We start from the raw sequence: 72,089 nt of genomic DNA, 5'->3' as shown, positions 1-72,089 counted from the left end.
AGTTCATTTATTTCAGTCCTTTTTTGACAAATAATGTATAGGCCTGTGTAGGCTGAACTTGAAGCTATGAAGCTCATTTAGCATGAGTTACTTTTTAACACCAAATTGTTTTATTTGCACCCTATTTGCTGGTCATTAATTGGCCAGGGTTCATGCCACTTACTCTGATCTTGCCCTTTGGAAGTTGCTCTGGGTAAGTCTGCTAAATTCTTAAATTGTAAATGTAATTGTAAATCAAATCGGGGAAAAATTGCTCACTTGAAAACAGAGTGGACCCTCGAGTTGTAACATCCGAGCCAGGATGCCTAGGTAGTAGTTTGACTTAATTATTGGTGTTTTTTGTAAAACTGGACTCCTGCACACCTCAAAACAGAATAATAAGTTGATCATTGCAGCTTGGTTGTTTCTTTATCTATGAGCCTAATGCTGGTGAGCAGCTACCTGACTAGAATGCTAATGTGCCTTAATGAGCCTGCATGGTACAAGGGTGGGTGGTTTTCTGATTTGAGTCCCCTGACCTGAAGCAAACACTCTCACACACACACACACACGCACATAGCCACACACACACACACACACACACACACACACACACACACACACACACACACACACACACACACACACACACACGACCAACGACTGATAGGTTTTGAATTATTAAAGCTAAAACATAAACAAACAAATGAAAATGCTGTCAGTAACAGTCTGCCAGATGTCATCAAGAGTCAAAGAAATCAGGTCAGATGAATCAAACATGATTTCTATATATAAATGATTGTGAGGACATTATTGACGGTGAAATGGAAGCTACAGTTACAGTTGTAGTAAGGGGTGAAATCAGGAGGTGTGAGGTGTTGATTTTATAAAATTATATTTCACATCATATTGGCTACATTTACTTGAGTAGAATATGCTACTTAAGTCAAATGTTTTAATATCTGTACTTGAGTGTATATATATTCGGGGGGGGGGGGGGATACAATTATTGTACGTTTGACTCCACTACATTACTGAAAAGGAAAACCTACCCTGTGAGCTTATAGATCAGCTAATTTTGTTTTTGAGAGGTGCAATCCCCTCCAGTGTGTGGCTTTTGAAGAATACGTCATATGGCAGCCAAGTCTAATGTTTGTTTAGAGAGCACTTATGATGTAATTCGTTTGTCAGTCAAGTCTATGGACTTTAATGTTTGTTTAGGGCACTAAATGACATCATAATGGCCGACGAATACAGTGGACGGCTAGGCGCCCCTCCACTCACTTCACACAAGTGTGATTTATTTTTGAGGGGCGCTAACCCCTCCTATGCCCAGCTTTGTGTGTCTGTGTACCACATTTGTGATGATTTGATATGCTGAGCACGGAATGTGATGTATGATGAAGAGCGGCCCTCACTTCACATGAGTGTGATTTTTACTATTATTGAAGAAAATGTAAAGCATGAACTTTTGATTACTAAGTACTTCAGTAGCAGTAGCTACTTCAAGACGTACACATTTAACCAAGCAACTTTCACTTGTAGTTACTGCGTTTGTACTGTGTTTGAGTAGTTTGTCCACCACTGTATTGGGAGAAAGTGTTTATGAAGATTGTACCAGTGGCGAAGGAGAAAACGGAACCATTTCTCCCAATAACCAGAGGGCATATTCCAGGGGTGGCTGGAAAGTGGCTGGTGCCCAACACCACCACTGCCAATGTACCCTCGGGCCAAGCATTGAAACTCAGCTGACTGCCATGTGGACAACCCTGTGCTGTGAATTATTTATCAGAAAACATAAACAGTTATAGGCCATATAAGAGAGTTAAGTTTATAAAGAGACAAAATGAAATGATCTGGTGTAAATGAGTGAACTAGCCGTTTAAAAATGCATGTGGATTTGGAAAGGGATAAAGTACTTAAATGAATACCAAGTAGTTTGCGGCAAAAATGTTGAAGTTATAATGCTGTTAGTACCAATGCGGAGGTTTTGGTGCACAGCAGGGAAATTAATTCAAGATGCCAACTTGCACGTTGCTCATGAAGCAATTTAAATTCATATTATTCTGTAGAGCTGTGGAATATTGTCAATGATAAATCTGAGGCCAGTATCATTATTCTTAGAGGGTTAGGGGGTTTCATAAACAGTCAAGCGGGAATTACCCTGCATGCTGTGTGCTGGTGAGACGACGAAAAGCCCAGATCCAACGAAAGGGAAAGAGTGAGAAAAGAGGATCCGTCTTGCAGCCTTCCAGTGGCCAATTAAAGACATCCGACATATATCCGAGTATCCGCCGGTAGAATTTAAACGAATGTGAGCGATTTAGTGTATTTGCATCTGTCTTTATGTCTCTCTCTCTCTCTCTCTCTCTCTGTGTGTGTGTGTGTGTGTGTGTGTGTGTGTGCGCCCTTGGACTGTATATGCAGACTAAAGAGAGTATAACGAGTGAGAATCAATGTGCAATCTGACATTCCTAAAGACTCTGCACTCAGTAATGAATAGTGTCCCCTGAAGGTGCCTCTGGGGTCAAGAAGTGTGTGTGTGTGTGTGTGTGTGTGTGTGTGTGTGTCATGCATGCGTTTGTGTGTGTGTGTGTGTGTGTGTGTGTGTGTGTGTGTGTGTGTGTGTGTGTGTGTGTAGTGTACCCGTTATCTGTATCCTGATTCCTGAAGCACTTGTAGAGTTTTCCAAGTTTGCGCATTGTTTGTGTTCAAGAATTTCTTGTTAAATGTGAATGTAAATAAAGATGTTAAATGTGCCTCTGTCTGTGTGTCTCTGTCCTCTGTCTGTGTGCCCTTGCATGTATGTTTGTTCATTTCTCAGACGGCACCATAACCATCGTGATCCGACCTCCAACGAGGCCTCTAGGTTTAACAATAACCTTTGTTTTCTCATGGGAGCTTTGTGGAACAGCGGGCCGTGACACTAATGTTCTGTACGCAATATTGTTTCCCCTTGGTTGGGGTGGGGGGGTTGGGGCTCAGCTCGTCATTGGCTTTGTGTTTTCCTTAACATAACAAAAGATTCCGTCCCTCACGGCATGCCAACTTAAATAACATAAAATAAGTGTGCTCGTTATTTCATAATCGTGCGATTGACGATCGCACGATTACACTAGAGGGTAACGGCCCAAACACATACAGCACGTCACACTGCTGATCCTACTGATATGACCATAGATCTCTGTATGAGTCAGTCCCTTTTATGACCATAAATGAAGATCCCCGATGTCATCAGTATATGACCGTATTTGGCCATGCTGATATGCCCAAGTCCATGTCCCTGCCGTTTATGCCCATATATGGAGATATCTGTATCTGTCAGTCCTTGTCCCTTTTGTGCCCATAACCCCATATATGGAAATCACCTATTTTGTTTGCACCTGATGCCATTCGGTTAGACAACACATATGCTGAGTCATGGTGACATGAACATGACGTCAGAGCCAGAGGTCTGTAGAAAAAGTGTTAAAATTATGTTTTATGTGTGGCCGCCTGAACTGAACCCACAGCTATTTTGTATGATAAAAGGGGAGGGGTTTATATTGTGATGTCACTAACGTGGTGTATTTCGATTGGGCCTTTTAGTCTAACTCATGTTGATTAGGTGATGTAATGGTGATCTAAAACAAACGGTGCAAAGACAAACATTAAACACCATTAACAATAAAGAGACAATATGACTTAATGAGGCACATTATGACGTAAACTTTCCCTTCATTGTCAATTGAACTAAAGACAAATATTAAACCTGTGTATAGTAGGGGCTGGCGCCCCTCAAAAATACACAGGGGAGACATATTTCAAAATTCTAACCACACCTGACGGGTCTATTAGAGCAAATGTTAACTCCATAGACACAAAAATGTACAACAATCACGGCATTCCATCTTTAATATAGGACGTGTTCTGCCAAAGTGAAATAGTACTTGCTGACGACAACAGCAAAGGCAGCAACAATTTATGACAAATTAATTTCATGCCATTCAAGAGGGTTGTGTGAAGGTGTATTCCGTAGTTTTTCCAGTTCATTGGGTTTTCCCCGCTGCTCTCCCCATTAGTGTATTGTTGTGTCACATAATCACATTATCATTAGAGCATTATAGCGTTCCCTGAGTGAACAGCTAAGAGCCTTGCATGCCAATGCTGCATCTCTGAATAGAGAATTAATTAAAAGTAAACAGTGTGTTGAAGGTCAAATTGCTTGGATGTTGTCGGCTCACAATTACACAAATGGTCTTCTAGGGCAGTTGCACAGGGACTTTTTCTCTCTCTCTCTCTCTCTCTTCATTCACTTAATCTGACCACATTTTTCCGGTCTGGGAATTTAATGTTAGTAATTTTGGCCACAATCTAACTTCTCTAACCTCAGTTATAATACATCACATCATCCCCGCTGACCCTGCCACTTGGCACTTTCTCTTCATCCTTACAAAGTTTCTTTCATTCGTCCTCCGTGTTGCTATTCGCCTCTCTTCGCCTCCTCAGCAGCTAATAATAATTCTTCATTATCTCTGTCTACCAGTTCTACTTTTAACCTCACATAATCCTCTCTCCAACACTACTGCTGCTCATCTTTTTTCTCATTCCTCCAATCCGCCTTCATTTCCTCTCTCCTGCCCTTATCCCAATCATACCGTGCCTCAATTTTAAACAGGACCGTAATACCCACCATTTTTATTTTTGGCCAGAACCGCCACAACAGGCCTCTGCCCGGGCTCTGGACAGGGCCCCTGCCCAGGCTCCATATACAGTATCATGGAGCTGGCCTGTTCTTCTAACATCACAAATATGTTCTGACATCTGCATAACTCCATAAAACACATATAATTCCAACTTGCATCATTCCAAGTAGGCCAGTGGCTTCGACACAGCAAAGTGGCTCAAGTTCGGTAGAGACAGCGCCCCTCTCTCAGTGTCTATGGGGAGGATTTCAGTGTAATATGTACGGATTTGGGTTTTTTCTAGTAGTACGGAATTGCCAATGCGTGTTATTTCACTTTGTTTGGGTGAGACCAGGTTCCTCCCATAGCTTTTTTGTAACTTTTTTCCTTTTTTTTTTCCATTTTCTCTCTTCCAAATTATTCTCCATCTTCTATCTGTTTGCTTTTCTTTCCTTTCTCATTTGTTTTTCCCCTGCACTCTGGGTTGCTGAGGCTCTGTGCCAGATATGGTGCTGCAGCAGAGAACATCCATAAAGACAAAGGCAGGCATGGGTGACACCACTTTGGAACCCAGCCCCTGATGCACCCTCCTTGGGAAAGACTTCCGTTTGCCCTGTACTCTTTTGCTTTACGAACACACAGTCTGGAGTGGACATGAAGGGATCTTTATAGGTCAGTCTTTAGACTCTTTACACTCTAAGATATAATTTACTATTTTACGGTGCAGAAGAATTCACACCCCACAATTTACTCTGCCACAACTAATACTATATCCAGCGGTATAACACATTCTCACAATATATCTAGGTTACATTAGTACTTTATACAAGTGGCACCCATTTTAGATGTACACTCTCTCCACCCACCAATGCATCTTCCAAAACAGTCGACATAATTGCAAAAGCCAAAAGTACTATATGACCCAGTGACCCAGAATATGAGTGTTAAGGCAGAAAGAATACGAAGCTAACTAACTCACATTCTTAACACGGAGCCCACCAGAACTGTAGTAACCGTAGTAACCATAGGCTACGTTTTCCAGGGTTAATCCATGTTTTGATCCAATCGAATCGTTAGCTGCTGCATGTTAGCATAACAGTCAAAGTGGGATTTTCTGATTAATGGCCTTTTAAAACTAGATCAACCAGCCACGGAAATCGAATGGAATCTGTGTCAAGATTCAAGATATGTTTGGTTCCAATAGACTTGAGTGTGTGTGTGTGTGTGTGTGTGTGTGTGTGTGTGTGTGTGTGTGTGTGTGTGTGTGTGTGTGTGTGTGTGTGTGTGTGTGTGTGTGTGTGTGTGTGTGTGTGTGTGTGTGTGTGTGTGTGTGTGTGTGTGTGTGTGTGTGTGTGTGTGTGTCTGTCTCAGGGCTCACAGGAAGGAAGCCGATAAAGGAGGCCTATAGTCCTACATATTTAGTGAAAGGAAAGCAGGAGGGATCTCCTCCTATCTTGTCTCCCCTTTCCCCCCCGGGGGGCTTCCAGTGCTCCAGAGAAATGTGAAAGGAAAGAAGAGAGGCTCAGAGATGAGAAGGTTATGGGATATAGATGAACACCTGACAGACACCGGCCAGGGGAATTGTGACCTATCAGCAGTAGATGAAAGACTGAAAAGCAAGACATGAATGATGCAGCTCTAGAGAGAGAGAGAGGAAGAGAGAGACACACACACACACACACACACACACACACACACACACACACACACACACACAGGAGGCGTGTAACAAATACATAGAAAAGTAGATAAATATAGCTGATAACTGTTGTAAACTCTAAGTACTGGACCCTCGTCTGGTTTGACAGACAGGTAATAACCGCTAACTGCAGCAAGGCTGACCTTGCTGTCTGAGATGTCTCTCGTAGCCTAACTATAAAGTAAAGTATGCTACAGTTAAGGCAGTACACAATACATATCAAGTACACTGTGTCTCACGTACAAGTACACAGCCATGGGCGATCAGATTATAACGACTATTGACGTTTTTCGAGGTAATGCTCTTCTTTGTGTCATCTTTAAATCCACACTCTAGTCACATGATGATGATACTGGTGTTCAACCATAACACCCACGATGTTATATTACAAATATCACATACATATACAGCTTATAGAATTATAACCCTTATACCTTCAACACGGCTATATCTACAGGTAGATAAGAGGCCCATTCAAAGTAGATTTTCCCTAAAAACATTTAGGAACAGGAATCTGCTATTTAATTATTGGCGAAGAGATTTGATGTAGGATGTAGCCGGGAGAAAAAGTATAGAGCCAACTCAGGCTGAGATACTTTTAGGAGGACACACTGTTAAAAAGGAGAAATATGGAGAAGGTACAACGTTTCTGCACAATAGCGAGGATATATAATACAGCATATTGTTATCTGTGGATTTTATGGTTCAACAGGATCAAGTGGCTATCATGTGAATAGAGCGTGTGGATTTAAAGTTGGCGTCTCTGCAGTATACGGTAAATCTGAAGAAAAGCATTAGTTCAGACTGTGCCAATAAATTGCATTTAAGGCAACCAAAGTGTGTGCAGAGCTGCGGACCTTTCATGTGTAGAATTGCTGTGTTCTATTGAGCCAGCACCTGCTTTAAAAGGGATGTGCGAGATTATTATTCACTGATGTGTCAGCTGTCATATATTATCCCTTGGGTTGATATAGCATGCAGCTGCCCAACCATTGCAAGCTTCACCATTTCTTCCCTGTAGAATACGTTTTATCCCATGAAATATACAGTCCCAGGCACCCCCAGAACATTGGTAATGTCAGATCTCTAAGATTTAGATCAAGGATCAAGTTGTTCCCACCAAGTCACTGCTGCTAACAAACACTATTTTTGCACTCTGGTATGACACATTTTCACCTCTCACTTTGCTCCCCCAGGTGAGGCCACAGCAATTAGAGAAAGGATGATAATCTGGAGGGAACAAAGCCCTCAGATGGCCAGTAAGATGATGTGATAAATGGCTCTGACTGTCTACCTACCTGCCAGCTGGCACAGATGGAAGACATACTGTACACACCACATCACACGCACGCGCGCACGCACGCACGCACGCACGCACGCACGCACGCACGCACGCACGCACACACACACACACACACACACACACACACACACACACACACACACACACACAAATACCATTTTTACATTTTCTCTCGCTAACACTCTTTCAGCCTCTTCCCTATCTGCCATATTCCTTACACTTCCTTACACTACACGCCCTGCAATTCTATCTTCCATCTTGTAAACATTGTACTGTATTACAACACACACGCACGCCTGCACGCACGCATGCACGCACGCACACGCGCAATCAATAAATGATCATGTGGTTATGCAAAGGTGATGAAACTTTTGCCGCACTTTCTTGTCTAGGGCCCAGTGCCCACTTGAAAAATATATGAAATGCATGCGTTTTTTTATCCTGGTCAAAATAAAACAGGACCAATAAAACAGTATGCAGTTCAATGCAAAGCTACCTGTGGTTTGACATGGCATGAGTTCAAAGGATTAACTAAATGTGGGTGATTCTGTGAATTGTGTGTGAAGGGGAATAGGGTTAAATGGCTTAAAATGATAGGATTAGCCTTAGACACTTAGATAAGTGTCGAAGACACTAAGACATAGATCAAGTGTCTATGTGTGTGTTAGACTAGTTAGAGACTGAGACATTTTCAACAGTTTATATTATATTTTGACACTTGCTTTGGCAATGTAAACATTCAGTAGGCCTAGGGACATACGGTGTGTACCCCATGAGAACATGAAACACTCTTTTGCCCTTATTAGCCTTATATGAAGCTCCATCAGCTGATCTTCACTGAAGGCACCTTATTGTACCTCGAGGCATTGTTTAGGTTGGATCATAAGAATTCCACAACTATGCTACCAGAATTACTTTAAACCCGCCCCCACCCCTTAAGTTCCAAACCAGTTACATTTGCTGCTCAGTGCTAATTCGGCCTGAGGGTTGACAGGTCAGTGAGCTGACTAAAATCAATTCAAGGAATCCAGCAGCGGGGATTTACACTTTACTCTTCTTTGAATGTATACCTGTATGTGTGTGTGTGTGTTATGTGTGTGCGTGCCTGTGGGCAGAGGGAATCCTATTACTGCTTGATCCTATACGGTACTATTTAGCTACGTGGCACTACCGTCTCGTCTCGTGGTACTATTACGGAGCGCTGTTTGCAACTACATGGTCTTTCCTTGTGTGTTGTGTAATGGTCACTTTGATATTGAATGGAAATGGGGTCTGTGTAGACATTTGGGTGCAACACTTCATTGAATTAAATCGATTCGAAAAAAGATTTTGGGGGACCATTTTTATATTTATTTACATACTATATTCAACTATATTTTCAACTATGATGCAAAAACTGTTCAAAGTTAGTCACACGTTTATTAATAGGGACAAATGGGAATTCACGTGTTTGGTCTTTCATTTGGCAACATTTATTATTTTGGCTAAAATAAAAACTATATTTTGCCACATCATTACTGTCAATAGTGCAAACTGGGGTAGGCTACTCTCATCATTGCTGGATCTTAGCTTACCCCTGAAAAGAGTACTTATGGAAGTGATATGTTTTACATTTCTTCCTTGTTTTGGTCAGTGAGATAGAGGTGCATGTCACAAAAAGACATCCCTGTTTTTCTCCCGCATGTTTTGTCTCTCTAAAGGGCATGATTTGTTGTGCTTGGAATAACTTTTCTTGTTTCCCAACATTATAACAACCTAAAGTGAGTTGTTTAGCATGTATGTATTTGTTAACCACTTGCGCCCTATACATTGTTTTACGACAATATATCGACAAATAGCTGGATCTACAAGCTCACAGTGCATCACACCGTAATGTGTTGTGAGCTTTCTGGTTTTGCTTACATTAAAAAAAAATATGCAATTTGGGGGGAACAATTTGAAGAAGTGTGAAAGTTTTCAAAACATTTCACCTCTAAAGACCTTTACAAAACAGGGATTCCAGGTTTAATGTGGTTAAAGGTTTTGATTATGCCAATGCCTATCACAGCTGGAGTTGGTGTTTCTTTTGTGAGTCCTACACTTTCTCCTCATCACTTCCTGAAGAAGACCTTACAGGTCAAAACGTTGATTTCTGTTAATAACCTTTCAGCATCGTGGCTATGAGTGTGCAGCCTTTTTCTTCTTTTGTCGTTGTTCATCGCCGTAGGCCTTTAGCAACTCATTAATATTGGTGTGTGCCCTTCTCCTGCCTATTCATGTATAGATTTTAGTTTTTTTGTTTCTTGATATATTATACTGAGGATAGTTTATTTGTTTACCTATGATCCTAGATCACTATTTCTATGCAAGATGTATTACCTTGTACTGTTTTCGGTGGTCACCTCTTCACTATGAATAGGCCTTTAGTCGCTCTGGATTAAGAGCATCTGCCAAATGCCTAAATTGTAGCCGATAACGTAATAACATTAATAACAATCTCTCTTTTTTATTTCTAATAGCTGGTCAACCACCTCACCTCAACCTCACTTACATTTTCAAATGATGACTGACAGAGTAGCAAAGGCAGGGCAGGAGATAAGTCTCAGCATCAAGAACTTCAAACAAATGGATCAAGTGTCATGGAAGTGTGACACATTTTTGCCAATATATAAGCTTAAGAATGGAGATGAAAGATTATTGTTATTGGCAGTTGTTATATTATTGTGGTAGATTGGTAGAAGTTATGTTGATTCATAAATGTCAGTCATTTATAATAATATTGATTATTATCAGTACACAATCATTCTCTTTCACTGGAGAAGGTTTTGTTTTTGCTGGCCATCAGCGAACACTGAGGCAGCTGTGTTGGGAATAGGAATTATTGTTCACTAAAACGTTGCATTGTTTTCGTTCAAATGATTCCGTCACCAGTTCGTTCAGTGCTTGGCTGGATTTCTGCCTGCATTCACTGAACTGAATACAGACAGTTTGTTCCATGGCTGGATTTTTTTTCCTTTTTTCGGGGGCAGCGGTGGCCTAAGGGTTAGAGGAGCGCCCTTGTTGCCGAAAGGTTGCCGGCAGGAAAAATCTGGGTGGGGAAGTGATTGTCATCACTCACCCAACACCGCTGAAGTGCCCTTGAGCAAGGCACTGAACCCCCTGCTTAGTGGCCAACAGTATAAGACTGTGGTTGTACCAGGTTTTAATCTGTGTGTGCGTGTGTGTGTCTGGGTCTAGGCAGACCTTCGCGCGTGGTCGCGCACAGTTTTTAGACAGCTGGTGGATGGAAAAGAAGCTCCACCTCCGCGCCCGACTGACGCGGAGGAGAGCGCGTCCGGGAAGTTGTCCGTTGCGTCAGTCGGGGGCGGAGGTGGAGCTTCTTTTCCATCCACCAGCTGTCTAAAAACCCCACGAAGAAGAAGGGCTTCAGGTTCTTCTGACACGTCTGCGTGCGACAGTGTGCCCAGGCTGTCTGTCTGTGTTTCTACGTGCAGGGTGTTGCTGAAAATGAGCACCTGTGCTCAGCTACTTCCCTGGGTAAATAAAGAATTAAGTTTACTGAGAGGACCTCCCCCCCATCTGATGACCTTGTCAGTGGCCTGATATTTATTACATTTAATAAATATATTACTGTTATTATCAGATTAAAATGAAATTTGCCATATATGTCAGGAAATACATAGTGTTCAATACAGCTAAATAAGTTAATTCAACAATTAGAAGCCAAGTTTTAAGTCAATTCTTACACAAACATTGTTGTTTTGTTTGTATGCCTAGTTTCAGAAAGGCAGACTGGCTCTGGGATTAGATTAGCCTACATGCAGTGAACTAATAGTCAGCACATGTGCAGTAGGCAGGCAGGCACCCTATAGTGGGCAAAATCTGGGACAAAAAGGACTGTTTGTTTAGGGAAAATGTAGTAATGTAGGCCTACACACTTAAAGTAAAAACAAAAGTAGCCAGTTCAAAGTTCAAAGGACAACTGATCTGCTGGGGGGGAAAGGAGCACACACAGAATTGTAGTAAGGATATAGGAGATAGCCTCATTTGGAATTATAAAATATCGATAACCAGCATGATATGTTATTGTTTCAATTTGGTCTGTTTTGCGTGTGTGCACACTGTACACACACACACACACACACACACACACACACACACACACACACACACACACACACACACACAATAAACTATAGAACGAATATTGCATAAATCATGACATTATAAGCAAAGGACCTCAAAAACTCTGCTCCAAATGCAAACTTGTGTCCCTTTGCTATCTTTTCAACTGTCACCTCTCCTTGTGCAGACTGTGCCATTCTGTCTCTTCATACTAGCCTATACTGCCATTTAGCAACATTAGTGGCGCACAAGCAGCCACAATGATTGGGTTGGTAAATAGCGGGTAGAGCAGAGCGAAGTCTGGAGGGAATTATAATTGGGAATGGGACTGGGAGGATTTCATTAGAGAAGGAAATAAACAAAGAGCTGAGGAACTAAGTGAGACAAAGTAAGGAGAGATATGTCATATGATATGAGGAAGGGTGGTTAGAATAGAATTGGGGTAAGGAAGATGGTATGTAATTGTAATGTATTGTAGGGGCTAAAGGAAAGCAGGAGAGGAGAAAAGGTATTCAATTAAAGGGAAAGAGGAGAAAGGGGGCCATATAGCTACAGAAAATGGGGAGTAAACGGTGAATGGTGAAGGTAAATAGTAGATAGAAGAGATGAAAGGGGTGGAAGAAAGAGAGAAAGAAAGCAGATAGGGGAAAGAGATAATGTGTACAGTGTGTAGGCTACAGTAGAGTGTAGCGTATAGTATAGTATAGCCTACTAAGCGAGTTGAGCCGTGCAAACAGCCAAACACCAGAAAAGACCACTCCGAAACGAGAGGGGGTCTCTGCTCGTCTCTTGATGATGCATTTAACCCTGTTTTAAATGTTAACTCTTCTTGCCTTGGGCCAATGCATTTATAAAATCCTGCAAGTAGAAATCGTTTCGTTTCACTCACCTCGCCTGAATGAATCGCTATCTTCTTGTCAACCTCGATGTGTGTGTGAGGTCCCTCGTTTCAACAAGGTCCTGATGTTGGTGTTGTACTCGAGGTCTCATGTTGGTGGAATCTATGATACATCATGTCACTGATGGGTAAGATGGACCCACACAAGCAATACCGAATCAAAGAATAACACATGCACGCGTTACTATTTTTCCAATCTCTGCTGCAGAACTATCACATTCCAGATGTTAGAAGGCTAAATATGCAACCCGAAATAAAATGACTGGTGATGTTGTTATTAAAAACCGTTATCCTCCCGGATGGCCCGGGAGAGGGAGAGGCGGGCGGCGTTGGTTGGTGTCTTCGCACAGTCAGGGAGGACAATCCTCGCTGGTTGACTGGCTGCGTAGAGACCCCGACGGCAGGCAGGCAGCCCCACACTGTAGAACAGCGACCCCCGACAAAGACAATACGTGGTGGAGAGAGTCGGCTTCAATCAGAAGGCGGTGGGCGTTTTGTAGTTCGGAATCGCATCGCACGGCTGGTGCATGTACCGTACTTTTTTTGCCTCCACCTCCACTATGACAAAGACAAATATATTAATTCATTTTATTTTTTATTTTCAGATGGAAAATGAAGTGGTAAATATTTATTGGTTTGGTTTTATTTTTGCCTGAAATTCCTTGAATTACAAAACAGAGAGGCAGATTCGTGGATGCTCCGAGTCCCACCCCTATAGCTGGTTTCAAAGCATCAGCCGGTCAAAGTGGACAATCTTAACCCTGGACAATCTTTGGTCGCTCTCCGGACTCCCCGCATTCCTAATGCGCGCAAAGAACTTTGGAACTTGTAGTCCCCGAATACACGCAGCGTTGTCGGGATTTGTGTTTTATTCTAGTTATTATAACTACGAATACGATACAATAAAAATATAATTTTTCATATTGAGCTCTACAACGATTAATAAGGTTTTTATTTTGTAAGGTTTTTTTAAAGTTTTATTATGATTGATTGATTGATTGATTGATTGATTGATGATCAATCAATCAATCAATCATGGGTAATGCTGATTAAGTTTGCGATTTGGTCTGGGACAAAGTAACCGTTAACCGTTAAACTGTGTTACTTTGTCCCCATCTACTGTACAATATGTGCTATAACAACATTTAGATTTTTGTCAGGCACTTCCTAAACTACCTCAAACTCAAGACAGAAGACTACCAGTGTTGCTGCTTTATATAAGCGACTTTGAAGCTTGTTTTTCTGCAAGCTTGCTTGTCAATATTTGTAGTTGCCTTGTTTCCTAATGTTGTTTAAACCACGTGCTTCATTAAGTTCATTTTCAAGTCAAGGACCCGCAAATTAATATATATTTGTCTGCGGACCACCATCTGAAAACATGTTTTTTTTATCAATGACAGGGGTTCGGGAGTCGGGACCCCGGTAGATTTGTGTTGTTAAAATGTTTTAAAAAAAATATTCCAAATCTTTCAAAATTTCTACAAGATTTTCAAAGAGCCCATGTACAGTATATACTATGTACATTTTTAAAGCAAAATTGAAGGGCGAAGTGCTCTCTGCTCGCTTCTTTTGGGCTTGTTTTCTAAGACATCGTTGCTTGTTTCTCTCGCAAAACCTGGCAACACCTTACACTATGACGCTTTGTCACAGAGACGCAGGACCCCGCAACATAAACGGCGGCTCATCGTTCACTTACAAAGTAGTTTGAAAACGGAAAATTCTACATCTTAATCCACTCGATATCGGAATCATCATATTTCCAAAAGTGGTAAAGCATCTTTTATTAGCACCTACACATCTCAATGAACCACAGGGTGTTTATATGCACGCTTCGATTGTTATTATTATTATTATGATGTAGCTCGAAACTGCAAGGATGTATCAAGGAGAAGTGGCACTTTGAATGAATGGGAAACCAGCTGCTGGCGAGTGTTTTGACATAATTTAAACAAGTATTAGTGCGAAATTAATATACACCATCGAGCCTAGAACTAGCCATCTGCCTGCAGACCCCTTGTATGGTATATTTGGAAATTGGAATGGAATACTATTGTGTTGGTAATGTGCAGCTAGCATGCAAGCTAGCTCAGTCAGTCAGCTAACTGTTATCGTAGCCTGCTTAGTACTAACAGAGCTAACTGGGAATTCAACTATACAGTATCGTTGGAATGTTAGTAAATTAAAAACTAGAACATAAACAGTGCTTAGTGTGTACACGTTAGCAGTCAAGAAACCTTAAAACAGAATCCCTTGCCTAGCCACTTGCTAATGCCTTAAATGCTACTGTTTACATTCGTAAGTTGGTACACACGAGCAATTATTTTGCATAGCAATTCTCCCTATACTTTGGCTATTTTATATGTATATTAAACTGTGAACTGGAGGCATTTTTTGTTACATTCATTATATCATTATGTATAATGTTTTACCCCCTTGTTTAGCTTTAGTTTGAGGTGAGCTGAGGGCTCTCTAAACAGCACTACCTGAGGAACCTGTCGACAGGCAGCCATGTTTCTGTACAACCTCACCCTGCAGAGGGCCACTGGCATCACACATGCCATTCATGGCAACTTCTCAGGTAAGATCACATCACACACATGTGAGAATGTGTGGGCCTTCTTAATTTAGTCCGTGCTTATGTCTGTTATTAGTGTGGTTGCTGTAAGCAGCACACTATTGTTCTCTGCCTGAGAATCTTTTGGCAGCAAAGTGAACCTGCTTTTTGTTAACTTTTGCACAACAGAAAAGTGAAGCTTTTGGTTTTGCTTCACACACTGCTGTCACTGTTGTGACATTCAAAATATAATATAAATGTTAAGATGGAATTCAGTTCCCAGTGGATTCGTCACGACTCGTTTCTGTGCAATCACACCTTTCTAGTTTTTGTTTAATCAGTCTAATCAGCTTTCTTGTGTAATTACTAATTATCCACTGGTATGCAATTTAAGCTGCCAATTGCTGTGAAATGTCCAGCTGAAGGTTTGCAGAAGAATGGGGATCAGTTCGATTTGCAGTTTATTTTCGTCTGTCGGTGTGTGCTTGCATGTACAGTAGGATTGCTCTAGACCACGACGTGCATCCACAACCCTATGTGAATTATAGCACACAACATTGCTGTCAGTAGTGTAAGGTGGTTATAGAATACCTGGTGTCCTGGCATGACGTCACTCGCTCTTTCCCTGGTTTGCGGAAGTCATTTCTCTATGGAGAATAACATTGGGTAGCCCGGGTTAATATTAAATCTCTCATAAGCATTGTGGTAAAAAATAAACAAACTATCTTCTAGGCGATATTGTCGGGGAGGTGTCAAGCGAAAATGTAACTATTTTGGCAGTTGATTGTTCATATCCATATGAGTGTAACTGTCAGGATCATTTGTTTATCTTTGGAACACAGTTTTTATTTGACGCAATTAACACAAGAATAAAGTCTGGGAATTCAGAATGGAGGGGAAAACGAACCAGGTAGGATGTGAAATTACGTCAGACTTCGGCGCTCTGTTGGTTGATATCTGTTCTACGCTAATGCTTGTGTCTCTCGGTAGGAACCAAGATGCAGGAGATTGTCGTTTCCCGGGGGAAGATCATTGAGCTGCTGCGTCCAGATGCTAACACGGGCAAGGTTCACACTCTGCTCACAATGGAGGTGTTTGGTATCATAAGGTCGCTGATGGCATTCAGACTCACTGGAGGAACCAAAGGTGTGTAGAAGCACATCTTGTTGTGACCCAATTCCACCATAACTATTTAGGAACTAGCTTTATTTTGTTAAACCATTTGGGTGGACAGCATATGTTCTCTATCTCTCTCTCATTCACTCTCTCACTCTGCCCTGCGCTATGAAGACTACATTGTGGTGGGCAGTGACAGTGGTCGAATCGTCATCCTGGAGTACCATCCCTCCAAGAACATGTTCGAGAAGATCCACCAGGAGACCTTCGGGAAGAGTGGCTGCCGGCGCATCGTCCCCGGGCAGTTCCTCGCCGTTGATCCAAAAGGCAGAGCTGTCATGATAGGTACAAAACATAACTTAAGCGATGGGAGGTTGAAAAGAAAAAACAGAAATCATTCATATTGTCTTCCTCCTTCCCTCACTCTTGTCTTTCTGTGCAGGAGCCACAGAGAAACAGAAGTTGGTATATATTCTGAACAGAGATGCAGCAGCCAGACTGACCATCTCGTCCCCACTGGAGGCCCATAAAGCTAACACACTGGTCTACCATGTGGTAGGAGTGGATGTAGGCTTCGAGAACCCCATGTTTGCCTGTCTGGAAATGGATTATGAGGTACGGTGTGTGTGTGTGTGTGTGTGTGTGTGTGTGTGTGTGTGCACAAAATCCACAGTAGTAGCTTTTTCATATTTTCAATTTTTTGCATATTTTCCTACATAATGCCTAATTTGTATATTTAAATGTCAATTTAATATACTCTGAGAATGTACACTTGCAGAGTTATAGACCTGTAGCCCATTCACTCTTATTGCTGGGACCATGACCTCCTATGTGACCTTTTCAGGAAGCCGACAATGACCCCACAGGAGAGGCAGCGGCCAACACTCAGCAGACTCTGACCTTTTACGAGCTGGACCTGGGACTGAACCACGTGGTCCGAAAGTACAGCGAGGCCCTGGAAGAGCACGGAAACTTCCTCATCACTGGTAAGGAGCTGAGCAGTGCTCATGCATTCATATTAAGTTCTGGGTTTTCACCAAATGTGGGTAGCGGTAGGTGAAATCTTGCTATAATTTGCATATTTATATAATATAATATAATATAATATGGATGTTATTGTCGCTGTTGGGAAAAATTCGCCTTTATTCATCAATGTTTTTTTTCCCCATAAATGTCTGCCCTATTTTATACTTCTTTTTTGAAGGTGTTGTTCAATACTAGAGGAAATATACATTTCCTGAAAAGCAATGGTTTTGGACATGCAAGGTTTCCACCAATCAGCGATGATATAATTATGTATTATTGCAACCTATAGTCATTAACTATATAAAATATTTATATATCTTTTCTTCCAATTTGTGATGCATACCATTTTGCATTTTATTTGACTTTATTTTATGTAAATTATATCGTAGCCAACAGGGCTTTGGTTGCAGAAGCCGTCTGATCTGCATGTCCCTTTTCATGTACAGAAAGCTTAAATTAGCTTGGAAACGTAGGCCACATGATTAACCCTATTTCTTCTCCGCTCTAGTCCCTGGTGGTTCTGACGGGCCCAGTGGAGTTCTGATCTGCTCTGAAAACTACATCACCTACAAGAACTTTGGAGACCAGCCTGACATCCGTTGTCCCATCCCACGTCGTAGGGTGAGGCCCGACTACAAACGCATACCATCCAACACCTCCACATACTGTATGAACTGACAGTTGCAATACATGGCACAATGTAGCTTCATGTGCCCCCAAGTGTGTAAACTAATTGCCATTTGCGTCTGGTAGCAATTAATGCACGATTAGCCTGTTCACTCCAATCCAATCCAATTTTATTTATAGAGCACATTTAAAACAACAAAGTTGACCAAAGTGCTGTACAATTAGGCAAAGCAGTAATAAAACCTAATACAATACAGTAATAAAAACATATACAATAAAATCAAACATTTAGGAGTACACATTATTCACGGTTTAAAAACCAGGGAATAGAAATGAGTTTTAAAATGTAAAAACAGGTAGTGTTCGAGCCAGCCTGTCACGGCTAGGAATCTAATTCCACAGTTTAGGAGCAATTACTGAAAAGGCTTGGTGCCCTCTTCTCTCACACCTTGCCTTGGGAATGACAAGGAGCATTTGGTTGGCTGACCTCAGTGACCTAGATGGAACATAGGGTTTTAGGAGATCGGAAACATAAACTGGCGCTGATCCATTTAAAGATTGATTCTAAAACGTACTGGGAGCCAGTGGAGTGCAGCTAAAACGGGAGTGATATATTCAGTGATATGTTCAATTCCTATTCACATTTTCTTTGGGTTGACTGAACTCTGCCTTTCTTTTCCTTTCCTCCACAGAATGATCTGGATGACCCAGAGCGTGGGATGATATTTGTCTGCTCGGCCACCCACAAGACCAAGACCATGTTCTTTTTCTTGGCTCAGACTGAGCAAGGAGACATCTTTAAAGTTACCCTGGAAACAGACGAAGAGATGGTGAGGAGGGAGGAGGAGAGGAGGAAATGGTGTTGAATGGATAAAGGATACAGACTAGTGTTGGAACATTAGATAATCAGTGGCCTTTTGGAATTCAATAATTTTGGGAAGCAGCTTATTCCGCGGCTTAATTCTAAATTGTACTGCATTTATCTAAACCAGTATGTGGTGTTTCGTAGGTAACAGAAATCAGGATGAAGTACTTTGACACAATTCCTGTGGCAACAGCCATGTGTGTTTTGAAGACTGGATTCCTGTTTGTGTCATCTGAGTTTGGTAACCAGTAAGTGTGTCCATTGCTTTCTGACACATTATGTATCTTTACATGCATGCAATTCCCTTGATGGTTGTAGTCATTTAAGTTTGGTCTATGCAGAGAGCGTTTCTGTGCTTGTGTTCCACCCCAAAATAACTGTCCTACATGCTCTTCTCTATTTTATCTTTTGCTCTCCATCTCACATTATATCACTTCCCCTTTCCCTTTTTTCTTTCTATAGTTACCTATACCAGATCGCCCACCTGGGCGATGATGACGAGGAACCAGAGTTCTCGTCTGCCATGCCACTGGAGGAGGGAGACACCTTCTTCTTCCAGCCCCGCCCTCTGAAGAACCTGGTACTGGTGGACGAACAGGAGAACCTGTCTCCCATCATGTCCTGTCAGGTGAGTCTCACTTGTTAATTTTGTTCTCCACAGCACCAGCATTTAGTCCGTTCTCGTCTTTGTTTTGCTATGATCTCTTCTGTCTGTGTCAAAATAATCATGCAGCCCTAATACAGACTGTTTATACGATACAATTGTTTCTTGTGTTTGACAGATAGCTGATCTGGCCAATGAGGACACCCCTCAGTTGTATGTGGCTTGTGGAAGAGGACCCAAGTCTACTCTCAGGGTTCTCAGACACGGTCTGGAGGTACAGCTCAACGTCAAGTTATCTTTTGAAATGTATTATTTTTCTTCTTGCATCCATGTTTCATAGTTGAGGTTTTATCAACTGTTCAGAACTGTCCTGAGTTCAGAATTTAATTTATTATTCTCATCCCTGCTGTGCAGATTAGAAACAGGTGTTTGACTACTGAATGTCATGGCGCACAGAAATGTTAACGTAATTGTATGTATATATCTAATAACTTAATTTCAGTATTGAGATCTGACATGCATATAGGCTGTGTGGAGAACAGTAGGCTGCAGTTCACTATTGAACCTCCTGGGGGTGTCATGAGTCCTGTCTGCTATGGTTTATGCCTATGACACAACCATGCCAAACAACACCAACCACATTCCATAGATCAGGAAAGGGACATCACGTTAATTAAGGTCAGTTAATAATAACCATTCTGTCACTCCAAAATGTCCTGCCGTATTTCTTCAGGTGTCGGAGATGGCTGTGTCAGAGCTGCCCGGTAGTCCTAATGCTGTGTGGACTGTCCGCAGACACGTTGAAGGTAAAGCGACATTTGGGTTTTCAACTCTGCTTTGTCTGTTTTAAAACGTGATATTTCACTTTAATAAACCATAATTTTATACAGTGTTTTGGGAATACAAATATACAATGTCAAAGAAATGAAGAAATGTATTGTTTAATTATGATTATCTTTTTTAGATTGTTGAACCACGCTTAGTTTCTGAGTGGTGCAACCACTCCAAGGAACAGCTTTGTCCCTATGTCCCAACCTATGTGACTACGTATATCCCTGTGTCCCGATGTTTAGAGGACCAATAGGGGGTTGCTGTTGCACCACTCGCTTTAGACTGGTCTGATTTTTTCTTTTTTACAGACAATTGAATGTTATTGCTTTGGTGCAGATTCAGTAAATTTAGTCGCTCCCCGTTCCACAGAAACTGGGGAAACTGCTAGAGCAGCCAAGAGTTTGGTCATGTTCCAATCCACCGACTTTCTTTGATTGAAGTTAGAGGGTTTATCAGGACTGTGCCAGTGCCGTCAGAATGAAACCTAAGGACAAAAGGAACAGAAAAAAAACCCTCCATCTCTCCCTTTCTCTACCCCCTGTTTTGAATAGTATTTCCTATAATTTTTGTTCACATTAGTGCTGCACGATTATTGCTCAAATGTGAATCTCGATTTTCCTTGACGGGAATTGAGATCACGTTTCATACACTATTCTCATTTTTTCCATGCAAATATGTGTGGCTACTGTGGCTTTAAACAGACAACATCAAAGTGCTTTATGAGAGTTAACTATGAACTGGACAGCCAACCAATGCAAGATTCTTGCAATTTTTTTAGAAATGAGTTCGCAGGAGCGAATCTAGATGGCACACGCCTACAGTAATAACTATATCGTCACCATTGTATATATTTTGTAATAGTTGGTGTGTGTGTGTATATATAGTGCTCAGTGTGAACAGCCCCCGTTGATGGTGATCATCACCGCCATGACTTATTAAGACTATTAACACTGTTTATGTAAACACTGTCTACTTCCCTCTCTCTGCCATCAGATGAGTTTGACGCCTACATCATCGTGTCTTTCGTCAACGCCACCCTGGTCCTGTCCATCGGGGAGACCGTAGAGGAAGTGACAGACTCTGGTTTCCTGGGGACCACTCCCACTCTGTCCTGCTCCCTGCTCGGCGAAGACGCTCTGGTTCAGGTCAGCCAAAAGTCCCTTCAAGGGCTAGGGCTAATGATACATATTAATGATAATTAGCCCTTCGCTAAGCCCCACCCACTTAAGTGTCCACGCATTGAGAGGCATGTTAAATGATTGGGATATAACAATTTAGGCATTTAGCAGACGCTCTTAATCCAGAGCGGTTTTCAATAAGCAAAAAATTAAAGCATGGCAATACATCACATGCATAAAAAGTAGTTATCATGAAACATGCATAAGCTAAGAGTGGAACATTTCAGTAGCAAGAGCTTCAAAATGTCTTGTAAATCTAGTCAACAAGGTCTGCAGTAGGCTATGCACTGTACAAATGTGCATGACATTTAGAAATATGAGGAAATGTTCGAGGGAGAAACGATATCCAACAATCCATCCGACAGTTTTCATGTAATGCACGGTAAGACTATGTTGATTAGTATTATTGCCATCACCTGGGTGGGTCAGTTGTGTAACTTTCCAGACGTTAAGCTGTGTGTTCAACAACACAGCCATGCAAAATAACATTGACAGCTATGAGGTGACGAAAGCTTTGGATTTAGCATTGGATTGGATCTCTTTTTTTAGGTGGGGTTTAGTGAAGGTCTAATTAAATGTATCAGATCAGAGAACACCATTGATTTATTAGTTGAGCTTTCATTATAGGAACGTGGAGAGTGAAACACTTTGAATCATTGAAAACAAGAATTGGGAATCATGCCTCAGTCTTGCCGAATTGAGCCCCTAGACAAATAGTTTTTGGATGGCTTAATGCAGTCCAACTATTATATGGATTTGGTTGAGGCCTTCTGTTTGTCATCTCCATTAGTTTAAACTAGGGATGCACCGAAAATTCGTCCACCGAAAATATTCGGCCGAAAATGGCTAAAAATGTATTTTCGGCCTATTCGGTTTCGGCTCAAATAAGCCGAAAAATATCACCGAATACTAGTAGTGGTCCTAAAGTTGTGAATCGAACTAAACTGCGAGGAAAACACAGATATACAAGCCCAACGCGCTGTGCATTTCGACGGGTAGATAGCTTGTAGATCTGCTACTTTCAGCGCAGGAAGGGCGCATGCTTATGACGCTCTTTAATTATGCATGATGCATCATTTAGCAGCCAGCGACAGTCGCAACACAACACACGAGCACTGAGCAGCAGTCACGGAATGCACAGGCAGATCCGACACAACTGTATTGCACACATCTGTGCTTTCATCCACGATTCCATAGCCTTCTAAATCTTATTTCCCATCCACGGGCACAAGCAACGTGATATTAGCAGCTTCCACCCGATCTGTGGTGGTGTTCTGTTGACGAGGGAAGCTAGTAGCTAGCATGGGAGCTAACGTTAGTTTTAACACTGTACTTTACATCCGTTCCCCAACCCTCGTCCCCTCACACTCGCTGCTGCGTTTACACGGGCAGACACAAAGACGAATGGGAATATCATTTGGAGCTTTAACAATAAATGATAGACTGTATCGTTGCGTCTGCCCGTGTTTAATGGTCAGGGTTTCACTGTCCACAGCAGGCAGACCTGTCAAAACGATGCACTTCCCAAAACTCAGAGACATGCCACCACCTATAAATCCAAACCCACCTCTGGAATATTGCTATCTCATTCCACTTTAATTTATTTGATTCCATAGTCTTAGTTTTTCTCTAATAAAGTTGTTTTTATTTGTTTTCTCATGTTCTCCTTGAAAAGTGTCTTTAAGTACTCAGAGAAGCTTTATATAAATAATATTATTATCACTATTATTATTACTACTTGTTTTTATTGCCTATGCTTATGTAGAAAAAAAAGCTCACTGCTCAGGTCAAATAGGCCTATTGATATGCGAAATGTGATTAATTGAGATTAATTAATCACAAAGCCTCCAATTATTTAGATGTTTTTTAATGGACCCATAAGTGTTTAGTTAGGTTTTGCCATAATCATGTCTTTTGCCATAATCAGGTAGCTTTACAACAAAGATGTATTCGGCTATTCGGTTTTCGGCCACCTGTTTCCTATATTCGGTATTCGGTTTCGGCCAAGAATTTCCCTTTCGGTGCATCCCTAGTTTAAACCATAGAAATTTCACAGCACATAAGCTATGTTCACACAGCACTGCAATACCAGTATATATATTGCCAGCTATAAAATTAACAAATTGCCAGCACAGACGGGGAAGTGGAAGGGAAGAGTTGTTCACACATTGCCCTCTTTATTGTCATGGTATAGCATAGCTCATTGACATCATGCTCATTGACCTCACACTATTACCAACATTTGTCGATGATTAAATGTAATACGATGTATTTGGGATGAACATGGTATTTTATCATGCGCCTGCACCTGGCACATTGATTTTTAAAGTACAAAGAAGAAACCAGGGGTTTTCTGCTGAGGAAATCTGCAGGAGCAGAATTAATAATGTGATGTAAATGGTGCATTTATATAGATGCAAATGCTTTACATAGATTGTGCATTACATTCACCCAGTCATACAGCAATGGCGGCGGAAACCATGCAAGGCACCAAACCGTACATCAGGAGCAATTAGGGGTTCAGTGTCTTGCCAAGGACACTTCAACACTAACTCTAGGGGAGCCCAGGTTCAAACTGGGAACCTGCTGTTCTACCGGCTACTCTACCCTTGAGCCACTGCCGCTGATTTAATGATCATTATTTATCACAGGGACACAGGTGAACTAGGTTGCTGTGTGCTGATGGTCAGAATTCAGGTCTTCGTCCTGCTGGCCAGAATTCAGGTCTTCCTTCTGTAGCTCAGCATTTCCTCATGGCAGCTTTTAATAATCGAATGCTCGTTCTCTTTTAGGTTTACCCAGATGGTATCCGTCATATCAGAGCTGACAAGCGTGTGAACGAATGGAAGACACCTGGGAAAAAGACCATCGTCCGTTGTGCTGTGAACCAGCGGCAGGTGGTCATCGCTCTCACCGGTGGAGAGCTTGTCTACTTTGAGATGGACCCGGTAAGAGACATACACCAGCAAGCATACAACATGGTAGTTCCATTGTCTTTGCCAGGCCGGGCGGGACTATGTTTTCATCCATTTGTGTTCTCTCTCTCACCACAGAAAAGATTTCCATCTTCTCAGTTCTCATCTAAACAGTGTGTGCAATTTCACATCTTTCGTTCCTGCTGCAACTGCCTCTCTTCTCTTTTTTTAATAGATTAAAAGAGGTGACTGAAAAGAAACCTTTATGAAATGGTGTGTGTATCCTCCCATCCCCTTCTCCCTATTCCCAGTCAGGGCAGCTGAACGAGTACACAGAGAGGAAAGAGATGTCTGCAGATGTGGTGTGCATGAGCCTCGCCAATGTTCCTCCCGGAGAGCAACGCTCGCGCTTCCTGGCCGTGGGATTGGTCGACAATACCGTCCGCATCATCTCACTGGACCCCTCGGTACGAGCATGCAAACACAAAGACACATATACATGCACTACTATGTACAAGTGACCAGTTATCTAACTTATCTTCTGTGATTGGAAGAAAAATCTAAATGGAGAAAATTGTACTAGGTCTGATGCTTGGAAGAATCAATAAAATCAATAAAACATACAAGACATTTTAAATTCAAGGATATTGCTTCTAACCAAACTGGGCAGTCCTAATGCAGATGGATGTTGATATTGAGGGGGAGGACTATTTTAGAATGATATGAAAATGCTGTGAGTAGACTGACCTGTGGATTCCTTTCTGGAATAAATTCTCTCATGAGACAGATTTGTATTCTGTGCTGTCCACCTGGTTCCCAGAGAAAGGGGGGTTTGAGCTACTTCTTTTCCCTTTCCTTATTTATGTCAGCCTTATCCGGATGTCCATCTTCGTGTATTGGAGCGGAACTCTTTCTCTGCGAAAATGTGGTACAAGCCTCTCTCGTGGTCCTTGTACTTGTCTGATTGTGGGTAGCCAGTGTTTTTCTGTGTTCTAACTATTTTCCCCCCCCATGCAGGACTGTCTGCAGCCTCTGAGTATGCAGGCCCTACCGGCTCAACCAGAGTCTCTGTGTATCGTGGAAATGGGAGGAGTAGAGAAACAGGACGAGCTGGGAGAGAAGGGAACCATTGGCTTCCTCTACCTCAACATTGGATTACAGGTATGCAGTACAATAACACCTGTATTTAGTTTTTAATGTTCATTCAGCAACTTATTATTCATCTATCCTCAAGGATGAGCCTTTATTCAATTTTTACCTTTCGTTAACCAAGATTGTAGATGATGGCTTAAACAAAAATGTACAACTATAAAATGGAACTATTAAAATCGATAGTATTTGGCTAACATCCACCTGTGCTTGTAAAAGTCCAGGAAGATGGAAACCGTAGCATGTAATGATCTAATATATTTGCGATTGCCATAATCCCCTTCCAGAACGGTGTTCTCCTGAGGACTGTTCTGGATCCAGTGACTGGTGACCTGTCCGACACCAGAACCCGCTACCTCGGTTCACGCCCCGTCAAGCTCTTCAGAGTGAGAATGCAAGGACAGGAAGCTGTAAGTATCTGAATCAATCTAGGGCAAATAAAAGTATTTTTCATCCACAAGAATGCAACATGTCAAAGCCCTCCAGAATTCCAGCAGACGATGTGTGCATGCATGTGTAAACAAAATCACAAAGGAAGGGACTCCAGCCCAACACCACACTGGTTTTCATGTGTACACTTGCGAGTACCTCTTGGCATTAACAGCTTTTACTGTGTGACCGACAGTTTGTGAATCTGCACATTATTGATACTCTGTGCATGTGTGTGTGCGTGCGTGCGAGCGAGCGAGCTTTGCTTGGGGATTGGGTACACAAGCAAAAAGCCTATGCAAACCTCATGGGAACAGGCAGTTTTGAATTTGCTGCGTCAGGAAAAAAATTGATGTAGCGGCAACAAATTAAGTTCAAAAGAAGATCAAACACGTTGTCTTTGTCAGATATCTTAATTATATTGCATTTGTTCTCTTGGGTATTAATGAAGCTATATCTCATATTTTACCTACAGAGGTTTTCTTCCTCTGGATCTGCTTTCCTCCTCTCTGGCACATAGCCTTTGCCCCAGTTGGAACTTAATCTGTGACTGTTGTAATTCCTTTCCAGTCAAGTGCAGGGGTTGACACTGAAGTCTCAGAGGCACTTGCCTGTCGGGCAAGTTCTATTGGCCCAAAGATCATGCCCAAGTACAGGTCAAGTTCTTTTGGCCCAAAGATCATGCCCACTTGGCTGAGAAGTAAATCCATAATAACGAATGGTCAAATTTGTGGTTATAGGACTATTAACACTTCTGATGCCTAGGACGTCCACAGGCGTCTTATCAAATAAAACCACAGAGTATCTAGGACGTCCATGGACATTTTAAGGTATTTTTATCGATATAAAATGGTCTTGCTAAAATTATTTCTTTTGGCAACGGCCGTTGCTAGATAACGCGTTGCTCAGCCACTCCCGACCTGTTAAGTGCGCTCGCACCAATTCACTTTCTTGTTTATAGCCTGACTTTAAACCATATTTTCTCTGAATCTACACTGCATCCGCGCAGCGGATCAAAGCGTGGATGTTCTGGGCTAATTTCTGACTTCATATGGCATCGCAGCTACACTATCAACGCTTCTAAAGAGAGATCAGACGTACGCTAGCGATGAAGAAATGGAAGATTTCGCTTCATAGCACCTCATGTGAAAAGCGTGCCATTTCTTCCTCTTCCTCCTAGCCAATGTGAATCTGTCAGCCTTCACCGGTTTCCCCTTAACTGGTGAAAGTTTCTATTGTGTAATTCTCATCACTTTATTTCTTCGTCTCTTCTCTCTTTGTGTTTAGGTTTTGGCAATGTCTAGTCGTTCCTGGCTTAGCTACTCGTACCAGAGTCGTTTCCATTTGACCCCTCTGTCGTATGAAACTCTGGAGTATGCGTCTGGCTTCGCCTCTGAACAGTGCCCAGAAGGCATAGTGGCCATCTCTACAAACACACTGAGGTATGGACACACATTTAACTGCTACTCAGACATGTAGCTTTTCAGCGAAAATCGCCGTTTGAAACCAAATAGGGCAACTTTGTGATTCATGCAAATTCGTCAAGAAAATATTTGTAATGTCTCCTGCAGAATTTTGGCATTGGAGAAGCTGGGCGCAGTCTTCAACCAGGTGGCCTTCCCTTTGCAGTACACGCCCAGGAAGTTCGTCATCCACCCGGAGACCAACAACCTCATCGTGATAGAGACCGACCACAACGCCTACACAGAGGCCACCAAAGCGCAGAGGAAGCAGCAGATGGCTGAGGTAGGCATTGAAATCAATGGCGAGTTGCCGCAAGTGAATTGTGTTCTTGACCATGTATACACATCTGAAGTATCTGTGGTGTCCCCATGGTAGGACAATGCCCATTGGAAACTATCCTGAACCATCTTTATCAAATTCAAAGAAAGGGTTGGGGACGGAAGGTACTGTACAGTATAATATTAATTAGGTCATCATAACGTGATCTATGATGACCATATCGTTCCGACTTGCATCAGTTCCCCACATTCATGGCCCCAAGTAGGCTCCCTTTTGCTCCTGTGGTTTAGGATTGATAATAATAATATTAATATAAGTTATATAACTAGGCTGTTACCCATTGGAAATGATGCAGAGAACACACACATGGGACATTTAAATGGGAAAAACACACTTGTTTGAAGTGAGTGGTGCCTTTTATCATGATGGATATGTATTGTTGTGCCACTGTGGCACCGTACTACGTCATAGTAAATGCATTTTGCCAGTGACTTCGCCTAAAAAGTTTATAAAGTTCTGTAAAATGTCCATTGTCCATAGACTTGGCATGATTTCACGGGGGGCACACAATGTGTTGAACCAATGTGTTGCTCTGGTTGCGTTTGACCCCTGTAGGAGATGGTTGAGGCTGCAGGAGAGGATGAGAGGGAGCTGGCTGCTGAGATGGCTGCTGCTTTTCTCAATGAGAACCTGCCAGAAGCCATTTTCGGAGCGCCCAAGGCTGGAGCCGGGCAGTGGGCTTCGCTAATCCGACTCGTCAACCCCATCCAAGGCGCCACCCTGGACCTGGTGCAACTGGAACAGAATGAAGCCGCTTTCAGGTAATGGACGGATAGAACATAACGGGGTTGAAATGCTCAGCCACATTTCATCAACTGTCAATGAGTTTATTTTGCCTTCTGACCCCCTTCGTCCCCCTCTCTCTCCCCACAGTGTGGCAGTATGTCATTTCGCCAGCGCAGGAGATGATTGGTTCGTTCTTGTAGGGGTGGCCAGAGACATGATCCTCAACCCTAGATCAGTGGGCGGCGGCTTCATTTACACCTATCGGCTTTCAAGCGGAGGAGACAAGCTGGAGTTTATGCATAAGGTGGGTTTGATCAGATCATTCTACATGATATATTACTGTGTGCAACCACAGAAACTTTATAGATCTAAAGTTATTTTATCTATCGGTACTTTGAGTCATAGTGAGGAAAGTAGGGAATTATCCAGTGAGCACACACAGGTGAAGCTCACAAAGCCATCAGTAATTTACCAATTTTTTATGTTTTTTTTACACTTTTTAATGAATAAATTATGTTAAACAACATAAAAAATATGTTTCTGAAACATACAGATTCATCACTGTCATGTTTCTTTTTTTCTGTAACTTTTTCACACTTTGTGGATGAACATAATTACTTACCTTTATCCCATTTCACTAGGAAATACAGTAGGGGTGGAAAATATCGCGATGTGGACATGGACAATTATGAATTGATTCACAAATGTCAAAAATCAATTTATTTTATTTCTAACTTTTTTTGTATGCTTTCATAGAATTCTTTTTTTTTTTTTTAAGAAAGCTGCTTTTTGTAGTGTAATAAAAGATAATGGAAGTAAATTAATCTGTTAATCATCACACAGTGAGGGGGAAATAAATCATGTATTGGAATCGAGATACATTCGGTAAACGATTTATAATCGATCGTAGCCCTCGTAATCGCATCAAATCGTACAGAGATTTCCGCCCCTTGGAAATACTGTACAGAAATTCAATTAATTTTTAATCTATAATTAAATGCATTGTAAACATTCATTGCATTCTCTAGACAGAAGATGTAAGCTCAGATGAAGGGACGATACCAAGACGAGCAGAATTCCATGAACGTGCGACAACGCACCTTAAACCAATCTCTATTCCATAGTCTGGCGTCAAGAGCTGCTGGCCAGTTGTCCAGAGGACTAGACCCCCTGCTGGGAACAGAGGCGGGACTTTTATGTACTGTAACTTGACCTACCAGAAGTCATTTCTGCCAGAATTCTGCCAGTGTATTTAAAAAAATCACACCCGTGTGAACTGAGTGGTGCAATCCCCCCCCCTCTCTCTCTCTCTCATTAGCAGCACTATCCCTCTCTGTTTCTGGCGCCCCCTACTGGTACTAATAAGTCATATACTCGTGCTCATGGCCACATAGGTAGACACGGACATTGCTGGTTGTAGGAGTGGTTGCACCACTCAAAAAAAGTATTCTATGATTAAAGAAGAAAACAATATTTGTTAAGTCAGCTGAGGAGGTGGCTCATACATTATGGGTATTTATTAGCGTCCTTATGCGAAATCTTGTCATTACTTATGGAATGGAATATAGGCCAAATGTATCTATAACAAGCTATCCATTACAAGGTAATGTATATGTGTTTGTAAATGAACATGGGACACGAGTCATGTCCTGAATGATCATGGGAAGTGAGTCACGATGACAACTGTAGCGGATGGAGCCAGACACCACTTTACATCAGAGGAATTTCCCAACCGCTTTGGGAAGGAATTTGTCATTTTAGATGATTGTGTCCATTTTTCATGGTTTACAGTACACTCGCCAGCACAAGCGCACACGGAGACATGTACGGCATCTGTGATGTATACTGTACATACATGAAACCGATACACACTGGTGCACAATCTGCACATGCACTCGCACACACAGAAAAGTGACGGCTACAAGCGGACAGGCCTCATTTTGATCACACGCGCATGCACACGCACATACCACAGTCCAGATCCCCTGAGGAATAGTGGTTCATTGTCTGGCGGTTGTGGTCAGATGATTTTTCCACTTGTCACAAGTAGTTTGTTTTATATGACTGCCGCAGACTGTCTGACCGTGGCCAAGTGCTGACTCTCGGCTCCTCTTTCATCAAAGATTCTAGGTGGCACTTCTAAGGGCAGCCACATGAATTTAGGCTCCACGATAAAAATGTTTTATTGCTCTATATACAGCACTCAAAATTGCCACCGTCGTTTGGTCACCCATTCTCCTGATATTTTAATCCGTACGCCCTCAAAATATAATGGGGAGAATTTGTCCAAGTGCAAATCATTGCTGGTGGGCAGAAACCTCTTAGCTTCATATTTTTTATTTCTCTGAGTTTTTTCACTGGCGTGTTTATGTATATTCAACAGCTTTATACATCCTTGTTGATTAAGATGTCCTACCAAAGAGAATCTCAATTACTGACAATTACAAGCCCTGGATGACAAATCTCACAAGCGAGGGAGAGCATACATTTAGCTCTGGTGACAAAACTGCCAAACTCTTTTACTGCCAAGAGTAAATAATAATTTAATTCACCCAGTGCCAGCGATATTCAGTTTGTCCTAACCTTTTAAGTAGTCGCTACGATCTACTAAGATCACTGGGATCGTTCCAACGACCGTTGATAATTGCAGTTTGTCTGCTTTATACATGTATACGGTGCTGTTGCTCACCACCTGTTGACATCATGCAAGATAAAAGTATACCGAAGTAGCAGAGCCCTCAGAGGGCTCATGCCATTCCCATAAAGTGCCAGTTGGCACTGTGAACTGATAACTACATAGTACACACACGCACACATTTCATCAAGTAGGACTCAGAATGCAGGGCTCGCTGCAGTGCGGACAGCTTTGGATAAGGTAGGAGTTGAATGGAATTTTATCCAAAGACACTGTCCAATGTCCACTCACTGAAGATAAATGGTGCCACAGCGGGAATAATCGTTTGTTGTGGGCTAGACCATGAAATAAAGCCGATCAAAGTGCAGTGTGTTATTATTATTATTATTTTTTTTTTCTCCAGCTTTCTTATTTTGTAGGTACTTAGGCTGTATTTTGAATAAATAAATAAACATGACCTCGTGACCATGAGGCTGAGATCTTTTGATTGGGCTAATGGATTATCTGTGATTTGATTTGCAGACCCCAGTGGAGGACGTTCCTTTGGCCATCGCTCCGTTCCAGGGACGTATCTTGGTGGGCGTGGGTAAACTGCTAAGGATCTACGACCTGGGCAAGAAGAAACTGCTACGCAAGTGTGAGAACAAGGTAAAAGAAATTACACAAATACACAGTGGTGTTTTCGTTAACGAAACTATGACAAAATATGTTTGTCAAAGGACGAAAACTAGTGTATAAACGATAACTAAGTTGAAATAGGTCTTCAGTTTTAGTTCACAAACAAAGACGAGACAAATTTTATTATAATATTTTCTCCTCACGGCAGTGAATGGTCAACCCATTAATAATGTACTGTAGTAGCAATAATAGTAACGTTAGTCTAGCATGTAGCAACTAGTAACACACATGAATGGAGCGTGCATGGGTGTGCTTGCACGTGTGTGTCCGTGCGTGTACCTGCACAGCACGCACACCCATGCACTGGTGGTTATTCTAACCAGGTGTTTAGTAATGTTCAAGGCTGTACTGGGTTCAGTGTGGTTGAACTGGGCATTGGTTCTATATCCAGATGTTGTCTTGTTAGTCTGTACGTAGGCTACTATCCTGGTAAACCAGCCCCCCTGGAAGTAGGCTACTGTACTGGGATCAGTTGGTTGAACTGAATATTGGTTCTATAGGTGTTGTCTTGTTGTACTATACTGGGTTCAGTTGGTTGAAGAACCAGGTGTCTTGTTAGGCTGTTCTGATATCATTCTGGTACTGCTGGAATGACATGAATACACATTCACCCACTGCTGGAATGACATAAATACATATTCACCCACTGCTATAATGACATAAATACATATTCACCCACTGCTAGAATGACATAAATACACATTCACCCACTGCTAGAATGACATAAATACACATTCACCCACTGCTAGAATGAGATAAATACACATTCACCCACTGCTGGAATGACATAAATACACATTCACCCACTGCTAGAATGAGATAAATACACATTCACCCACTGCTGGAATGACATAAATACACATTCACCCACTGCTAGAATGACATAAATACACATTCACCCACTGCTAGAATGAGATAAATACACATTCACCCACTGCTAGAATGACATAAATACACATTCACCCACTGCTAGAATGAGATAAATACACATTCACCCACTGCTAGAATGACATAAATACACATTCACCCACTGCTAGAATGAGATAAATACATATTCACCCACTGCTGGAATGACATAAATACATATTCACCCACTGCTAGAATGACATAAATACACATTCACCCACTGCTAGAATGACATAAATACATATTCACCCACTGCTAGAATGACATAAATACACATTCACCCACTGCTGGAATGACATAAATAGATTAAATACACATTCACCCACTGCTGGAATGACATAAATACACATTCACCCACTGCTGGAATGACATAAATACACATTCACCCACTGCTAGAATGACATAAATACACATTCACCCACTGCTAGAATGACATAAATACACATTCACCCACTGCTAGAATGACATAAATACACATTCACCCACTGCTAGAATGACATAAATACACATTCACCCACTGCTGGAATGACATAAATACACATTCACCCACTGCTAGAATGACATAAATACACATTCACACATCTCCGGCCGATGGGTGAGAGTGTTTTCCGACGTGCGAATGAAGGGATCATTGAAAACAAAGGCAGCTTGCATGCTGTGGTTTGCTAACAGAAATTTGCATGCACATGGGCTGCCAGAGTAGGCTATCATTTGTTGTTTTTCTTGTTTTTTTTCGCCACCTCTCTTCGAAGTTAGCTCTAAACTGACTGGGCCCCTGGACCCGTCACCCTACACCGTGATCACACACACACACACACACACACACACACACACACACATGGGCGCGCATTGGAGGTGGGTTGATGATTCAATGCTGTGCAGCGCACATGCATGATCATGCAGTGCACATGCATGATCATGCAGTGCACATGCATGATCATGCAGTGAGGCAGCTCAGGCAGCAGGGCGCAAGACTCCTGTCCCCTCTCTTAAAAGTTTCCTCCATGCAGAGAGATGGCTCCGCCTCTGCAAGCCACAAGCCCACAGCGCGTCACTGATGCAACGCGGTGTGGGCTTGTAGATCAGCTCTGTTCGCTGCACAAAAGGGTAGAAAATAAATAAATGGCGCGTGACTGACCACGTCTCTGTGGGAACCGATAGAGAGAACCAAAATTGAATTAATAGGGGGTACCCAGGCACGTTGGGTTCGGTACATATTGGTCCCGAGGTTCGGGACCCCCCCCCTCTAGTCACTGCCCGTCTGAAAAGGCCTTGTTATTATTGACTATATTGCTCAACATATTCACTGTTGAAATAATTCAAATTACCACATGGAAGGACCGGTGAAGTTTAGAACTCACTGCACCATCTTCCAGAGGATGCCGGTTTGAATCTTGAGGAGGTTTTATATTCTTTAAATATCTGTCAAATGACCATGTGTTCAATGCATGTGGTGGCTCTGAAACAGGATGCATGTCACATATATGGTTCTGGTCACACGGTGAGTCTCTCTAAGCCATGTGGTTGTGCTGCAGGAACCGAAGGAGGGAAATTATTTTGGTACCTGTTCACGGACCACGTGGAAGTGTACTTAATTGTGGCAATGCATGCAATCTAGAAAGAAACCAAGAGAGTTCACGGTGTTAACAATGGTGTAACTGTGCAGTGTCGGCAACCCATGTCCTTGTCATGTAGTGGAAGTTGTGCAACCCATGTCCTTGTCATGTAGTGGAAGTGGTGCAACCCATGTCCTTGTCATGTAGTGGAAGTGGTGCAACCCATGTCCTTGTCATGTAGTGGAAGTGGTGCTGTGCTTCTGTGAAATTTTATTTTTGTCATCTGTTAAATTTAGCACGTAAGCTAGCATTGCAACATCATACATTGCACATGGGTGACGAGGCCAAATTAGGTTCTGTAATGACAGTAAGTTCAACTGAGTTTGTGCGGTATACTAAACTACTATCGGCTTACAGAGAAGATAAATATTGCACCAAGAGTCCAGGAAAGGATATTTAAACTAATGAATATTCAGATAATAATAATTTAATATAAGAGTTTAGTTTAGGGATCTAAATTACAATTCAATGTATACACAAATGTACACTAATGTTTCTTTTTTGATTTTACATTAAAAAGCATTTATATACTGTAATTATTGGAACTTATATATTGCACCAGTTACAAATAAGCAACCAATATACGGTATAATAATTATATTACTGATTTCTTTTCCCTTTTTTTCTGTCTCTTAACTCCTTTGTAGCCATGCCCGAGATCCCGAGAGTAATTCAATAATGCACAGGTAGCCAGGGATGAGATAGCGAGATTTGATAAATTACCCTTAATCCAGAGTTTAAAAAAATATTATTTACCTTAGTTTAGCTTCATTGCTAGCCACCACTAGCGTCCATATAAGAAACAGCCAAAACCCCTGCGTGCACGCTGTCTTTACTGACATTATGGCTCATAATGAGATGGAGTACCATGATCAGAGCCTAATAAAACATTAATTCGAGCTCCCGCTAAACCAATGATCGCGTTGCTAGTAGGCCTCTGTGGGCCTCAGTAGACCAATAGAGCATTCGTTTTGCACCAAAAACACTCCTTCGGCTGAAAACGGATATAGCCGTCTTCACAAATGTGATGAGGTCATCACATTGATGTATATGATGTATTATTTCATTAGATTCTGGCTAAATCAAAGCGGCCTTGTCCGTTTTGAGTTATGTGCACAAAGGCAGAAATAAACCTGACTCTTCTCCCTGTCACTTCAGTGGTTTTCTGTCTGAAACTATATACAGGGACTCAAGTGCGGGCCAGTGCTGTATTAAGTGTGTGTAGCGGGATATTTTTAGACCAGCTGTCTATACCATGATTTGTCTGTACCCCTGTCTGTATCTCTATCCCCACAAACGTAGACCAATTGCAGGGCAGCTGACACTGCTTACAGGCAACTGCAGCTGAGTGGGTAGAGAGGAAGGTCGCGGGTTCAACTCTCGGCTCCTCACACTGTAGACATGACCAAGTGTCCCAGAGCAAGACGTTTAACCCCAAAAGGTGTTTGCACACTGGTGCGTTTTTTCGGTTGAATATTGGAGGGAATTTCGGAAGACAAAAGAAAAAGACCTCACTTTATGATATTTGCACACTGCCATCATATACTTTGTCCATTTTTCGGACCAGGGTCGATTTTATCCGTTTTCTGCAGCCGTCTAGTGGGGTCTATTGGGGTGTTGGTGACAGGCTGACAGCTATTGATAGTCTACTGCTTTCGGATCCGCAAAATGCAGCAAAAAAATCACCAGTGTGCAACCACGTTAACGACGTCAAACTGGTGTGCTCACTTGAGCCACCTGAACAGCCATCTTCTGGGTAAATGCAGAAAAGTAATTTCCCCTCCACTGGGAGATTTCCCTTACCCCAGTCACAGCTCACCTCGTACTGCTACTATACGTGCATGCAGCCAACCACAAGGCCATGTTCCCGTAGCACATGATCAACATCGACACACAAGTTCACAACGCTCTCTTTAGCACAGCATTGGTGAACACCTAGTATCACGTGGCCGGACTGTTTGTTGCCTCCCGCAATTTTGGAATGTTTCTGGTCATACAGTCTGGAGCACGGAAGCTCTGATCTATCACGAGCAACCGATAAAGTGGATGTGGTGCCTCCTCCCCGCTTCCGTTTCATCTTTACAGTCGCGCAAATTTAACCCAATATAAATCAAAATCATCTAATCCTTTATAGCTTGCTCCGGAGCATTTGGAGATTGTGGAATAGTTGTCGGGCTACGCGAGACTAGTGAACACCTAGTGATTCGCTATTAGTACAAGATATGATGTGCACGCTTATGTCTGTAGAGTGTAGTAGGATAGATCAGTGGTTCCCAAACATTGTAGCCTGTGAAATTATACATTCCCCGGGATCCAACTTTGTGAAAATAGCAGATCAACAAGGTTCCACTGTTTGGGAAACAGTGGACTAGATCAGTGTTGAAAAAAGTGAAAACAGACGATCTTCTGTGAGGCGTTGTGAGCTTGTAGATCTGCTGTTTTCACAATATTAAAAACGAAGAAAAAAACTACTAAAAGAAATACCTCAACTTAACTCCTACAATTCCATGTGTTTCTCAGGGTGGTGTTGAGTTGTGTGATGTGATTATTTTGGGGGTCCCACCCTGAAAAGGTTGAGAACCACTGGAATAGATGACCTGTAACTTCTTCTCTCCTCTGTTCTCTTCCTATAGCACGTTCCCAACCTGATCACTGGCATCCACACCATTGGCCAGCGTGTGGTCGTGTCCGACGTGCAGGAGAGCCTTTTCTGGGTGCGTTACCGGCGCAACGAGAACCAGCTGATCATCTTCGCCGACGACACGCATCCCCGCTGGGTGACCACCGCTTGCCTGCTCGACTACGACACCATGGCCTCGGCCGACAAGTTCGGCAACATCAGTATAGTAAGTTGGCGTGTGTGTCTATTTATGTGATCACGTGCACATTTATGCCCCTTTAAAAGAAAAGCATTTTGGGGTGGGGGAGGGGGCGTTTACAAATGAGAGAGCAAATGAAGGGTCTATAATGATTTGATCATTGTTTTTTCAGGTGCGTCTTCCCCCCAACACCAGTGATGACGTGGATGAAGACCCCACAGGGAACAAAGCTTTATGGGACAGAGGCCTGCTCAACGGAGCCTCGCAGAAGGTAACGCACACCTTCGCAAATCCCTCAGTCCATCTTGACTTTCATCCCACAGAGAGGTTCCTCGGCTTCTTCCTCCTTAACACAATCGAATCGATGCCGGGATTCCTTCAAAATAGGAGCTCTGGGATGCCGGAAAGACATGGCCGCTTTTACTCTGACTCTTACTATGACTCTTCATAACCAATGACTAGTCTAAACTAAGTATGCACCCCCATCTCTGTTACTCTTCGCCTCTAGGCCTGTCACAATTACATAATCGCCTAATCTAATCTTTGCATAATCGTCAATCGAAAAATAGCAGATGTAAGTCTATGTAAGCTATTTCGAATTGATATATATATATACATACACAATAATTAGATTTGTCAGGGATTTGTTTGTATATTGAAGTTATTTTATCATACAATTTGTCATTACAAGCGTAAAAGGTGAACACAAAAATCACAATTAAATCGCAGTTATTTGTGTGACAATTGTCTTAACTTTGTAATCGTGAAAAGCCTACTGACAGCCCCAACTGTCAACAACTGAATAATTGCAAAAAAAACTCAACACACACACACACACACACACTATATTTAACTGCTGGTTGAAAACTGTTTAGGTAACAGTTGGACCTGGGAAAGTCCCTCCAATTTAGACATTATCCATTCCCTTGTCTCAAAATTTCCATTGTCAGCTATTTTCACGTTTTTATGTTTTCGTCAGTGATTTGTGCTATTGTGTGAACATTTTGCTGATTGATTGAAAGTTTTTGTTGGTGGGTGGCTTGGAATTCGACGATGTCCGTTTTTAGATGTGGATGTTTTGGTCGCCTGGATTTAGCCTCTGGCCAAACATCTCTATTCTGTGTGTTGTGTGTGGGGTGCGTGAGATTTCTTTATCAAATGCAGCCCTTTAAGGCAGGTTCTTTCCCCTAAGAAAATGCACGCTTTCGCAAGTGCAACCATCTCACACACTTCACTGCCAGGGATGTTAAACACATTATATACTAACTGGGATATTTCAGGACCTAGACCTTTTTTGACTGGTGTTTGATATCCATGTGTTCTGCAGCAGAGCTACAGTTCTGCACCACATGCATGCACTTGCAACAAACACAAAAACGGCTTCTCAATTTAGACTGTATGCCAATTCTCTTTGTGTGTATAGTTCCTGTCGCCGCTAAAGCCTACTGTTCAGTCTGTGGAGGGTGTACTGTAGACAACCAGACAACCACGTGTCTTCTCGCATAAACATGAAAGTGCCACTCCAGCCATAGCACGCTATGCCTCCCAGTTCAGCCGTTCCATGTTCACTTGATTTTCAGTGTTTTCTCGATGGTGCTTTTGTCTTGCTGTCACACTTTCTCGCATGTACTGTACACATACATCCCACTGTTTAACTGCCTTTTTTTGTGTGTCTCGCTTCTGGCACAATGTGACAATCGCATATGGAGCTTATTGTTCAGTCTATCTCTGCCTCTCTGCATGCGTTTGTCCAGGCCGAGGTCATTGTGAACTACCACATAGGGGAGACCATTTTATCCCTCCAGAAAACCACGCTGATCCCCGGAGGCTCAGAGTCCCTGGTCTACACCACACTGTCTGGAGGCATTGGCATACTGGTCCCATTCACATCACATGAGGTAATGGCACACACAACACAACTTGGACGAAGATAACACAAAGCATAGAGACTGACAGGAACAACTGCTGGAAATAGACAGCCTAGACTAGAGTCCCATAAGTCCACAAGGTAAAAGGACGAAATAAGGATGCGTGCGGTTTCTCTCTAGTAATCTAAAGACCCATATACACCAAGCCAACGTTGGGTGATTGTGAGGCATTCTGTATGGCATCTGCTGTCATGTCCACATTACATTTTGAATACTGGACTTTTACTTGTAACATTATTTCATACATTCAGCAGTATTGATACTTTGAGTACTCTTCCCACCACTGTCACTTTGTCATCTTTCTGTCCTTGTGATCTCACTCCTCCCCATCCTGTCTTCTAGGACCATGATTTCTTGCAGCACTTGGAGATGCACATGCGATCAGAGTTCCCTCCGCTGTGTGGCAGAGATCATCTCAGCTTCAGATCGTATTACTTCCCTGTCAAGGTTTGTACTCCACATGTGTGCACACACATGAGGGGAGAAAGCGTTCAAAGACTGTCGAGGAACCAATTTTTAACACATCATGTTTTGGGACTGCAAACTGTAGCAGCAGTCTCTGCTCCAATAGCCTCCCACAGTTTCTTTGCATGTCCCTGCCTCAGTCTGCGCTAAAGTTGCACAGATCCATCTCATTCCATTTGCACCCAGCCTGACCCCTTAGTTAGTGGCACTTCATCTTAGTCTGCTTAGTCTACAGTGTGACATGTGGCGACTTACAGTATATGATCAGGAACTATGATGCAAGTTTAATTTTGTCTTTTTTTAATTTATCATCTTCGTCTGTCCTCTCCTCTCCCTCTGCAGAATGTGATCGATGGAGATCTGTGTGAACAGTTCAATAGCATGGACCCTCACAAGCAGAAAAGTGTTGCAGAGGAGCTGGATAAAACGCCGCCCGAGGTCTCCAAGAAGCTGGAGGACATCCGCACACGCTACGCTTTTTAAACATGCATGTGTCTGGGCACCCCACCCCCCCACGGAGGTATGCATTCATTCAAGACAAACGGGAAGGACAAACCTTTATTATCACAATTTTACGAACACAGGCGTGCGACAGGTTTCTACTGAGTTATTTTTCATCGGCTTGAATACAATCATAAAGCTGAATTTGGTCTCATTAGAAACGCCTCAATTGCTAAAGTCAGAGTTATGGTTGTTATTGTCGCCTCCCCAGACTAAGTCGACATCCCGATGATGATGCTAGTTAACAGACAACTCTGTGAGAAATGTAATCACACCTCCTCCATACTGTTACCACAAACCGTGAATTATCAGAATCCCAACAGTCAGTACATTGTCTTGCAAACATAATTTCCTCTCATTCTTTTTCTTTTTTTTATCAAGCAAACGGTGGTTTTGGTTCACAGAAAGAAGCTTTAGCTAGGCGTGAACATTGTACATTTCTGATTTGAGGTTGGAGGCATTGGCTTTGGTTTCAATATGCAGTGCAGCTTAAGCGCACATCCGTTGCACTGTTGAGTCACTGTACAGCTCTGATGTTGAGCGGTCGCAAAGTCAGTTTAGGGGAATGTTTGTTTTTGTTTGTTGTTTGTTTTGACAGCTATGTGATTGAGAAGTAGCAAACGGATGCGCCAGCATATTTCAAAATATACAGTAGGCGCTAGAGTGCCAGCAGATATGGCAGATTTTACTCTGAAAGGTCGCACCCTTCCGTTCCCCCTAAAAACCGGGAGGCATAATCTTCCATTCTTACCTCACACTGGTCACGCTAAAGTCTCTCTAGAAGCGTTTATATTCCAAACAAGATGCATGCTGAAGTCATAAATGAAGACAGAACATTGTCCCTTTAAAACCATGGAGAGCTCTCTAGATTAGGAGTTACGAGCCATTCTTTGGAGCCGTAAACAAGGAAGTGAACGGCAGCGCTCATGCGAGAAAACACGAGTATGGTGTACAGGCTAACCTAAAAAAAAATGTTTTGTTTTTGTTTTATATAAATAAAGCCCCAAAGACGTGTATACACGTCCAAGGCCTCCTGCTGTTTGATTAGAACAGTGTATACACTATGCACATCCTTGTGAAAATGGTGTTAATTGTCTTGTGTCAAACTTATTTTACACACAATAATTTCATGAATTCCTCTGCCACAAGGGACAACTTTGTGAAAACAAAAAAAGTCTCGCCTTCTTCCTTGGACAATAATTGACCTACTGAAAATAATGAAAATTTATAATTAATTAATGACGGGAAAAAGTATGTTTAGAAATTATATTGTAAGTTACTAATGGACAGGCAGTTACCTAAACATAATTTAAAACGCATAACATAATCTGTCCATTTGATATGATGGCTGGCCAATTTTAATGAACCCCACCAAAATCAGTTTGTTTTTATATTCTGTCATTTTCTTTTGTTTATAGTATCGGGTTCGATGAATAGACGCCGCTAGTCTGTTCCATTTTCTCAGCCAGATATAATCTACCTACATTGTGTTGGGACCCAGGCTCATTAGGGGTGTTATCACATTTCCCATCAGGTGAACCAGCAGCAGAAACGAACCCATGACCCATCCTGAGTAATGATCCACACGTTAAGAAACACTGCCACATGGTCCCTGGGTCACATCGGTCACAACGGGCCGCTGAGGACTTGTTTGCTGGGTGTTGTTCTTCTCAGCCCTGTAAATTCCCAACCTCAGCCACAAATTTGCTGATACTCCTTTCCATCCACCCGACAACACACACACACACAGCCCACACCAGTGCAGACATAGCATTCTGCAGGAGTCATTGAGTTGAGGGTTTGTGGGAGAGAGGAGGCAGTGGACCGTTTTGTAAATAAAAGTTGTGTTTTTTTTACATTGTAACTTGTGTTATTGTCATTTTTGTGCGAGTGGACATTCCTCATACTCATACATACATGTATGAGTTAATATGCACATTTTCACCGGATTGTTCAAGTGGCATTTAAAGGCATGGCAACAGATAATTGCAAATGATTCTTATTCCAAATGTGTTGGACAAAATAGCACTTATGTTATAATTTTACATTCTCATAAATAATATAGGTTTTGTAAATGTTACAAAATAGTGTTTGAACGACTGAATCTGCCCTGGCCCCAACATTCAGTTGAACAGTTTTGTGAGGAAGTCCAAGCTGGTAACACCTCATGAGTGAGCGTTCCAACGGCGATATTGCAGGGAAAAACTGTCCTGTTATGGTCTGGAGCGTCGGCCGTTGCTTCGCAAAATAGCGTGTAGATCTCAACGAATAAAAGCGTTTGGGGCCGGGACATGGCCGCGAGTGAATATAGGAGGGGTGGACGACGTCGCTACACGGCACGTTGCCGCTCGCAGTACAGTCTCATTGAAAAAACATGTCTTCTAATGAGATTTCAACATTCGCTCGTGGGCTGGGTCTTGGCTGGGGGCTACAATCACCCCCCCCCCAAATCTTTGAAGCACATCCTCGCGCTTCTCACGTCACACTGCGGACCGCCACATGATGTCCCTTCCCTTATGCGAGGATATCGCATCCAGATTGTAGCATTGCGCAGAAGCGGGGATTGAACCCGGGCCTCCCACTCGCCAGACCAATGCGCAACCTGTCGTGCCAATAGGGCTGAGCTCGATTATCAGGGCTGTTGCGGGCTGGGGCTTGGCTGGGGGCTACACTAGCGCCACCTGCACTGGTGATTCTGCTACCTGTATGGTCAGCTTTTCAAAATGTGTCATTTCCATGTATGATTTTTTTTTTTTACTGATATTGTTGTTTAGATATGGACTAGTATTTATGGTATATAGCTGTCACATATCTGTGGCCCTATCTTTAAATGGTGTTGTAGCAGCATGTTGTGCTTAAACTAGTTTACGGGAGTATGTGAAGAGTGAAGTGAGGACGCCTCGCTTCAGGGCTTATGAAGTGTTTTTGATTTTGTAAGAACCTAGGTTTAGGGGGAAAAACCTGGGGACCGTACCCAAGTGCCCTCAGCCCTACTATGTTCCCTCATTCCAAAACAGACAGGGGAGGGGGGGGGGTGTAAGGCATCAATTATAGGCCTACTATAATGCTACCCATAGTTCACCCTGCAGCAACAGAACACATTGCAGATACCAAGTTACAGCAATGACACTACTGGGGTCTAGTCTATCTACTTTGTTATAGCAAATGCTCCACAACAACACAGTGAACTCCATTGAACGTTGTTCGTATGTCCGTATATATTCTTTTTTATATTCACAATTTTAAATATATTGTGTCAAGATGACATGCTCATTATTATGTTGCAGGAGATTTGTGGTATTGTATGCAATATCGGTACCACATTTGTCATGGTATGTGTGAGTCAAGTCAACTGTATGACCACAGTGGAAAAGAACATTGCATGACATAATTGTTAAAGAGGGCACCTTTCTGGAGAGGACTATCCCCATGGGAACGCCCTCCGTTAGGACATGTTGTCTTTTCCACCATTTCAGAGCTAATACACAGTCCGCTGTCACTAGAACCCGTCTGGTGTCGCTGACTGCTGGGGATCTGCAGGGATTTCAACCATGCTTGAAACGGGACGCGAGACATGGTCAAAGTATTTCCGGGGGTAAGTATTTCCCAGCCAAAAACGTTGAGAACCCCTGTCCTATACAACCTTATACAACCTGCCTAGACCAGTGGTTCCCAAACTTTTTCATCTCAAGGACCCCCAAATTGACACTAATTAGCCTGTTGACCCCCATTTGAAAAGATATGCCAGGGACCCCCCATAAGAGAAGATTTTTACGGCTCTAGCAGTGATTCTCAACCCGTTTAATTTCAAGGACCCCCAGTTTGACATGCATTAGTGACTATAATCTCCAGACTCCGTAGAGTAGATTAATCCGGACCCCCCATTTAATGGCATTTCTATCTCTGGGACCCCCAATTTATATTAATAACCAATGTTAATTTAACTCTGAGAGTGTACAAATGGACCCGTTAGGGTCTATTTGGTTCCATTTGTGCCTCCCTGCGCGGCATCTATAAATAAAATGTACTTAACATTTACTTACCCTGTCATTTCAATGCAGTACAGCTCAAACACAGGCTCCGTATCAAAAGGCAAGGGCTCTCCCCCTATTTTCTTTTACCACAAAAATCACATTGCCACATTACCACTGTACTGTACAGGCTGTATAGATGGAACACAAGAACATTGCGTGCTTTGTATCTATCCTGTATTGCTCCAGTTGCTTTGCTTGTACTCGGAAGGGCATTGTGAGAATTGGGGCAAAGGGGGAGGTATTTCTGCATGCATAGCGTGGTGCGTAGCCCTTGTTTGAACTTGATATGTTGCCTTCAGCTTGTCGTGGCCTGTGCCGGCAGGATACATTGTAAATTTAAATTTAAAAAACACGTACTTAACCAAATTTACAGGTACATGACCTTGATCAAAGGTTTCACTGGGTCTGCCTGGCTATGTTATCTTTTCTGGCATGCCAATTTTGTTTTTGATGAAGTCATCACATTTAGAAAAGTGGCTGTGGCCGTTTTTAGGCCAAGGAGTGTTTTTAGTGCAAAACATATGCTTGCAATGGATTCAGAATCATGAAACCCCCCTAGTTTGACCCCCTATTTTATTAGTTAATGGTACCCCAACTTTCAGCAGCTGTCGCAACGTTTCCAAAGGGGTGGGTTGGAACAAATTCACAGAGGATAGTACACACACACACACACGTACACTTTTATGAGCACATTTAGCAGACCTACAAGCTCGTAGCGTGGCATCTGCTATTTTTCAATAGCTAAAGTATAACATACATCTTATAACACCAATATACTACAGTACTATGCTGTATGAATAAACATACAATTTGATAGCATACAGTAGAATAGATCACCCAGGTTTTATGGTTTTTCAATCCCCACACGTGTGCGTGCGTGTACAGTATGTATAAGTGTTGCAACACTTAAAATGTAGAATATGAAATTTTAACGGTAATATCGTATATCGTATCGATATCGCAATATTTGGCATAAATACAGAGATTTGAAATATGTATTGTAGTCGATAGGGCTCGCGTGAGTACATAACCACGTGACCTGGCTGTTTTCTGCCCCCTCAATGTCACAACTCTGTCTATACTCTATGGCTCTGTTGTAATCCAAACGTACTAGTGTGTGAGAATAGCGATAGGGTGGCCTGGCTGGGTGTATGACTTGACTACCGCGGCCTGAATGATTCAGCCCTGCAGCCCTGCTGTGAGATATGATCTGGACAACAGATGTCAATATGAAGTTGAGGATAACATTGACCACTTCTGTGTCTTAGTCATACTTCTCTCTCCTTTCTTTTGTCATCTTTTTTGTCATCAGACGGACAGCTTGATCATATACTTCTCTCTTTGTTGACGTTTTGTTAACTCATCCTCCTGCTGTTAACCCAGTGGTGGAAAGTAAATAAGTACATTTACTCAAATACTGTACTTAAGTACAATTTTGAGGTATTTGTACTTTACTTGACTTTATTCAAATGTCCAATACATTTACATCTACTCCACTACATCTCACCCTGGTTATGCAATACCCTACCCATTGTATCATTGTCTGTCTGTCCTTGGCCCTTTATGCCCATATGGAGGTCCCTGATACCCATATTCTTATTTCAAGCGATTGATTACCTCTGCACGCATTATGCTCTCTTGGTGAAACTCCTCGTTGTCAGTTGAAACATGTGGCTTGTGCCTTGCATATCCATGTATATTGGAGGGAAGACTTTGTTCCCTACCCAGCTAAACTGGGCGTTGGCAGCCACGGGGAATTTCAATCTTATTTATTCATTTTATTTTATTCTTTCAGAAAACCTACGTTTTACGGATTTAAAAGGCATTTTTAGAATTGGCCTCAGGTATAAATGGTTAGGACAAAATTGAAAAAAATAAACAATGTACATTTGTCACTTTTGCTTCCCATGGCACTATTCGCGGCCTTAAAGGAGGCTACTTTTCTATTTCAACATCACACATCATAAAATTTTGTATTATGTGATATGCATATTTTGGCCCCGTCTGTCAAAGATAATTTATTGCCTGTACCTTTGTTATAGCTTAGTGGACCAGACAGCCTATCCTTTGATGGGGCCCACTATTATTTGTAGGAGCCGTGAAGGAACTGAGCTGGACAGTAGTGTGTTGTGACTGTAAGCAAATTATAGTAAGATTAGCCAATTCACTGGTGGGACACGTTTGTTTCCATGTCTCTGACATTGTAACCTCTCAAGACAGATTCAGAGCTCCGCAGCTGAATCTGTCAGCAACTCCCGTTTACAAAGTGTAGAATTTGCTGTTAGGAATGTAACCAAAGATGCACCACCGGAAGGGGAGGGGTGAAGGGGAGTGAACGGGCCGACATCGGGTCTCTACACATGGGCGCGAGCGGTGCCCCCAGACGGATTCCCACATTGCCGACATTGTGAGTGCTTAAAGGCCTTTTCACACACCGGAAACGACTGATGCACCTTAATTGATTATTTTCCCAACAAATTGACCCATAACAATTGTTTGGGAAACGGTGCTACAGATCCTAGATCCTACTGCTGGAAAGCCATACTGGTATACTGTAGGTGCATTATGATACATCAGGATTTATGAGCAATGTCAATTCTTAGGCTCTGTGTAACCAAGCACGTTGTCTAAGAGTAAAAAAAAACCATTATTCACAGCCATGTGGCCTCTGGGGATCAACAGCGCAGGAAGCACATTCACACCAGGAAACGGTCTTCTACTGCCATCTGTCCACTAGGCATTTATACCAGATCAGTTGGGGCTATAACGGCTCTTTGGGAGTGGGTGACCTACCCTGCAACTAGTGCTTGCAAGCCTGCAGTATTCTAAACATTAGAACTTCATACTGCAGCTACATGTGATATGATTTCTCATCGTATGTATAAATCTTATGTATAAATTGCACAAGTTGATTTTAAATAGCTGTGTCTAGACTATGTTCGAAAGGGAGCACCATCTGATGACAGACACACTAATGCATCTTGGGACCCTCTGAAGGCTCAACAGGCTATCATGTAGTCCTGACGGTAGTAGACTACTGTATGTTTCACCTGTCATTGCTTATCCATGTTTTGGTGGAAGGGGAAGAAAGAAAGAGAAAAATACAAAATAGTTCGCATGAATCTCGAAGTTGCCTTAAACCATCAGATCGGCCAAAACTGTTGCATCTTTAAAATAACGTAGTTCATTCATCCTACTCATCTTCGGGGTTTCCCAGTTGAAATCAGCAACCTGCCTGGGCGGAAAGATGGTCTTGTGGTCGAGGTTTGGGTGCGAGTGTTTTGGTCGATTTGGGTATGGTCTGCGATAATGGAATCCCCCTTATGCACTTTTAGAAATTGAAAACTTTCCATATTGTAGTCACCACTTTGCATTTGGTTCTGTATAGCCTCCTACGCGCATACGTCAAGGGATGCTTCACCAGACTTATATGCTTAAAGGGACATTTCACCGCTGGAAGAAACTGCATTCACTCAATGTTAATAGTATTTGTAGTACAGTAGATAAAGTGTTTGACGGGATTGCTGAATTCCTACAATGACCATAATGTTCTTGAGGATAGGGGGAGGCTGCGTGGAGGTGTGACTTGTAGTCCAGGAATGAAGTGAGACCACATTTTCAAGACACATTTTGGTCATGAACATGGCGTCATGGCTAAAATATCTAAAAACACATATTACACACATAAACCCCCAGGAAAGTGTTTATTGTGTCCTAAACATTAAAATAGCTGGTTGCAATAGGGGTGAAGTGGCCCTTTAAAGGACGACTTCACCCATTTTCAACCTATATTCTTATATAATTGGACCTCACTAATGCTCATGATAAAATGGTAAACAAATCTACCGTGTCTCATATAAGAGGGCTGTAGACACAGAAACCCATAATATGAGCATTAGCAGCCATTATGGTTGCAGCCATTACTGAGGTGTACAATTAAGAGCAGCTTTACACCTCAGCAGTGATTAGCTACATCTGGCCTGCTCCATGGATTTGTCTATACTGTATGTGCTCATGCAGACAGACATGCAAACACAAAGTAACTTGTAGAAGAGGACGGCACTGCTTCACTTAGGCCTACACTCACTTTAAACATGTCAATTGCCTTGGGATGAAGGGCATGACGAAGTAATTTGTTGTACCGCAATCCAAATCCCTACGGCGACCTGGAGACAGTAGCTCAAAGTCCACTTGGTTTGAGGAACACATTTTATAGAAAGAAGGATAGATCTTGCTAGCCACTTTACCAAAGTACAGTCAAGTGAAGTAAGTCTACAGCGATATCCAACCACATGAGGGCTTCTTTCTGTTTCTGGACAAACCTGACACTTCCACAGTGGCCTCAGTTAGTCGAGAGGTCTGAGGTTGAATTTGCCAGATGTTGAGATTCCCCGCTGCCCCTGGCTGGCTTGCTACTGTGGTTTCTAGTCCAGACTCTAGAAGGATGGGTTTACGTGGGGACTGTGGCCTTTGCGCCTGGACACGCCTGACACAGCCTGCTGGTAACCTGCACCGCTCACCACCGCAGCCATTCCTAGGCGACAGTAGAGAGAGAGAGAGAGTCAGAGAGAGAGTCAGATATCAGAAAAATCCAATCTGTGAATAAATTCCTTATCAAGAAATGTCTTCACCAATGTGTTTGTAAAGGTGTCTATAGTAACACATCTCACAAAGACTGAAATTCATTTTCCCTAGACAACATTTAGAAACTTTTAATAATTTTTTAAGTAGCATGTGAGGGGTCAAACTAGGGGGTTTTCATGATTCTGAATCCAATGCAAGTATTTGTTTTGCACGAAAAACAGTCCTTGGGCTAAAAACAGCCATAGCTGTCATCAAAAATGTGATGACCTGGAAAATTGTATATCCCAAAGTATTTTTCCTGCCAAACAAATCCAAATAGATTAGGCATATAGTTTTATTTATGTTACCCCAACTTTCCAACTTTCAGCAGGAAACCGGTGGATTGTGCAGTTCAAGTAGGGAATGAGGCATTACCCCAGGTGAAGGAGTTTAAGTATCTCGGGGGCTTGTTCACGAGTGAGGGGAGGACGGAGAAGGAAATCTACCGGCGAATCGGAGCAGCAGGGGCGGTATTGCAGTCGCTGTACCGCACTGTTGTGACGAAAAGAGAGTTGAGCCAGAAGGCAAAGCTCTCTGTCTACCGAGCAGTTTTCGTTCCTACTTTCACCTATGGTCATGAAGTGTGGGTCATGACCGAAAGAATAAGTTCACGAATACAAGTGGCCGAAATGAGTTTTCTCCGACCGGTGGCTGGCATCTCCCTTAGAGATAGGATGGGTCACGCGAGGGAGACTAGAGCCGCTGCTTCTTCACCTGGAAAAGAGACAGTTTAGGTGGTTTGGGCATCTGGTTAGGATGCCTCTCGAGCGTCTCCCTAGGGAGGTCCTCGATGCACGTCCCACTGGGAGGAGATTTCAGGGCAGACCAAGGCGCAGATAGAGGGATTACATCGACTCACTGGCCTTGGAACACCTCGGGATTCCCCAGGAGGAAGTTACTAATGTAGCTCTGGAGAGGAATGTCTAGAGCTCTCTGGTGGAGCTGTTGCCCCCGTGACCGAACTACGGATAAGCGGTTGAAGATGGATAGATGGACCCCAACTTTCCTCAGCTGTCACAGCTAGGTTCTCTGGACCTAGGGAAACTGAATTTCAGACTTTGTGAGATGTGTTTATACTAGGCCTACCAGACTACCAGAGACACCTTTACAAAGGTGACGAAATGTATTGAAAGTCCCCTGAGAAAGATGTGCAGTCAGTGCACACAGGGGGGAAAAGGCTATCATAACAATTGACAACATGATTGAACTATATAACATGTAGCCTAAGTATGATGTTCGGCTCCATGTTAGTATTACACTCGGATCCAATTACACAGGTATAGCCAAGCACAATCCTTGTAGGTACTACATTAGCAGTAACTTTTGCGATTTAAATAGCAAAAGGTTGATAATTGGGCTTTATTAAGTTATTATATAATATATATTGAAACAAAATCGACTTTGTATGACCGTCTGTGCGTCTGGGACAGACTGTGAGTGACGTGTCGAAAGTGAAAGTAAAAATTGTCCACATATAATTTGGTTTACACAGCAGCATTCAGCACTGTGACGACAGTTTACGTATGTCTATCACCTATTAGGGGAGGAGAGCAGAAAGGCGCTGGAGCCTGGAACCCACAGTGGGCTGTTGCGCACTTGGCGTGAACACAGGGACGGAGCGCACCGCGACAACGTGGGTCGTGGGGAGAGAGACGCACTGCCATTGGACTTTCCTAAATTACTTTCATTTTTTTTATTTTTTTTTACCGAGACCCGGATTCCTTTGCTGCGAAGTTTAATGACTTTTAATGACTGTCCAAAGTGTCCATTAACACACCATCTCTGTCTGAACGGATAGCTGCTCCTGCATCTAACGTGCATCGGCGTGGAACTGAAGTTTAGCTTTATTGGTTCAAGTCTCCTTTTGTCAATGTGTGTGACAGTAGGCTGTACGCGCTGCTGTTTGTTTCTGCGATTCTGCACATTTGCGAGTTAAAAAACATTCCCTGGAGAAACAGGTATGTAGCCTCATATATATAATATAATTTACTATATTACTATATACTTTGATGTTGGGGGCTCGGCTATTAGGCTACAGCTCGTGCTTTCACTTCCTCCAGGTGTGCGCTTCTGCTTCAACAGGGGCGCTCGAAAAACGGTTTGCTTCGCTTGGTAATAAAGGTTTATGGTTTCATTTGTAACGTGTCGTAGGTAGCTCGTGTAATTTCTTAATATATAGGCTACAGTACAGCTGTTATATAGTTATTCTGCAATATACGTGAGTTGTTAGCCGATATGCAATGTTTGTTTTAGCTAGCGACAAGTAGATGATGATGGATATTTCCATAGGAATTATGAATGTGGCTATATTATGGGAAGAAAGATCCAAAATGAACTCATGCAGCCCCAAGACGTCTCCCCAAGAAGTCTCGCTCTCTCTCGCTCTCTCTCTCTCTCTCTCTCTCTGTGCGCACGTGTGTCCCGGACAACGAGTTGACCAGATCGAGAGAGTCAATTTAAGAGTTAAAAATATAGATATCAAATTCATAATATATTATGGACCTGTCACCTGAACTCATGTCGACTGTCATGACGGGTCGTGCACGTGGTACGGTGGGGGTTATTCTCACCAGTGCAACCCTAACCCTGTGTGGAGGCCAGGGGAGCCACTGACCTTTGCTGCAAGTTTACTTGAAAATGCAAACATTGATTTCACCCATGAGAGAGAGAGAGAGGGGTTGCTTGAGCTCAGTGACCTCATCATTTCACCACCAGGTGCAGCTACAGATTTCATTTGGTTACTGTAAATGATAGTATAGCCTCGTCCGAGCTGCTGAACTCAGCACAATTTCTTTTCTTAGACCAATTGTTCACAGTACGGTTCAGCAGCCACTTGAACCGGCCTCATGGCACACATTCACAACAAGCGAGAGGTCACAGTCCACCAGACGTCACCCAAATAGGAGCGACTAAAAATAGCCCCACCAATCTCGGTGCTTTCTGCGCTATCCTTCAGTAGCCAGGCTACTGAAGGATCAGGCTACTGATTGTAATGTATATGTGTACATATGATGACATGCTATGGTGGGCGTACCAGGCATTAGGCCTATATAAAGACCTTCGCTTCGCCTGCTCCGCTCACCACTCAAATGTTACACGCTCCAAAACTCTGCATTGCGCTCAATCTCGTGCATATAGAAGCTGCAACGAAACGGCGTTCTCCCTTGGTTATATTGTCGCACTGCTGCACATCAAAAATATTAGGCCTATAGGCTATTTAAATGCGGCAGCTGCTTTAGTGTTTTAATAAACAGTTCGGTTGGTCTCCTGATGTCCCCTGTTTTAATTTGACATCAGCTAGAGAGAAAAGCATCCTTCTGATTGAATCAGCCCCTGGCTAATGGCCATTTAACTTTGATTGAATACTTTGTTAACAGCTAGTTTGCAGGGGGAAAGAACACAGGAATACAGTTCAATACAACTACTGCTATAGGATTTAAAACACAAGAAAGCCTATTGCTTGTTTCCATTGTGGTCCTTCATATTCAATTAATCGGAGATACGCAGATATGAACTAAACAGTGTAGCCTACGCCTACCGGCTATGACTGTTGACACTATCTTAGTTTAGACAGTGTTTGGTTTAGACTAGTCATTGGTTAGACCAGTCATTAGTCCTACAAATATACAACCTATCTCAAACCCTCACCCTCACCCTAACCTCCCACGGGGCAACACATACTATACTTGAGCAGCAAATTCATACAGGAAATTAATGCTTAATTTGGTGAGCTCATTCATTTGCTAGCTTTATTTCCAAGTACACCATGACTCTGAGAGGGTACACTTGGTGCGATTTGAACACTCAAAGACCTGTTGTGGTTGTTTAGTGCTAGCTCTTTGTGTTTCTGGTAATCTTATTGTCCACTCATTGTGGGGGGCAAAAAATGGCATTTTGACCAAAATGTCCACCCCTGATTCCTGGTCCTCACCATCGCCTGGATGATGAGTGCTCATACAGAGGAGGGTTGGTCTCTGAACGACCCTCCTTGCTATACCGAGTATATGCCTAGCCCCGCCATCCTGGACATAGAACTGGAAAGTGGATTGGAACAACTAATTGACTTGACTAAACAAAAATCAAACATTGTATGCATCTTTCTTCTTATACACTCCAGTAGTCCATCTCTTTGAGAATGTCTTGTGAGAATGAATTCTCTCCATCTGTATGATTGATTACAGTCATCTCAATAAGCGATTTCTTAAGACAAGGAGGAGAGGGTGATTTGATTTCCAGTCCCCCCAAAAAGTCCATTGTTTTCAATCAATGGTCCAGGGACCACCAGAGGTCCTTGGTGTGGTTCCAGGTGGTCCACAGCTAAATGATGGAGAGTTGGTAACCAAATGGACCCTTATGTAAAATGAAACCATATTTAAAATGTACGCCCTCAAGAGTTAATGCAGAATAAATAATGGACCTTAATACGAAAAGGGTTGAAAACCATTGCAATTATTTTCTGTATTGGTGCATGCAGCACTCTGCAATATGGGTCAGGAACTTCAGGAAGTATAGTCTTGCCATTCACAAATAGTGTGTGCAGTGGTGAATACTTATAACAGTCCACCTCTTACCACAGATCCAGCCTTTCAAGCCTCACAGCACAGGCTCATGAAAACGATGATTGTTGAATGCCCTCGTTAGCGAAAGTAATTGTAAAGTAATTGTCCACTGATGTTCCGGTGTCGGCAGCATCCGGGTGTGTTTAACTCTCATCACTTTGGTAAAATGAGCCAAAACAAGTCGGGGTCAATAATTTCACATTGCCACTGTAACAGTGCTGCCTGTTTCAGACTGGCTGTCAGATTTGAATCTTTTCTTAACTGACTCATTTTTGCTTTGGGAATCGCATTACTTCTTGGGGCACTGTACTGGATGGAAGACAATGCTGCTATTCATTGCTGTCTGTGACCCCAACTCCCATAGCAGGAGTGCCTCAGATTTGGGATTCGTATCAGTGAATGTCTTTTGATATTGATAGTTATTTACATAATTATTACTGTCATTTAGGGGGTGCTGACAAAATGGCACAGTTTTTAGAGGTCTGCATAATAGCCAAAGGCATCACATTACCATGTCCATAAATCAACCACAGAGCTAGTCTAGTGCGCACATTCAGTATGACCCCCATGCAAGAAATGTTGTAGACATACGGTGTGAAACCGTCAGTGTTAATTTATCCATTTGTATTGTAACCATACCTCTGTATACTGTCAGATTTATATTTATATTTAACTGTATTGTCTAGGCCTCAGTGACGGTTATATTCTTGCCACAATACTAACACTTGTTGAATCAAACTATGAACTACTGGGTTTGAATGAGTTTATTATTTATGATGCTTTCAAACTCTTTCACTGTGGTATCACCGGTCTCTGTCACTGTGACTACACAGTACACAATGCCACCATACAGCCTCCCACCACCCCCATATGTTTTGTCCTGAATTCCTTTCTTAATGCTTACCTTTTTTCTGTACCTCATGCTTTCAGGCTCTCCAGGGCAATAAGACGCAGAGGAACAGGGAATACCAACCAGTGGACCTGTGTGAATGAATGGCTTTTCTGCTGATTCAGCAATGTTTGGCAACACTAGGAGAACCTGAGGAATCTCTGAGGTCTGTCTCCATCACAATCCGTTCCCACTGATCACACTGTCGAACTGTCGCACGTGTATACACACGGAGTTCTTCTGACGGCGCTGGGTAACTGAAGGTCGGAGCTCAAGTCAGAATATGATCCAGCCATCCATATCAAGCTGCCTGCTGGGAGGCCTGTTTGGTAAGAGACATGTGTTTGTGTTCTCTGGTGACATCAGTGATGTTATGGTGGTACGCATATGACATCAGCGATGTCACCAGAGGGGGCTTATTTCATTCCTGTGCTAAAATGTTTAATCTCAAACCGCTCTCGCATGTATTTTTGTGTCAAAGTAAAGGATTCACTGTGTGTGTGTGTGTGGCATATATATGAGAGATACTGTATGAGGGTGAGAGTGAAAAGTGGATATGGAGATGGCATTCGCATTGAAACACACTTTCCTTTTTAACCCCACTTGCTGGCGCGGCTGTAATGACAGAGTTGGTCAGTTGATTGGTCTGTCCATCGAACATGGACAGACAGTGTTGTAACAGTATCTCAAAAACCACAGGCTGGAATGCCATGGAACTTCCTGTGCACCTTCTTGTCCGTGTGGGTGCAGCAGGTCAACTCATCAAAGGCACCACAGACTTCACACTGGGGTGTGATCTTTGAGGGGTGCTAGCCCCTCCTATGCCCAGCTTTGTGTGTTTGTGTGTACCACGGAATGTGATGATTTGATTGGCTGATGTATGTATGATTGTATGCTGTATGATAAGAGTGCCCCTCACTTCACACACAAGTGTGATTTTTAACTATCATTCACATAAATTGTAGATTGAACATTGCAGCACTAAAACTTGGTTGCCAACTGCCATATGTATTTACTGTGACAAAGCCTGCATGGTCCCGGATATTTTACAGTGACTTTGAATGTGACTTAGCCAATCAAGGGCCGGAAATATCTGTTTTATAATGGTCAACTTAATTTTGAAGTTCAAGCTCAAGTTGTTCTAGTTGGAATGCGGGGAAAGATCACTCCTCCAAACTTAGGAACAATCTTAACCAATCAGGGATATGAACAATTCGATCACATGACTATAGAGACACTGTGTACCGATTTGCGTGATGTTTGGACAAAATCTGTATAGGAGTACTTATTCAAAAAGAGTTTTTGCATAGAACTGGCCTCCAGGTGGCGCTATAACAGTCTGATGTGAAAACATGGGGGCATGCAGGGAGTGTGTGTGCACAGTTTTGAGGTTAACAGGGAGGTTAACAGGGAAACATGGACGTCTAAATGACCCATGCTTGCACTTGAGCAATGAAACCACTTACGAGCTATGCTTCGCACACACACGCACACGCACACACACACACACACACACACACACACACACACACACACACACACACACACACACACACACACACACACACACACACAATTCTGACCGTAACATCTGTTTCTCTTGAATACATGTTTATAGAATATTGCAATATTATATGACACACACACCAGTGTTGTTTTTGGCAGCAAATTTTTAGTCAGCAAATAGTCTCTTCAATAGTTTTCATTTAGTTTCAGTCGCATTTGAGTCACCTGGAATGTCTTAGTGTTAGTCTAGTTTTAGTCGACTAAAATGTGTTTTGGCAGGCCTTGATGCCATCGTAGTGACTGTTTTTACACTTGCTGAAAATATTTTCAGCATGCAACCAAGTGTAAAATGACTTATACTGGATCTCTTGTACACTAGTCCCTTCCTAACATTTTAGTCTAGTTTTTATTTGTTGACGAAATTGTCAGTATATTTAGTCTTAGTTTTAGTCATCATAGCTTAGTTTTCATTTAGTTTCCATTTAGTTTTCGTCTGTGAAAAAAGGTAGTCGACCGACATTTTTCGTCTTAGTTTTAGTTGATGAAATCAACACTGACACACACATGCACACAAGCAGAGTGGATGTGAGAGCATTGGAACAATATGCATGTGAGGATTTTTAGCATATATCATCTCAGTTAATTTATTCAGCCATTTCTTCTGTTCTAGAGACTGAAGACTCATTTTGACCAAACATGGCAGATAGGTCCAGTCTTAGCTGCATGCTACTCAGGTTCTCTCTCACTTGGCCTCTTGGATGCTTGTTATAACAAGCATCCATGTATTTTGGGCTATAATGTATGATCCTTAGGTCGTAATTCCATCTCCACTAGATTCCTTGGATGCCTTGTCGAAGGTCTAGAAGTATTGCAACAGTCTGTGTTGGCTTCAACCTCCAAATTGCAGCTTTGTGGATATATTTCCTTGTGTTTGTATTGAGGTTTTAATGTTTTAACCATTTTATAACCAAATCCCTTCAAGGTCAAAGTAAAAAAACAAGTCATAAAAGTCATAAAACATCAGTGACAACCAAAAATACATAACAGAGGGAGACACATTACATTACACATTACACAAGTGTTACACAGTGTGGTTAATCTAATCTTTCACAGTCGCTACTGTTTTAGAGCCTTCAGGAGTATTCTATTCAATATTCTAGTCAGGCTGAGGACGGCACCTCATCGAAGAATGAAAAGTTATCTTTCCACACTAATTACCAAAGGCGCACATTGTTTATTGTCTTATATAGCTCTAGTCTAGCACATCATTATGCCATAGGAAATCCAACACACTACATTTTATATTTTCACATTTCAGATTTGTATTTTTATGATACTATGTTATGCACCGTCCTTTCCTTTGGAAAAAGCCTCCTTGCTGTTATGCGAAATACATCTACAAGCTAACACAGCGTCTCTACTCGACACGTTTTTAGCTTGAAGATCTGTTATTTTTCCATGCTTTCAACGGCCCCTCCCCTTTTCACTGCACACAGGATTTTATTCGTGATAGATAGAGTTCTTCTCACATCCCTGCAGCTTATATATTTCCATTGAGATCCAAACAGAAGGACATACTGAGCGGGCGTGCACGAGAGAGAGGGCGTATTTATTTGTTAGGAGTTGCATTGCTCACAGATATGAGGGAAGGGAAAGTGTTTATATTGCTCGAGAACGAATGAGAGAGGGAGAGAGAGCGAGAGAGAGAGAGAGACCGCAACAAAAATGAAATGTTTATATATAAGTAAGTCACAGTGGTTTATTGTTGCTATCTTGGACATAATAGTATCTATGCTCTTTACAATGCACTATAGGCCCCTGGGTGACTGAGCGCAACACATAGCATCAGCTCCCAGTACACATGACTTAGTTGATGGGTTGATGGTGCCCGGGATGATGGGATCCAAAACCAGAACCTTGTGGTCCAAAGACAAGTGCCCTACCGACTGAGCTACCCAGACATGCACCCGTATACAACAAGTAGCCTACCATCTCTGTTGTAATGATACAGTACTGTATATTGTGGATAAATGTTGAATTATAGCGAGCCACGTTAAAAAAAATATGTACCCAGAAATAGCAGGATGGAGTCTGTGATTACAGATGGCATGAGAGGACAGAAAGAAAAACAATAGAAAGATGATCAGAGCAGAAGGGGTATAGTGGTAGCGAAATGGAAGTGGAATGGTACAGTGGTTCCGTTGGGGTACGGCAGTCAATTGGCTGAACAAAACATACACACATTGGTATTGGAAGGTGTTGAGAGTCCAGTTCAAACAATGGCCTTTCACATCACACAGCGTGGGTGCTCATGCATTCTTATGTTCAGAGCTCTGTGCCACGCAATATATACTAGATTTTTGAGTGTCATACTTCCAAGGAGGAAGCCCAGCTCATGTTCAAATTACAGGACACTTTTTTCTTGATGTAGCAATGATTAAACATAGGCTACATGTTTAATAGGCAATACAGGACACTTTTACTTACATTTTAATTAGACAATGACAATGAACCTACATGACAGTGACACGAACAATTAGCAAATGAATAACCAACTAAAATCACCCAAGCTTCATAACATGGCAGATTACATACCAGTAATTATTAATTATAGTTAAGAATCTACTGATGCACCAACTTGGACACATCATCAGTGTTGTTTCCTGGAATCTTTGGGTGTTTCGGGTCTTGCAACAGACACCCTCCTCCAGGCGACCCGACCAGTTAAGGCTGATCAGGCCCCGGCCTGTGTCCAAGTGGCATGCTAGAGCCCCCGTGGGCGCATAGAGACAGTCATTGGGGAAGATGGCTGATGAGATGTTGTCTCCGGGCCTGGCTCCTTCTTCGTCTGACCAGAAGTTGCAGAACCCTTCTGTTGCGTTGTGTCGTCGCTGCCGCTGAACAGCACACATCTCAGCTTCGGTACACCTCAAGTTACAGCATCTCCAGTTGCACCGAGGCTGATTTTCAACCCTCCTCGCAGGTTTTACCGCCGCGCAGTCTGTAGCTTTAGTGTTCCTCCTCACGGAAGAAGTATGGCTTGGGCTGCCAACCCTCTCCACGCCTGGTCGCTGTCTCTCCGGCCCTCCTCGGTCTCTTCAGTTGTCGCCACACTCTTCTATTCCTGGTTGTCAATGATACTCTCAGACTCACTCCCAGAAGTTTTCAGTTTGCGACATTGGTCCTGTTACCCCACATCATAACAGGAGACCGGACATGGACCTACAGTACTTGGAAGAGCTGAGATTGTCTTCTACTCCAGCCTCTAGAAGAAAAAAAACTGTTCTGTCTTACATACTTCATAATTAAATTACCACTCCAACTTCTGGCCACCATCTTCCCAGAATAGCTTAGGTTTTTCAAATCAAATCAGCCTAAAGTGTACAATAAATGTTATTGTACACGCTGATCTGAGGGTTCCTTTATTTGATGAATAAAACATAACATTGAATTCATTTTCAACATCATTCAGGTCACATACATTGCTTATCGTTACTCGAAATGGTTCTGAGGTTATAGCATTCTGCTACCGTCCAGTCACCCCCTTGTGGTGTGATGATGTGATGATGCATACATTCCAGTTGTCTGAAGCATTTGCGTCATCTGAAATTAGACTGACTGATGTGGATGTGGCATTCGCCCTGTTCTTTGCCTGTTCTAAAGCATGGTCCGGGTCTTGGTGGTAGAAGTACTGTAAAGAAGAAAAGGATTGGATTGGAGAAAATGGAACAGAGAAATTATAAATAAAGCAACCCTGCAAAACAAGTACAGGCAATCTACTCAAGTGACACTTAGTCACGGCAGCCACGGCTGATGTGCAGTGTTGCCAACTGTGGTTAGAGAAATTAGCCAACCCACCTCCAAAAACAAGCCAAATCTTGCGAAAGGAATAAGCCAAATCTCACCTCGAAAAACAAGCCAAAACAAGCCAATAATGTGGCTATATGTTCCTAATAAAAAATATTAGATGCATATATCATTATAATGACCATGTAGGTCTATAATAATTAGTTTTGTTTATTTATTATAACATTATATGCATATGAACAAAAAAAAACATCGCTAGGATGCAACTGGGACGTATCCTCAGTAATGTATCCAAAGGTCATCAGGGTTTCGGGTCTTCCAACATCATGCCCCTCACTCGGGTGACCCAGCCGGGGTGATCAAGTCCCGACCTACGTCCCAGTATAGTTACCCTCGATCAGTCACATTAGGGAAAAACCAGGGACACTTTTAACGCACCCTGTCACTGCTCTTGTTTGACTGCACTTTTATTAGGGAAAGATGAGCAAAAAGTGAGCAATCTGACCCATGAGATCTTAAACAGCTGGCCAGCATGTCTGTAATAATAATTATACGCCATGAACGCCAATGTAGTGTTGCATTCTGTGTGCTATAAGGGTGGACAGACATGTACATCCACACCCAAAATTGGGCAGGTGCTAAGCGGAAAAATATAGCATGATAACTAAAAGAGTAGGCTCCAGTTGTAGGATACAGTATATATTATTTTTTGTGTGTAGTGGTGTCTCCATGTATGTCCGCTTCAGTCCGGAAATACCACTACTGACCTAAGATCAGTCACTGTTGAGCAGCCTAACACATTGACCACTGCACGCACACGCACACGCACACGCACACACACACACACACACACACACACACACACACACACACACACTATATAACCCGATCTTGTCTGTTTGTTGGTCTTATTTCACATTGATGACTATTAGTTGAATCACACACAAACAAGAATCAAAATAACACTACAGCCTTACACTGAGCAACGTGACTTGCTCTTCACAAAATCATCCACAATGCACCCTATATTTTCTTCTTCTGTTGTTATCATTTTCAATTGATAACATGGTCAATGCTCTCAGTCTCTCCTGTCTCATTGTCACACGAGTTTTTAATTAGTTTTAACTTTCAGATTGAGCACTCAACAGTAATGGAATGATAGAACAGAAAGGCCTCACAAACGTGATTATATTTTGTAATCATCTACTAAAAGTAGTTATTATGGGCATTTTAGATACTGTATTAGCTCCACATAATTCTCTCATTAACTGCCATTGACGTCCCCAGACGTCAGTACCGTGTCTTCAGTGATTAAAGTATATTACTGTAGTTCTATTGATCCAAGCCGGAGCAACATTGCTTGATTGATCATTAAAATAAACGTTCTCTAATCTCTATAAATGCACATGGCTCCCGTGTGGACCCTGAACCAGAAAAGCACTGACTGCATGCTGTGACTTAATGCCAAAAGATACACTACATACTTTAGGTATTTATGAACAATCATTTGCAGTGAACGCTTGGCTAAAAAAACCAGTTTGACCAATGAAGCTAGCTACCATGACTGTCTGTGTGCGTGTGCCTACACACACACACACACACACACACACACACACACACACATGCAATGAAAACGTTTATCATCCTAAAGTGAATTATACATGTCTTTCTGTCTTCTGTCTATACATTGCTTGTGTGGTTCCAAAATCATGAAAAGTGTGTTAATTGGTGGAGATTGTGCAAAGCTTGAATATCACAAGAGCTTATTTAATATATTTATCCAAAGTTCGATGGTAACTTCAGAGTTTGCCTGTATGTGATCCCTCTGGCACTCGGCTAACATAAACAAATAGATGTGTCATCTATTTGTAATTATGAACCCAACCTCAAAATGCAAAATGGAGCGTCTTAATCCCTTTTGTTTTTCATTGCCGTGTTGCCATTGTGCATGATTGTCTGGTGTTTTCCTTTAGCTGGAGGCTATGCTAACTGACAGCGAGAAAGCTACCAGTTGTGCGTTAGAGGGTATGCAATATGCATGCAGCATGCATAAAGTGAGTGTCAATCAGATAGGACTTTTCTGTTTGGAAATTGGATATACGGGCTGTCAAGGCCAGAAAGTAGTTTTTGTTTGCCACTCAGTATGCATTCCCGCATAACTTCTGGGTATGATGATGATGATGTCACACGCATACCCACTATTGTGCCCTGGGCAAACCTTATTCATACCTTCATGGGCGATATCCCCCCTTCAGCCAAACCCGTATTCCTCGTCCAATGTGCAATTGAGTATGATCTGGAAGCAGTGGCCAAGTGGCAGACATAGATGACTTCTACAAAAGTGCTGAGGCCAGCAGCAGGACCTCTCCGTGGCCTCTATTGACGTCTCTAAGGGCTTTCAGGGAACATTTGTGGAGCATCTCAAGTTTCCCTTTCCTCCTAAAGTACCACCATAGGGTTTTTTAGCAAAACGTCCTCGGGGAGACGTTTGGTGGTTAGCAGTGGAATACCGTAGTAATATCAGGCAAGTCCCAGGCTTGACCATGAGTAGCTGTTTGCATGTGAAAGAGGGTGTTGCTGAGAGGAGGAAGTGTGCCCAGCGAAGACCTGAGTCAATGTGACAACTTGTAGATGGATGTGTTAGCTTGGAACAAAATTCTTCATTTCTCACAGATGCTGTGTTGAAAGCAGTACATCATCACTTTTTTTTCGGGTTCATGAGAATATACTTTTTTTCCCCATGCCTATTTTATAAGTTGGCTAATATAAACACACACTTCACAAGGTGTCCTTGGGGTACGTGGTTAGATCTTTTTGCTGTATAGTTGTACCCTTAACATTAGCAAACTGCTTAGTCTTATATGAACTGAATATGTATTTCACCAAATTGGATGAAATCAAATGTCAAAAAAGTACATAAACCCTAGCATCCCACATGTGGGCATGTCATAATAGGTTTTTTTTTGCTGTATCCGCAAACATTTTTAATCATATTGCCGTTTCTGCCACACAGAGCCTGATGTGGGTGAAGACAGGGAGTGACTAATGGGAGTGGTGCCAGGCAGGTGTTTGTCTTGTTCTCTTGGCTTTACAGTAGCATGATGTGCAGTACCTACCTGGGCTCAAGGCTATACACACATACACAACTAATAGTTTTAGGTGCACGCGTGACGCTTCCCTAGATAATGACTACTGTAGTACAGTAGTATGTCAAGTATGAATGTAGGGATCCTGTCTAACTGGATTGACTAGTTAAGGGGCATTTGTTACATTCTCTTACAAAAGACCCTGAGTTGTTCAAATCGAGCCTTTTTTAGAAGGTCATGACAGAATGCAATCTTCCGATTGCATTCTGTCATATTAAATTAAGTGTGCCAAAAAGGATGAGAAGAAATAGATACTTGCACACATGGATTCTTTACTGTAAAACTCAGTGGGTGGTGTGCACTGTGGATACCCCTGATCGGGTTGAAAAGTTTAGTGAGAATTCCTTTTCCCATGACTCCGGAAGGCATAGAAATGTAATCCAGAACACATGGTAGGATATACTGAGCACCAACAAGATATTGTAGACTGATGTGCTGGTCAACAAATGTGTGGCTAAACAGACACATGCACAGACAGAATGAAGCATGATTCAATGTACTAGTAGTAGGCTAGTAGCACATGATTTTCACATGTCTATTTGTGTGTTCATTGTTCAAATTAAAGGGTAGCTACAGGGAGCTTACATACTGTGAAGTTGAACATATTAATCTGTTGTACTGTACATAGAATATACTGTGAAGTTGTTTTGAAAGAATAATAATAATAATGCTGCTGGTAAGAATCATCAACTTTGTTGTCACATCATAGTTTTACAAGTAAAAAAGTGTATATAAAAATATACAGAGATTATATGCACAACACATTTGATGATGCTCTTTTCCTGGAGTCTATTTTATTCTCTCTTTGCTCTTTTTTTGCATTCTCTTTCTTTCTTAAAACTTACATTTTCGTGACCCCATGACCAGCCGAAGTCATGGGGAGAGTATGTTTTGCACTCTGTCCATCCGTGTGTCTGTCCGTCTGTCCGTCTGTTACCAGCTACTCTCCGATCGATGAACCTCTGTCCCAACTTTTCCAGAACGGCCTGTTATAGTGCCACCATGAGGCAGCCTATAACTGCACCAATCGGTGTGAAACATTGCATGCACAGTTGCACACTCCCTAGAGGCCAAGGACAAACCTTTGACCTTTTTCCACATCTGCCTTTTATAGCGCCACCAGGAGGCCGACTTTTGTAAAATGTGCTCAAGACGGACCTGTCCGATATTTCATATTCCATCCTAATTGGCTAACATTGGCTGCACAGTGTGCAGGACTGACCGTTTTGAACAAAAATCCTCAAATCATGAACGCAGCGTGCAATTGACGTGAAATCTTTCACGCACTTTCCTTCTAGGCTGAGGAATATATCCCACCCTTTTCACATTGGCCTGTTATAGCGCCACCAACAGGTGGAATTTAGCAAAACACATTTTTGGAACAAAATGCCTCAAATCATCCAATTGCCATCCAAGGCATAAGAAAAAATGGCTTTTCACATTGGCCTGTTATAGCACCACCAGGAGGCCACAACCTGACCTGCCCTGGTGGAGACCTGTGCCCCGAGGGCAATGCTGCTGCATTGTCTGAAGGAAGCCAAACAAAAATACCTGTACACAAGATAATAAAGTACAACCTTGAATCATGTCTCCCCTGAAAGAGACGAGATCCCCAGAAAGCCTCATTTGAGAAATGTAGGGAGTGCTCTGAAATATATCATATTTCTGGTGCCACTGGAACACACACATTGACGTTTACAATCTTTTTAAACAAACAAGATGATGTTTTGATCCATATTGGTTACATTTAGGATATTTGTCAAGTCATGTTCGTATTTGTCATGGGATGCAATTGCAACCTAATATTCCACTGTACATGTTCTAAATACATTGTACAGTACATACATTGTAAATACATGTTTCTATAGCATTACAATGTTGATTCGTTAGGTTTCTTTATTGTCCCATGCTAAATATTCTCTGTATGAATTGAAATGTAAGACAGTACATTGCATACAATTCAACCAGTATGTTTGTTTCCTTTGCAGAAATGTACAGTAGCCTATGCGGTTGTATGCACGCTCTTGGCCCCTTAGAGTTGTTCAAATACTGAATGGTCAGCTGTTTCACCAGCTGTCTAGTCTTTGCTGGGAGTGAATCTATGATTCTATAAACAACACAAAATGTCTTGATCTATTTTAGGATCCGCCGACCATCGCCTTTCTGTCTTCATTTGCCCGTTTTTTTGTAGAGTGAATGGTAGATAAAATAATATCCATGAATTAAAACCATGAATATTACCACATACATACAAATGTATTTAATGTATTTAAAACTTTTCGACTTAACTCCTTGGATAACGAGATAAATGTAATAATGCACAGGTAGCCTATAGACGATAATACGAGATATGATAAATGAGCATTAATCCAGAATTATTAAAAACCTTTTTGTTTTTACCAAATTTTAGCCTCCGTTGCTAGCCACCGCTATAGAATCCATGGTAAGTAAAAAAAAAAAAAAATCCAAAATTCTCCGATCACATGCACATGCACACGGCCCTGTGTGGGTGTGTGTGTGTGTGTGTGTGTGTGTGTGTGTTGTGTGTTGGGGGACTGGACAGAAGAGCGGGAGGCGGAGGGGCAGCGCTGCTCGGCCGGAATAGTGTTGAAACGAGTGGTTCGCCAACAAGAGCTCTTCTCATCTGCTGATGTCGTAAATTTCACTGGCACTGGCCACCTACCGTCCCCTGTGCTAACGGGTTTTTAGATGTTAAAATCCCCCGGAGTTCAAGAGCCTCCTACCTAAACAGGGTCTGAGCTTTGGCGCTGGCTCGGCAGCTTCGGTTTCAAAGAGTCAGACACTGTGTCTGACTCTGTGTCAGGCACCTACTGAAGAGCGGAGGCACTGTCCCCGCCCCGCTATTGTCCCCGCTATACTCTCCTCACCCTGCCTCGCGCAGGAACCTTTCCCTAGCCCGCTGGGCTTCGTCCTGTAATGTGGACTCCTGACACAAATGTCAGTTACTGAGCATAGGGTTTCTTCCTCTCTACAATCATGTCCAGCCGCAAATGATCAGCTATCGGTGTCTTTCAGTCACTATCAAGTGAGTTCCAGAGTCATTTGTCATCGCACAGTGTGTATGTGCATGTTCACATGCACAATCATTTAACCTAACATGTCTCACTGTGAGACAATTATTTTGACAAGATGTTGGCATTTCCGCTGTGAAGGAAATAGGAACTACTTGAATGATACTAGTGCAAGCATTGGTGTGATAGATCATGCAAGTTTTTCATGGTTATAACATCAGCTGTTTCTTATGTGTCAGTCACTCTAAATGTGCACCATTTGCTAGCTGAAAAGACTTATCCTTTGTGTGTGTGTGTGTGTGTGTGTGTGTGTGTGTGTGTGTGTGTGTGTGTGTGTGTGTGCGTGCGTGCGTGCGTGTACCTTTTAGGTCTAATACTGCTAGGGCCTGTCCTGATGGCACCCACGCAACCCGCTCTGTGCACAGCTATGAAGACACTCAACGGCAGCCTAGGTGCTAGGCGACGATTCATGGTGAGTGTGTGTGTGTGTGTGTGTGTGTGTGTGTGTGTGTGTGTGTGTGTGTTTATATTAATGCTGTCCAACGATTTTTTTTTAAATCTAATTATTTGTGTAGTTAATCGCGTGATTACAGACGAAGGTACGTCTGTCAGTCTCTTTGCCCATCACTGATGTAGTGATGTTTCAGAGAGTCCCCAAAGCTCTGTGACCCTTGATAGCCACATATGTTACTTCTTTGGAGTAAGACCCCTTATAAGGTCATAAGGTCGTAACAGTCCCCAAGCTTTGATAGATGTTTTATTGATGTGCAAGGCTAAAAAGGCAACATGATTGTCAAAAGTGTAAGTAGTGGCATGACTGGGAGAGATACAAGCCTGGCAAGAAATCACAGCTAATGCTTTATAACGCAAATGGTTTGACTTAAAATGAATTTAGGCAAGCTACTACAATATGTCCGCTCAAACGTAAATCAATCACATCCGTTCAATAGCTAAAGATTGGATAGGATGATAGGATTTTTGACTACATCTTTCTCTTCTTTGTATGACAGAAACACAACTTCCCCATCAACTACACCATCAGAGTTCACTATAAGGAAGACTTCAAACTCTCAAACATCCGCAGACTGGTAGGAGAATCTAGACATTCTGCTTATATTTCTGTCTGTCGACCTGTATGTAGCAATATAATTAGTTAGTTAACCTCCTCTCTAATATCCTCATGCCTCCAGATTCTTTCATCCCAAATGATGTATGACTCATTGAATCCTTTCCTTTCCTGGTCTGTGTCCAAATGAGAGGAGGCGGTGGTACCTCACAGCCTAAATGTATTATGCAAGGGATAATGTACAATAAACCCCAGGGTCACCCTGTCTAGGTTTATTTCCTATAATGATTGTCTTACTATGATCCTGCTTATTAAATGGCTACTTACAAATAAACTTGGATTATTTTTTTAATTTTGATATACAATAATGCAACAAAAAACTCCCGTCCTCTCCTCTGCTCTGCTCTCCTCTCCTCTGCCCCACCCCCTCTTCTCTATTCTTTCCTTTTCCGCATTAGAGACAGCAGGTGGACGGATTGGAGGATTTAGTTCTCCAGAGGCTGTGGTTTGCGATCAACCAACGCGTGTTGAAGAAGGTAGAAACAAACAATAATTTTGATGACGTAAAACACCCCAAGTCACATGCAGTGCAGTAAACTAATGTTGAAAGTTTCAACAAGGTTGTATTGCTAGCCTTGCCTGGCCACACCCTAACTGAAATGTACACTAATAGCACCTGTTCCTCATGATTAACGTCTTGATTACTATTGCAATTGATGTGTAAACTGATAATGAGTGCAGTCTCAAGTGTCTAGCTGACAAGCAAACCCAAAACAAAACATATAATTATGTATTCTGTGTTCTGTATTCTTATGATTAATGAGAATGGGCACTGATTAATGAATGCACGTCTAAGGTTCTGAGGGTTATGTCAGATAGACACCCGTCCCGTAAATACACTGCAGAGCTGGAGAGCCGATTCAGGGACACCGAAGGGGTCTTCGTACAGTCGCACCCATCTGAGGTAAGCTACTGTAAACAAGACTGCTCTGAAAAGTAAACCTTAGAGAATGCTCCCATACCGATTCATTTACTATCACCATGTGATGTTTCAAGTGTGAGCTCTGTTTACTGTACTACAACTGTTTAATGTTGTCGATGAAGTCTGATGTATTGCTGTGTGTGTGGCTGTGTGTGTGTGTGTGTGTGTGTGTGTGTGTGTGTGTGTGTGTGTGTGTGTGTGAGCGCGTGCGTATGTCGTGCTTATGTAATTTTGTGGATAATGTGTACGTACGTCTGTGTCCAGGTATTAGAGAAGGAACTTCCAGAGCATATCCAGGAATTCTGGGACAAATTGACAGAGGAGCCAGAGAGAGTACGTAATTCTAGCTGGCGGACTCCCAAATTCCTGCTGGACAACTTCCTCCGTACCATGCACTGTCTCTTCAAGGACTGCTTCCCAAGCACAGACCCACAACATGACTGTGAGTATAGCCGTTGAATGGGGGAGTATTGTTTGAAACAGTCACAGTCCATGAAGGAAACCCATACAGTACATGTAGGAAAAGCAGTGCTGTTTTTTTATCACGGCCCTGCCTGCTTAGAAACGTGAGACTGTCAAGTCTAACCGTTTTCCGGATGTTATTTCTGGAATGTCATATATGTAGATGTTAAACGGTGAGAGACCCCAGTGTGGAATCTTGATTCTCAGGCCTCTTTTAGACGGCGACCATCTCCATATAACACGTCAAAGTCCCGTTGCGTTCTCATTTTTTTGGACCATTTACATGAGAACGCACACTTGAATGAAAACGCTACAAAGTGCATGCATATATATGCCAGGTCGCTAGGTGGCGCGTGTCCTTGTGCGGTCCGTGTGACGCAGCGCATATATAAACCATAGACATAAGTCACGCATGCGTAGAACTACTTCCGTTCTTCTTCTACACAGAAAGTAAACAAACGTCGCGTCCAGCAAACCGGACTATCCGACATGGTTGTTGTTGTTCGTTTCCCCTAGCAACTGACGCATGCCTATGACACCATGTAAAAACGTAGGACACGGGTGAGCCGACCAGAGCTGACGTAAGCCATGATGTCACAATTTTTGCGTATCCACCGTTTTGCCTGTTTATATGGAGACCATAGGAAACGGCGTTCTAAAAGATTTCCACTCTGGGAGGTGGTTTCACTTCGTTGCGTTTTCACCTCCTGTGGACACGGTTCTCGTCTAAATGACAGCAGCAAACGATACTTTATTTTGCCGTTTTTTATGAACACCATCCTCATGTAAAGAGCACCTCAGTCTTCCAAGCCTGCTTCACTGCATGGCCCTCACTGGTCTGTAGGATGAAGCTGCGGTGTTACAGCATCTCTATGATGACGTTCACGATATGCCCATCTGGGATTGTCCTCATTAGGGAAAATTCGGATTCAGCTTCAACCAGCTGATGACTGCTCAGATCGGTATGATGAGTACTCTGGGCAATAGGCTCAGGGGACTGACAACACAGTCAGGATGCTACCCAATGAGCTGCGGCCACTCCAGAGAGGTCTCTTGGCAGCAGTCATTTATTAATGAGTCTGTGTGACTTGTCCATGAGACATGTCTATAAAATGGGTCTGTACTCTCTGAATATGCTTCAAATGCACTGGACCACGAAAGGAGGAGAGGACAATGGAGCAGCACGGACATTTAGAGCCTTTTATTATGTTATTATTTATTTATTTATACAGGATAACGACTAACGTTTCGACCTATGCGGTCTTCATCAGAGTCATGGTCAGTTTGCTGGTCTGCTCCGTTTTAAACATTACTTTGAAACAACGTTGTCTCTCCTCTTTTTCAGACTGTGGTGTCTCCCATTGGAGGAAAGGCAGGAAGAAATTGCAGCCAGCCACAACCTTGCAGGCAGCCACAACCTTGCAGCCGGCCACAACCTTGCAGCCGGCCACAACCTTGCAGGCAGCCACAACCTTGCAGCCGGCCACAATCTTGCAGCCGGCCACAACCTTGCAGCCGGTCACAACCTTGCAGACGGCCACAACCTTGCAGCCGGTCACAACCTTGCAGCCGGCCACAACCTTGCAGCCGGCCACAACCTTGCAGCCAGCCACAACCTTGCAGCCGGCCACAACCTTGCAGTCGGCCACAACCTTGCAGCCGGAAAGCTGAGAACTCAGAGGGTGTAGTTGTCCGTGTTGAACTCATTAGGGATTAGTTTTATAATTTCCCAAAAATCAAAATGGATAAACGGACAGTCCACCCTAAAACAAAATTCAAACGATGTTTGACAGTTTTTGTCTAGGTTTCTGAAAATTGAACCAGCCTCTCCCACAGCTACACAAGTTGTATTTATGATGACATCAAGACACAAATCCTGACACTGCTCATTACCAGAGAGAGGATCACTTTGTGGCTACTATTTTCCTTTTACAGAGAAATGGTCTTTTTAACCTTTTAACCAATATAATGAAATTGGATGACATTTGGATGTAAATGCTAACAACAATTATGATATCCCCAGAAGTCAGGTTATGTCTCTTGATTTCAGTTAAGGTTAACATGACTTGATTCAGTTTTTAAACTGATTCTGACTTTACAGTAACACGGTATGTGTGTGTTTGTGTGTGTGGGGGAAGCTGATTCCCAGACAGCAAAGACTTTATGGTGGAGTGGAAACGTTGCTGTTACTTTGCAATGGAATCAGGGCTGTAGAAGAAGAGAGTCGCCACATGATTTGATCTCGCCGCAAAGCGGGGTGCTATGGGCTATAGTTCCAAACATTGGAACTATCCCATTGAGATAGAATGAGCACTTCCGCATTCCATTATTACAATGGGAGTCAACGCTAGTGTTGTCACTCTCACACTAGATCACTCTGAATGGAACCAGGATGGTTCACCCCCAAGGACCAAAGAGAGGACTAGACAATGATGTCGTCGTGAAGTTCAGGGACCAGAATTAATTAAAACAAGAGTACTTTTTATTGAAATGAAAAAAGAAGGTCAAAACGGGGTAACTGTTGACTAACAGTGGCTATTGACTTCATCAATATATTCAACTAAACCTTCTTTCTTTAGGTTCAACATTTTTACACCAATTGCATGCACAAATGCATGTACTGTACTGCCGTCTATTGGGCCACATACAAAGTGTTTGTTTTACAGTGTGTGGTGGGCTCAGAGTATAGTTTTGAACGTTTGAATCTGCTTGCATTTGAACCTCCCTGTTCCGGGCCATAGGAAAACACAATCCTCACCCTGTGATAGGTTTCTATTCATACCACAGATCCTATTTAATTTAATTTTTCTTTCAGCCAATCACGACAAATTCGACAATGACTTATGTATAATTTATTTGGCAACTATATAATTCTAACAGCCCTTTAAGAGAGACTGGCAACATGGCTAGTCAGTTAGCTGTTCTCTGTAAGCAGTTAGATGATGTTGTGCTAGTCTGGGATCAATACTTCTTCGGGTTGGGGGGCATATGTTAGTCCGACGTACCAATAGTCTGACATACGTGGCCGGTTAAGACTCACCGTGGCTCTGACATATGTGACCGGTTAAGATACATACGTGGCCGGTTAACCTTGGCTCCGACATTCATGGCCGGTTAAGACTCACCGTGGCTCTGACATATGTGACCGGTTAAGAATCAAGATACATACTGTTGTAATCGCCCATGGCTGTGTACTTGTACGTGAATACACAATGTACTAGATATGTATTGTGTACTGCCTGAACTGTAGCATACTTTATAGTTAGCTACGGAGACATCTCAGACAGCAAGGTCAGCTTGCTGCAGTTAGCGGTTGTCATGTCTCAAGTGTTGTTGTCACGTCATTGGGATCCAGCTCTATATACAGTATTTCCTGTATGTGTGTAATAAACTTTGTGAACCTTTAGTGCGACACGAGACAGTATCACGCTAAAGGTTCACAAAGTTTATTACACACATACAGGAAATATATAGAGCTGGATCCCAATGACGTGACAACAACACTTGAGACATGACAACCGCTAACTGCAGCAAGCTGACCTTGCTGTCTGAGATGTCTCCGTAGCTAACTATAAAGTATGCTACAGTTCAGGCAGTACACAATACATATCTAGTACATTGTGTATTCACGTACAAGTACACAGCCATGGGCGACCAGATTACAACACATACGTGGCCGGTTAACCTTGGCTCCGACATACATGGCCGGTTAAGACTCACCCGTGGCTTCTGCGTGTGGTTAGGGTTAGTTTAGGGTTTGGGGTAATGTGTCGGACTATTGCGTGTTGGACCAAATATATGCAACCTTTCGGGTTTCTGATCACTTAATTCCTTGCGATCTCGCGCATCATAATTTTAGGGCCTAACCATTGAAACCCGAATGCTAGGCTGTGACGCGAGGTTATCTCTGGTTACATTGCACAAGGTCTGACAATACACCTTATATTGTGTTTATTGCGTAGAAC

General features: G+C 42.5%; 2 protein-coding genes and 1 long non-coding RNA gene across 6 annotated transcripts in view; 2 read left to right on the top strand and 1 right to left on the bottom strand.

The window, feature by feature from the left end:
• LOC308314281 overlaps nucleotides 1-13,100 on the bottom strand; it is a 20,859-nt gene extending 7,759 nt beyond the window's left edge. The window contains exon 1 of the long non-coding RNA XR_013963952.1: nucleotides 12,639-13,100. This is a non-coding gene — a long non-coding RNA (uncharacterized lncRNA). The remainder of the gene's footprint in view (nucleotides 1-12,638) is intronic.
• Nucleotides 13,101-14,294: 1,194 nt separating this feature from the next.
• On the top strand, nucleotides 14,295-41,546 carry sf3b3 (splicing factor 3b, subunit 3). Of its 4 annotated transcripts, none has more exons than XM_080761648.1 (27): nucleotides 14,295-14,412; nucleotides 15,095-15,225; nucleotides 16,192-16,347; nucleotides 16,492-16,662; nucleotides 16,760-16,932; nucleotides 17,162-17,303; nucleotides 17,852-17,964; nucleotides 18,663-18,800; nucleotides 18,980-19,083; nucleotides 19,298-19,463; nucleotides 19,618-19,713; nucleotides 20,173-20,245; nucleotides 21,264-21,415; nucleotides 24,241-24,396; nucleotides 24,675-24,830; nucleotides 25,381-25,524; nucleotides 25,800-25,922; nucleotides 27,229-27,383; nucleotides 27,513-27,687; nucleotides 28,300-28,505; nucleotides 28,618-28,774; nucleotides 31,628-31,753; nucleotides 36,939-37,151; nucleotides 37,297-37,395; nucleotides 38,879-39,022; nucleotides 39,395-39,499; nucleotides 39,860-41,546. In XM_080761648.1, exons 2-27 carry the CDS (start codon nucleotides 15,156-15,158, stop codon nucleotides 39,998-40,000), a joined length of 3,654 nt encoding a protein of 1,217 aa, XP_080617774.1. In that variant the 5' UTR covers nucleotides 14,295-14,412; nucleotides 15,095-15,155; the 3' UTR covers nucleotides 40,001-41,546. The 4 variants fall into 4 exon arrangements, with proteins under 4 accessions (XP_080617774.1, XP_080617773.1, XP_080617775.1 ...); XM_080761647.1 differs by having other exon boundaries at nucleotides 14,295-14,415; nucleotides 15,089-15,225; XM_080761649.1 differs by having other exon boundaries at nucleotides 14,310-14,415; nucleotides 15,101-15,225.
• An 8,692-nt stretch (nucleotides 41,547-50,238) lies between these two features.
• On the top strand, nucleotides 50,239-71,533 carry il34 (interleukin 34). Its single transcript, XM_080762420.1, has 8 exons — nucleotides 50,239-50,633; nucleotides 54,165-54,452; nucleotides 65,983-66,086; nucleotides 66,625-66,702; nucleotides 67,139-67,216; nucleotides 67,537-67,644; nucleotides 67,927-68,104; nucleotides 69,470-71,533. Exons 2-8 carry the CDS (start codon nucleotides 54,407-54,409, stop codon nucleotides 69,793-69,795), a joined length of 918 nt encoding a protein of 305 aa, XP_080618546.1. The 5' UTR covers nucleotides 50,239-50,633; nucleotides 54,165-54,406; the 3' UTR covers nucleotides 69,796-71,533.
• Nucleotides 71,534-72,089: the final 556 nt, after the last annotated feature.

This window comes from Protomyctophum bolini (genome assembly GCF_963924005.1).
Source record: "Protomyctophum bolini genome assembly, chromosome: 4".
Lineage (NCBI taxonomy): Eukaryota > Metazoa > Chordata > Actinopteri > Myctophiformes > Myctophidae > Protomyctophum > Protomyctophum bolini.
The sequence above is the reverse complement of the archived record's forward strand: the minus strand, read 5'-3'. Positions and strand labels throughout refer to the sequence as shown.

Bases quoted from the DNA above. Each gene is read 5' to 3' on its own strand.
- sf3b3 (XM_080761648.1), top strand. From the start codon at position 15,156: ATGTTTCTGTACAACCTCACCCTGCAGAGGGCCACTGGCATCACACAT. The intron at 18,801-18,979 runs GTGAGGAGGGAG...GGTGTTTCGTAG, and splicing joins TGGAAACAGACGAAGAGATG to GTAACAGAAATCAGGATGAA. The intron at 27,384-27,512 runs GTATGGACACAC...TGTCTCCTGCAG, and splicing joins ATCTCTACAAACACACTGAG to AATTTTGGCATTGGAGAAGC.
- il34 (XM_080762420.1), top strand. From the start codon at position 54,407: ATGATCCAGCCATCCATATCAAGCTGCCTGCTGGGAGGCCTGTTTG. The intron at 54,453-65,982 runs GTAAGAGACATG...TGTACCTTTTAG, and splicing joins CCTGCTGGGAGGCCTGTTTG to GTCTAATACTGCTAGGGCCT. The intron at 66,703-67,138 runs GTAGGAGAATCT...TTTCCGCATTAG, and splicing joins TCTCAAACATCCGCAGACTG to AGACAGCAGGTGGACGGATT.